We start from the raw sequence: 72,089 nt of genomic DNA on the forward strand, positions 1-72,089 counted from the left end.
TATGCTCCTCAGACCTTGTCTTGCAGCATCATATTTACCCTTCCCCCAATTGTAAAACCTACCCTGTTGCACGCACCTATCTCTCTCCATAACCAAGGTGAAAGTCACAGATTTGTGGTCACCATCACCAAAATGCTCACCCACTAACAAGCCCATCACTTGTTCCGGTTCGTTACCAAGTACCAAATCCAATATGGCCTCCCCTATGGTTGGACAATCGACATACTGAGTTAGAAAAGCTTCCTGGACACACTGCACAAACATTGCCCCGTCCAATCTACTTGATCTAAAGAGCTTTCAATCAATATTTGGGAAGTTGAAATCGCCAATGACTACTACACTGTGGCTTCTGCACCTTTCCAAAATCTGTTTCCCATCTGTTTCTCCACATCTCTGCTGCTATTGGGGGGCCTATAGTAAACACCCAACAAGGTGACTGCTCCTTTACTATTTCTGACTTCAGCCCATACTACCTCCAAAGGCAGATCCCCCTCGAACTGTCTTTCTGCAGCCATTATACCATTTCTAATTAGCAACGCCACCCCCCCCCCTCCTTTTTTTATCACCTCCGTAATCTTACTGAAATATCTGTAACCAGGAACCTCCAACAACCATTCCTGTCCCTCTTCTATCCACGTTTCCGTGATGGCCACAACATCGTAGTCCCAAGTACCGATTCACGCCTTACGTTCACCCACCTTATTTCTGATACTCCTTGCGTTGAAGTATACACACTTGAACCCATCTCTGTGTCCGCAAGTATTCCCTGTCGGTGCTACCTTTTCCACAGCTCCCTACATTCTTCGACATCCTGAAAAACAGCTAACCTACTTGCTGGACGACAAGTCTGGATCCCATCCCCTTGCCAAATTAGTTTAACCCACCCCCCGAAGAGTGCTAGCAAACCTACCTCCCAGTATATTGGTGCCCTTCTGGTTCAGGTGCAACCCGTCCTGGTGGTACAGGTCCCACCTTCCCCAGAATGCAGTCCAATTGTCCAAATACTGAAGCCCTCCCTCCTACACCATCCTTGCAGCCACGTGTTCAACTGCACTCTCTCCCTATTCCTTGGCTCACTGTCACGTGGCACCGGCAACAACCCAGAGATGACGACTCTGTGCGTCCGAGCTTTGAGCTTCCCACCTAACTCCCTGAGCTCCTGAATGACCTCCCCACTTCTCTTCCTAACGATGCCGTTGGTGCCAATGTGCACCACGACTTCTGGCTGCACACCCTCACCCTGAAGGATTCTGAAGACACAGTCCGAGACGTCTCGAACCCGGGCACCCGGGAGGCAACAAACCATCCGAGAGGCTTGCCCATGTCCACAGAACCGCCTGTCTGTCCCTCTAACGATAGAGTCTCCTATAACTAGCGCTCTCCTCCACTCCCTCTTTCACTTCTGAGCCTCAGAGCCGGACGTCGTGCCAGAGACCCGGTCACTGCAGCTTACCCCTGCTAGGCCATCCCCCTAACAGTATCCAAAGCGGTATACTTATTGTTGAGGGGAACGACCACAGGAGATCCCTACACTGTCTGTTTCCTCCCCTTCCCACCTCGAACTGTTCCCCAGCTACCTCTGTTCTCTGGCGTAACTATGTCCCTGTAGCTTCTATCTATCACCCTCTCAGCCTCTCGAATAATCCTCAGTTCATCCAACTCCAGCTCCAGTTACCTAACGCGGTCTGTGAGGAGCTGGAGCTGGCCGCACTTCCTGCAGGTGAAGTCGGCAGGAGCATGGTGGTCAACACTACCTCAAACATCCTGCAGGAGGAACATTCCACTGCCTGCACTGCCACAAATCTACACTTAGTCTCCAAAACAAGAACACGAAGTAGCTTACCTGTTCAGCCGACTGAGTCCTTTGTTTAGGTTAGAGGAGGAGGGAGGGTGGGAGACACTACACGTGTAGAGTCTCGGGTTCCTTCTCCACTCAAATAACAATCACTTACCTTCCCAAACAGCTCTGCGCTCCGACTTCACTTCCGCCCAGCTCCTGCCGCTCTCTGCTGCATAAACAAAAATTAGTTTGTGAACTAACCACACATCTTCAAATATTACTAAGGCACTTAATATTTCTACTAATGGAAAACTATAAAAAAAAAGCATGGTGACTCTGTTTGTTAACCAGAATTATTCGTCCATCAGCTGTTTCTCAGCCATTCTGCCAGTGCTGCTGTGTTTACATCATTTCTGCATCTTCCTGGACGGCTCATCTCCATTATTGGTATGACTGCAGTTGCTATCAGTAAAAGATGTCATGCGATTTGAATATGTTCACCGTTATACTTACCCATGTGCTATGGACTAGGCCAGAAGCCCTCAAAATATTTTACAACCTGGACCATCAACTTTTCCAGTTCTTTTAAGCAGATGTAGCGTAGATATTCTAGGAGTAATGCAGCTGGACCACCCGCTTCATTTGGAAGAAAAGTGAATGTATTTGCAAGATTATCACATGGCAGACAAGCAAAGCAGAACAGAATGGGGAATGCCTGATCGGACCAGAAAACCCAACAGATTATCCCAACTTAATGAAGCCGGTCCAAATACCTGCACCAATCCCTATGAACACGCTTTTACAAAAAAAGAGAAAGAAGAATCAAAGGCAGGTGTCTTTTTCAGAAGTGAGGTCAGACAGAGGGAGGATCAGCATGGATCTTCCTCTTTGGGTCCAGCAGCTTCATAACTGTCTGCTTGAAAACAAAAATCAACGGGAGACCAACTGAGTTGGGAGAACTGCACATTCCTCTTTCATTGGGCAAGTGTACTTCTTCAACTTGAATGCCTTTTGTCTGAAGCAGTTTCGGTTAGCTATACACAAGTTGGCCCTTAAATACTTTAAACCTAGACACCCGGAAACCAGTGTATTTACCACCTCTCTGAGAAAAGACAAGGAAAACATAACCTTGTTAAAGAATGGCACCATCACACATGTCTTAGCCCACTGAATTCTGATATTCCGGGATTCCTACATGTCAATTATTTTAGGCAAGAATCCTCTACCTGTTCCACAAAGTATTTTTCCAACTTCCCACAATCTACCTGTACCTGGACTGCACCCTCTGACCTTTTACCTGTAGTCGACCTCTTCATTGCCTGTTCCCCGTTCTCCATTAGAGACTATCTCCATCTGAACTGACTGCATTCTGTGCTCTCAGATCCAACCCTACTATTTTCTTAGCATTGTCACTAGGCGTGGTGCGGTTACTGTCTGGCCTACAGAACAAACATTACAGGCGCTCGATGTTAGCTTTTGGATATTGTCTGCCTTCTCCAACTGGACAGTGACTCCAACATGGAACATCAGACCATAGTGTCTACAACGGTCACTAAGCATATTTCATCCTGTGATCTCCTGTCCACTGCTTCCACGCTCTTAGTCTCCAACCCCGCTAAAGCGCGCAATTGCCTCCTTCCTAAAATTCACAAACTCTTCTGCCCATCTGTGTTTTCTGTCCACTCTTGCTCCGTAGAGCACGTCTGTTCCAAAATCGATTCAATGTTTTTCTCCTCTTCATCGGTTCATTCTGACGTACATTCGCCAGTCCTCTGTCGCTTTACTCCAGTTTCACAACTTCAAGCTCTCGGGCTCCTGCCAGCTTCTCTTCACAATGGGACACGCAATGCTGAATCATAACCACCACATGAGTGTGCTCTGAAGGCGTACCACACTTTATTGAACAAAATGCCCCATCCACCACGGCACCCCTCTGCCTGGTCCACCTTGGCCTCACCCTGAAGAGCTGTTCTTTAGGTTCCCTTACCTTCTTCAGATCGGCGAGGTCTGGAAGCCATTGTTCAGGCATGGTTCCAAGTGCAGCCTTCCTCTTTGTGAGGTACATGGGACATTCCTTATTGCAGTCCGACAATGGTCCCCACCCACAAATCTATCTGTGAGGTATCAACGACATTATCAGTACTGCTTCTCTCTCTCATTGGGAATTGTAAAAGTTTACCTAATTTGCTTCCAATTTCTACTCTCTCTTACCTTCAGGTGCTCCACCACCGACCTGGTCGGTTCCCTTCGTTGAAATTTATATTTAAATTTATAACGACAGATTGTTCACTAACAGCCAGTATAAGCCCACTGACATGCACAGTTACCTTCACTGTGTATCCTCACTCACTGAGTTCTATAAATACGCTATACCATTCTCGATTTCTGCCATCTCTGTTGCATCATTTCTGATGATGCCACCTTCGACAAGAAGGCCTTACGGAGTGTGCATATTTATCCGCAACCGAGAATTCCTCAGCACTGCAACTGGGGTCCAGATCTGACTTTCTCTCACTTCAACCTTATCACCTTTCTACTTGCCCGACAGGATCTATAGGGTCCGCCTTGTCCTCACTCGCTAGCATCAGCGTCACGAGGTGCATTCACCGCCGTTTGCGCCACGTGAGCGGGTGGACACCACGAGTTACATGTTACCCTCCCGTCCCTTGTTAGCCTTCCGCAATAAAGATTGCATCCGCGGCGCACTGATCTACTCCATGATTGTCATTTTGTCCTTTTTTTAAAAAAGAGATCTCGTGAAGGCAGAGGTGCCGCTGAGACTAGGAAAAGCCTAGTTTAACATTGGTAGTGGAAGGGTCTTTCTTTTCAGTTCAAGTTAGTTCTTGTTTAGTTCAGCTGTGGCAGTTACACGATTCGATAGCCCATCTTTACAAACAAGCACCCATTAAAGTGTAAATGAGGTCTGCAGATGCTGGAGATCAGAGATGGAAATGTGTTGCTGGAGAAGCGCAGCAGGTCAGGCAGCATCTAGGGAACAGGAGAATCGACGTTTCGGGCATTAGCCCTTCTTCCTGTCCAAAGGTTTTGGTTCTGAACATGATTTCTTGAACAGGACAGATTGAGAATGAAAGGGGTTAAGCGAACAAACTCTAAACTGCTGCAGAGCTGTTCCAACAAACCTCTGTCTCTCACGTGTTCTGTTCTCCAGTCTCCATCCAGACATCGTATTCAATTATTTTCATCTGTCTTTTGTGTGTCTCTGCCCGTCATTCCATAAATGGCAGGATCAGTCCTGATCATGTCGAAGTTTCAAGAAGGTGCAATGGACCAAGTTAGCTATTTCGGCTGTTGATGTTTGTAAGTGTTCGTGTATGGATGGGTGTGAGCGTCTGTATTTGTGCATGTGTGTTTATGGATGTGTGTTTGCGTGTATGCGTGTGTATCTGTTTGTGCCTGGGTGTGGGTGTGTGAGTGCTTGTGTGTGTGGTGATTCTGTTGATAAGTGCGGGTAAATGAGATTGTGTGTGTATGTGTATATGTAGGAGGTCTGCCTGGGTACGTCTATGTGTGCGGAAGTGTGTATGTTTTTAGTTTGCGAATGCATGTGTATGCAGGGTATGTATGTGTAAGCCCGACCATGTGTTTGCCTGTGACTGTGTGAGAGCACGTGCATGCGTACGTGTGTGTGTGTGTTTGTTTGTTTTCCACTCTCTATGCCCCTTTTCAATCTTGCCAGTTTCAGGCTGAGCGATTGTTCAGGTTCGATGGGTCGATTGGCCTAATCCAACTGTGAATTGCCATTTCAAACAAATAGCATTGAACTGAAACAGTTCCAGGAGTCCAAGGACGAAGAAGAATATTAGCGTCATGTTCTTGTCAGGTCCTCCGAGACTGGACAGCACAAAGGGTAAAATGAATCAGACACCAATTGCAATCCCAGGTCCACGGGTATGATCTCCAAAGGTTCCACAGCAAGGGTCAAGTGAGAAGTGGAGCCCTCCATCCTGGTACCAGGAAGAGAGCAATAATAAATGGACTGATCGTATGAGCTAAGAATCCGACGTCTCTCACCCAGTTTCTCTCATTCTGCCTTGTACCATCTTGCCATTCGATCACTTTATGTATCTCCTACTCTCTCGTCTATCACTTCTCTTTCTCTTACCTTTTATTTTTCTCTGATCTTCTGTCTCCCTCTTTAGTTGGTCATTCACCCTGCCTCTCTCTCTGTCTGTCACTATTTGTCTGCTGGAGATGCTGGACATCAGAATTCAGTGAGCATTGCTGGAAAAGCACAGCAGGTAATGCATTACCCGGGGAACAGAGAAATCGCCGTTTCGGCTCGGAGCCCTCAGGAATGAGACTGGGAGCCTGAGGGGTGCAGAGATAAATGAGACCGAGTTGGAGCTGCGGAGAAGGTGGCTGAGAGTGCAATAGTTGGATGGAGGGGGGTGGGGGGGGGGTAAAGTTGGTAGATCGGAGACAAAGGTGGTGCGGATGGGTGTGAAGGAAGATTGACATGTGGGACAGGTCGCGAGGGCTTTGCTGAGCTGGACGTTTGGAAGTGCCGTAAGGTGTTGGGCAGAGAAAATGAGGAAACAGGTAAAGTCCACATGGATGCTCTCGCTTTGAATGGTCCAGAGGCAGAATATAAGGTGTGGTTCTTCCAGGCGTCGGGTGGTGAGGGAGTGGCGATGGAAGAGGTTCAGGACCTGCATATCCTCGGTGGAGTGGGACAGGGCGTTAAGATGCTCGGCCACAGCGTGATGGGTTGATTGGTGCAGGTGTCCCAGAGATGTTCTCTAAAGCACTCTGCGAGAAGGCACCCGGTCTTGCCAATGTAGAGGAGACTGCAATGGGAGCATAGGATCCATAAAATGGCATGTGGAACTGCAGGTAAAACTTTGATGGAGTTGGAAGGCTCCTCTGGGGCCTTGATCTGAGCTAAGGAGGGTGGTGTGGGAGGAGGGGTTGCAATTCCTGAGGTAGCAGGAGAATGTGCCAGGAGTGGAGTTTAGCTCATTTGGGAGCATGGACCTGACAAGGTACTCCCGGAGGGAATGCTCCGTGCGGAATGTAGATAGCGGTAGGGAGGGAAATATATCCCTGGTGGTGAAGTCTATTTGTATGTGGCGCAAATTCCGGTGGATGATGCGAATTATGCGGATGTTGGTGGAGTGCAAGTGAAGACTGAGGGTGTTCGGTCCTTGTTGCGGTTGAAGGGGTGGGCGTCGAGATCATAGGTACGGTTGGTGGATGAGATGCTGTGGAAGGCATCTTCAAACACATAGTAGGTGAAATATGAGTCTTCAAGGGATGAGGTCATCTTTTGTTTACTGTGGTGGACCTGGTGCTGCTGGGAGCAGATGTGGCAGAGGGAGGAATTGGAAATACCACATAGCATTCTTGTAAGAGGTAGAGTGGGATGAGGTGTAATCCAGGAACCTGTGGGTGTCGGTGTGTTTGTAAAAACTGTAAGTGTTGAGTGCGCCCTCGCGGATGGAGACAGAGGGGTCTGGGAAGGGGAAGCAGGTGTCAGAGATACTTCAGGTGAATTTAATGTCGGAGTAGAATGTGTTGAAGAAGTGGATGAATTGTTCGACCTCCTCACGGTAGCACGAGATGGCGCCAATGGAGTCATTAATGTCGCAGTGGAAGAGATGAGGAGTGTTGCCAGTGTAACTCCGGAAGATGAGCTGTTCTACTCAGCTGACGAAGAGACAGGCATAGCTGGGACCCATGCTGGTGCAGAGGGCTACCCCTTTCGTCTGGCCGAAATTGGAGGATTGAAAGGAGAAATGGTTGAGTGTGAGGACCAATTCAGCCAAACGAATGAGTTTGTCAGTGAAAGGTTTCTGGCCGTAGCGTTTGGAGAGGAAGAAACGGAAGGCTGGGTAGCCCTAGTCATGGCGGTAAGAGGTTGCGAGGGACATCAGTCCATGGTGAAGATGAGGCATTGGGGGCGGGGAAATGGAAGGCTTGGAGGAGGTGGAGGGCGTGTGTTATGTCCCTTACGTGTGTGGGAATTTCATACTTTTTGTTTCATTCCCTGATTCTCTTCGTCTGTCCCACCTTCTCTCTCCATCTCTCTTTCTCTGCTACTCACACAGTGTGTCTTGAGCTCAACCTCTGCCTCTCTGTCTCTGTCTGAAACTCTGTACCTCATACTCTATATGCCAGTCTACCTCTTTCAGTTAGTCTTCTGCTCGGTTTCTCTCACTCTGTTTCTGTCTGCCTTGGATCGCCATCCATCCGAATTCATTTCAGGCTCTAATCATACTGATTTTGAAATGTAATTCCAGATTCTCCATAGCTGGTCGTTTCTCTAATAGTTTTTCAATCCCGCTTGTAAACTTTCATGACTCAGACACTTGAATGAAAAACCCTTCTTAACCTTGTTTGCTTGAAGACGAACAGGTCCTGCCTGAAGTCTCTGCTTGCACAGTACTATTCAGCATTGGGGTCCTGCAAGAAGCGCTTCTGCACAAGATCATTCCGAAGACGCTGGAACTGAGTTGTTCCGAACTGAATACGTTTGCAACAAGATGAGCGAGCTCTACTTTCTCGAATTAAGGAACTGGAAATATTGACTCTGCGATCGGGTTTCAGAACAATACAATGCCAAGTGAGATGTGGTGCTGACATGCAATGACTCTCCTCATGATACCTGCATAGTGTTAACTCACCGCTGTCCCACTTTGACAAAGGGCTGATTGTGTAACCTCTATGGACTTTGGTTGATACCGTATGAAAATAGAGTATGTCCCACGAATTTGAGTGCCTTCCTTATTTCATTAACATTTGATACAATCTGGGTATATTCCATCTTACTGCCTTGGCACTTCAAAATCTGCATCTTAATTTCAGTGGTTGAAACTGCTGATCATGATACCCATTCCTATAGAAGACCCCAGGTAGATGTCTATACAAAGATTTGGGAAATGCATGTGTTCCTTGCGGAGAAGGAACACAGAAACAGAAGTAGACCATTCAACCGATCAAGATTGCTCAGCCATTCAATGTGTCGTGGTTCATCTGATCATTCTTGATTCCAGTTTCTTCTTCTACCCGTTAACCCACGATTCACTTCCTGATTAAACATCTGTCTCTGCATCTCAGCCTTGAATATACTGACTGACCCAGACTCGACTCCTCCTTGTGGTAAACAATTCCACAGATTCACGCCCCTGGGAACATAGCCTCTCCAACAGTCTTGTACTCCATTAACAATGACCCCCCACCTCCCAAGATAGTGCTCACTCCTTCAACACTGAACCTCCGAATGTCCGGCACTCCCCCAGTACTTACTTTCCAACAGTGTGCCACTCATTCAGCCCTGATCCTGTGACAGGGCCCACTCTTTCAGCAATGATCCTCCGACTGTAGAGCTCCCTCAGCGTTAATCCTCTGACATTACTGCACTTCTTCAGCACTGAACCTCCGATAGTGTGAAGATCTGTCAGCACTGACCCTCCACAGTGCAAAGCTCCCTCAGTACGGACCGTCTGACAGTGTGTTACTGTCTCGGAACTGACCTTTTTCCAGGGTGGCACTGTTGTAACACTGCCTTTCCGACAATGGAACTCCCTCAGCGCTGACACTCCAGCAATGCAACACTCCCTCAACACAAACCCTCTGGCAGAGCCTACTTCCTCAACAATGACCTTCTAGCAATGCCCACATTCTCAGGGCTGACCATGCAATAGTGCTTCCTTCGTCAACACTAAATCTCTGACAGGTCAGGTCTGGCCCTCTGACAGAGTCCCCTTCGTTAACACCGACCATGTGACAGTCTTTTCTCCCTGGCACTCTGACAATGCCATTTTCTTTAGTACTGAATGTTCAACGGTGCGAAGGGTTGCAGACACACCCTCCCTCTGAAACACATGGGAGGTTGGGTATCACGGAGTGAGATCTGGACACTTTAGTATATACTGCAGTCGGTAAGATCACTCACAGGAGACAGCATGTGGAGGTGAGCGGACTGCTATATTCAGACCCACAAAACAGGGCATAGGTACAGTACTGGGCAGGGAAACGCAACACTCTCGGCTTCATTGCCACCAGCTTGTTAGGGACATGCATTCACCTCTGTTGAGTGGTCTTTACTGAGACTGCATAGGGGATTCAAGACATCACTCCTGCCCAGTGCTGAATGAGTGATCCTTGTGATATCCTTTCGATCATTCTTCTGTTTGTAACCACCCCTAGAACACTGCCTATCTCTGTCAGCTTCAGAAATCCCTAACACTTTAAACCCTAAACGTCTCCAGTAGATACTACCTTCCTTTCTCTCTGTAAATTCCGACAGTCATGTCTATCCCTGTAAGCTCCTCCTCCCAAGACATCTCTTCAGGGTCTGTATATTGATTTCTTTCAGGATGTTACAAAACACGCTGATTGCCTGTTCAGAATTTACGGAGGCATGGGGTGTAGGGAAATTTGGATGTCTGGATACATAATGAGCTGGCCTATAGAAGACAGAGTGGAAATTGACAGAAAGGATTCAGCCTGGAGCAGGATGACCTGTGGTGCTGTGCAGGGACAGGCTCTGGGACCTCTGCGTTGTGCGATTTTTATAAATGACTTGGATGTAGATGTGGAAGAGTGGGTTAGTCATTTTGCTGATGACATAAAGGTGGATCAAGTGGTGGATAGTTTGTAGGGCTATTGTAGGTCGCTACGGGGCATTGATAGGATGCAGAAATGGGCTGAGACATGGCAAACGCAGTTACAGTTGGAAAGGTTGAAGTGATTAATTTTGGAAGGTCAAATTTGAAAGCAGATTACAGGGCTCAAGGCAGAATTCTTGGTAGTGTGTAGTAACAGAGGGATCTTGGGGTTAATGTACATGTATCCCTCAAAATTGCCACACAAGTGGATTGGGTTGTTGAGAAGGCTTATGGTGTGTTAGCTTTAATTAGCTGGGGGACTGAGTTTAAGAATGGTGTGGTTTTGATGTAGATCGCTCGAGACCTGGTAAGACCAGACTTGCAAAATTGCTTTCAGTTCTCGTCCCTTCATTACAGGAAGGATGTAGAAGCTTTTTAGTGGGTACAAACGTGCTTTACAATGACACTGCCTGGACTCCGGGGTATTTGTTATGAAGAAAGGTTAAGGGAGCCAAGATCTTTCTGATTGGAGCGAGGAAGGTTGTGGAGCCACTTGATAGAGGTGAACAAGATGATGAGAGGTATAGATAGAGTGAATAGTCAGCGATTTTATACCATGGCAGAAATAGCTATCACAACAGGGTAACTATTGGAAGGCCTCGGGAAGATTTCAGGTTTCTGTTCTTTACACAGAGTGGTGTGCATTTGAATTGCACTGTCAATGGTGGGAGGAGAGTCAGATACGTTAGGGACATTTAATAGACACTTGTATAGGCACATAGATTATAGTAAAATGAAAGCTATGCAGGTTTGTTTGACCTTAGAGTAGGATCAAAGGTTGTATTGGACTGTATCCCGTGTTTCACGTTCCGTATGGTGGACTGGGCAATCAGTTCAGATCAACGTTAAAGGAGATGGCATCTAGGAGGAGCTAGTCAAACGGATATAAAATTGGTTTGATAGGTAGAGACAGAGGGTGGTGTGAGACGTTTTGATTTGCTGACTGGAGGCATGTGCCAGCGGTGTAGTGGGTCCATTGTTATTTGTCTTTTGGATAAATGATTTGGATGAGAATTTTGGTTTCCTGGGAAGTAAGTTTGAGTGACACTAAAATTGGTAATATAGTAGGTAGTGAAGAAGGTTATCTTTGATCCATAAGGATTAACAGCATTTTTGGAGTAGGGGGACGAAGAATTGCAGATAGAGTTCAATTCGATAAATTTGAAATGATCCATTTTAGTGAAGCAAACCAGGACGGAACTAGGGCAGTTTTGTTTTGGCATTACGGTCGTGTTGTTAATACGTTACCTCGGGTTTCAGGTGCACAGTTCTTCAGAAGTGGCGTTGCAGGTGGACAGAGTAGTGAAGCAGGCATTTGGGTTCCGTTTCTTCCTTGATCAGAGCATTGAGAGTTGGAGTTGTGATATTATGTGTGGTTAAACAAGACTGTTGGGGCCACCATAAAAGCATTGTTGATCAGTAGGAAGAACTCATCTGGTTCACTTACGTCCTTTAGAAATGGACAACTGACATTCTAACCTGCTCGGGCTCACAGTGACCTCAGACCAAAGCAATATGGCAAGAATGAGCTGCCCTGTGGGCGATTAGCTGTCGGGCAAAAAAGGCAGGTAAAATCAGTGACACGCTTAAATAAAAATACATATTTCCCTCCCTACCACTGCAAATACCTCCAGTTGCAGCATTTCCTTTTGGCTTTGTAATACCGTCAGACCTGGCGACTCTCTATAACACTCAAACCACCGCCAGCACCTTCACTTCTACCTTTTCCTCTGTATGTCATTATACCCCGACTATGATTACTCTTCCCACGACCCTCCTCCTGCTGGTATGCAATACCTTTAACATTTATTCCTAAAATACTATCTCACTTCAGATTTTAATGTATTGTTTGGTGATCTTCCAAGCCTCATAATATACTATAATCCGTTTTGGCGTCAGTGAGGGACGAGTGGGAATTTCATGCTGAGGTTTTGTCTGTTTCAATGGAATATCATTTTGTTGAGTGATTTACATTGTTCCTTCAAAATTTTACCACAGCTCGTTTGTAGACAGACATTTTTCTCTGTTTAGCCAGTTTCCCTCAGTCAGTTTTCCCCTCAAACGAATGTAAAAGGCAATTTTGTTTCTCGTTGTAGCTTTCTGTGATTCTCTTTAAAACTTTATTTTTCTTTAAACTGCATGTAATCAAACTTTCCCAGGGGATCTCACCATGTGACATTACTCATTCACTCAGTTTCATGACACATTGGTTGATCTGAGATAGTTACGTCCCTAGCTAGTTTCTCAATGTGTTATTCAAAGAGACACCGACAGAAACATTCCCAAAACTCATTCAGCTATGTTACTCTTGCTAATGTCATGGTCCAAGATTATACGAATATTGAGGATTCACAAACTTATTGCAAAGCCATGGTTAAACATTCCAGTGAATTCCAGTTAAATGCAGTGATCAGCAATGAGATGTTGTTAGATGCCCTAAAACCATTCTCCTGCGTGAGTCCTTGGCGGGGAGGAGCCACAACTCACATCCGTACTGACATTAATTCATGAACTGAGACATAATGCTTTCTCGCTCATATCTTTATTATACATTACTATCAGTGTTATCCATACTGCTTTTCCCATTCTGGCAAAGACCCCAAAACGTTGTGTGCCATTGAATATTTATGTTCCACCTTTTATTCACCCTGTAACCATGTATCTCAGGTGGCACAAATCAGTCTACCTTATTGTGGAGACTTTGTCCATTCCAGAGAAATCACATAATTTACTCTTTCCCGCAATTTCACGTCACAAACGTATGCGCTGATATGCAATTTTAATTAAATACCGCTCCATCCTGTTCTGGTGTGCTCATATTCAGCCACATCCCCATGTTTTCCCGATGTTTCACATTTTCTCTTTGAATTTGGAGATCTCCTTTCACGTGAACCCTGTCTCTGCATCCTCTCTGTCGGTTTACAAACCTATCATAAACTTATCGACTGCTATGCCGCTCATTTAATACTTGCATCATCCTCTCTGTGGATAATGTTCTCCTCCGATCCCTTTTAAGTATTCCTCTCTCACTCTATATTTATGTCCTCTAGTTATGGATTCCTCTACCCTGGGGTAGATATCATAGTTATTCCCCTTATTTATATCCATCATGGTTTTATTAACCTTTATGATGTCATCCCTCAGCCACGTACGCCCAACAGAATACGAAGGACAATGATGCAAATATCTCTGCTCCGTTTCCCGCCACAATTTTGCCACAATGTTCTGAATACACTTGTTCAGGACTTCCAGCTTTCTCTACCTTCATGTTTTAAGACGTCCAGCATCAGCTCTTCAGGCATGGGAATCTCTTTACAAGCCATCACTGCTTCTTTCCCTTTGTTTAAATGTATTTGTCCACAGTACAGTCTGACATGAATTATTCATTTCTGGTCTCGCCCAACTCTTGTGATTCCACACATGGATGGCCTCATTGAAGTTTTAGGGCCCAATTGCGTCTCCAGTTGCTTTTTTGTACTTGTATCCGGAGAGAATCTGTTGCATTCTCCTTAACCTTATCTGCCACAGCTATCTCATTTCCCGTTTTGCTTTCAGCTTATGGAGCCTCTCCTTGTACGTCAAATCCTCCAGTGTCAGTAACACCATTGTCAATCTTTGCTCCATTTGTATTTTCCGAGAATGCTTCGTACAGCAGGATGATCAGAATTCTACGCAGTACTCCAAAGAGAGGTCCAGCAATATCTGGTATCAACTCATGCCTAAATTCCTCTCACCAATGAGGGCAAATGTGCCAAATGCAGCTTTCAGCACCTTTTCCACATGTGATGCCACCTCCAAGGAGCAATGCAACTGCACCCCTTGGGCTCTCTCTATTCGACAGAACTGCCCAGCGTCTACCATTAACTGCGTTAGTCCTCCCTGTTCTATCTTTACAAAAGCCTACACCCGAATTAAATTCCATCTTTCATTCCTTGACCTATGGACAGATGATCAAGATCCCTTATTATCACTACCCACTGTTACACTAATTTTGGCATCCGCAAACTAACAATAACTCCGATATTCTAAACAAAATCCTTCATGTAACAAATTAGCAGAAGTGGATCCACCGCTGGTCGTTGGCCTCTAGTCTGATGAACAACCATCTAACACCACCACCTCTCTCCAACTTTCAAGCCAAGTTTGTATCCATTTGTAACCTTACTAACCAGTGTCGCCTGGAAAACCCTATCCAAGCCCTTGCTGAATTAACTATAGAGAGCGTCTTCTGCTCTAACATCATCTATCTTCTTGTTGAGCTCATCAACAGACTCAATTATGTTTATGCGATAGTACTTTGTATCCACCGACACCTACAAATGGACCCCACCACAGGAATACATTTCCCTCCCCAACCTTATCCACTTTCCGCAAAGACAGTTCTCTCCCTGCCCCTAACCAGCCACCCTCAACTCCTGTACTTTCCCCTGCCATTGCAGGAATTGTAAAAACTGCCCCCACACCTCCCCTCAGCATCCGTCCAAGGCCAGAAAAGAACCTTCCACATCCATAGAAGTTTCACCTGCACTTCCAGATATGTCATTGATTGTATTCGTTGCAGTCTCCTTTACATTGTGCAGAATGGACGCCTTCTCGCAGAGTGCTTCACAGAAAACCTCCAATACACCTGCACCAAAGAACCCCACCGCTCCCGTCTGAAAATTTCAACTTCCCCTCCCATTCTTCCGAGGGAATGCAGGTCCTGGGCCTCCTCCATCGTCACTCGCTCACCACCCGACACCTAGAGGATGAATGCCTTATCTTCTGGCTCGGAACTGTCCAGCTCGAGGGCATCAATGTGGACTTAAACATTTTCCTCATTTCCTTTACCCCAGTTCCAACCATGCAGCTCAACATTACCCTTATGTCTTGTCCCACTTGTCAATTTTCTTTCCCACCTCTATACTCCACCATCCTCCCCGATCTATTACTTGACACCCGCCTCCATCGACCTATTGCACTATCAATTACTTTCTCCCCAGCGCCGCAGCCTCCCTGAATCGCTTCCAACAAGGCACGGACAACTGACATCAAGATAATTGGTGTTTGGGTCTCTGGCTTTCACTTGCAGGCTTTGTTTTCAAATAACTTGCTGGCATAACATTAGCCAACCTCGAGGCTTTCCTGTGGCGGTCGGTAGAAATACCTTTAAGGGGCTCCGATATTTATTCCTGAGCTTTCCATAATGATCCGGAATGTACTTGATTAATTCCCAGGGATTTGGCTATCTTTATACGTTTCAAAAACTCAAGTACGTCCTGTTCTGTAATGTAGACTCTTTTGAAGACATCCTTCTTTATTTCCCTGACTTCTCCATGTTTTCTCCACAATGGCGTGAAATTTTCGATTAGGTTCTCACCCATTTCATGTGGTTCCACGCATTGATGGCCCCATTGATCTTTAAAGGACTACATGGTGTCAAACGTTCATGTTTTGTTATTAATATGCATGCAGTTTCTCTTTGGATTTTCATGAACCCGATCCGCCAACGCTTTCTCAGGCCCCCTGATTGCCCTCCTGAGTTCCGTGTTAAGTGCACTACCACACCTGAAATGTTATTCAAGTGATTCACTTCATCCTGCTGACTATATATATTGTGTGTCCCTTTTTCTTGACCAGAGCCTCTATATGCACAGTCATCCAGTATTTCCTCCCTGTGTCAGCATTATCCTTCATATTAACAGGAATATGCTTGCCCTGATCTCTCGTTGTTTCTCTCTTTTGAAAGTTTCCCACTTGCCACACGTCCTTTTAACTGCAAATAACGTCCAATAATTAACGTTTGAAACGTCTTGACTAATAATTTCTGGATTGCGGCAAGGCCAATTTTACTCTTTAACTTGTGGAACAGGCCTGTTCAATTCCATAACTATTTTCAATCTAATAGAATTGTGGTCTCTTTGACGAAATGCTTGCGCACGAACACCGCAGTCCCTTTTCCCTAATTGTTTCCGAAGGGGAGGCCAAGTTTTGGCCCTTTCTCCAGTCCGCCTATTTACATATTGACTTAGGCAGTTTTCTTGACCATAATTAACAAATTCCTCCCATCCAAGCTCTGAATACTACCGCATTCCCAGTCTCGATTTGGAAAGTTACAACGCTCTCATTCTTACAGATATCTGAGATCTCCTGACATGTTTGCTGCTCAAATTCCCGCTGATTGTTGGGGGCCTGTCGTACAGTCATGTGAAAGAGATCATCCATTCTCATTTCTCAATTCCACTAAATGGTTTCACTGGGCGATCCCCAGGATTATCCTCAAGTGGGTGTCGGGTTGTACTTTACCCAGAGAGGCACGAGTATCCCTGGGGCAACATTTTCTATTGTTAACTAGGAAGCATTAAACTAGTTTGGCAGAGGGTTGGGACTCTGAAGAAGAGAGGGTCTATCGACCTGTGAGGAGAAAATACATCAGCCATTGAGAGGAAGTTTACTGTTCAGGAGATCCAGCGGCACTGCAAAGGGAGGAAAAAGACGCCTGGTGCATTTATTTCACCACACGCGGCCTGATTGATAAGGCATTCACGCTCATAGCATGGATTGGCTCTGGGATGGGGATACTATAGCCATAATCGTAAGATGTCTGAGAGAAGGGTAGGACTGGTTTTCCAAGATGCAGAAGCTGCAGGCGTGACAGAAATACAAGCAAGTGAGGAGAGTTTGTTGTCTTTTGATAAGGGAGTAGATCACATCAGTGCTAAGAGATGATACACTTAAGGGATCATTTAATTAGGCCATGTGTTTAGAATTTAGGAACAAACCGAGAATAATCACTCTGTTAGAACTGTATTATAGACCACCAAATAGCAAACAAGTACTGGAGGAGCAGATGTGTCACGAAATTGCAGATATTTATAAGAATATGAGAGTAGTATTCGTTGGAGATTTTAGGTAGAATAGATTAGATTTTGACAGATCAGCGAGGAGAGAAGATGAAGTGAAGCAAGGGCTGCTGGGAAGGTAAGTTTTCCCACTTAAGAAGGGACTTATCTCGGGAGTCGGGACTCCATTTTGACAGGAGAAAAGGTTCATTGAAGCGATGGCTGCCGGGAAGCAATGGGCTTAATTTATATTTGGGCAGTGGCTAAACACAAGGTACTTCAAGTTTAGTGTCCCCCTTCTGTCCCGGTCCTCTAGCTGGAAGTAAAATACTCTGGAAGGTAAGGCTTTTATTTTTTCTTTATTTTTATTTTCATATGATTCAGTGCTTTGTTTGGTTTTGCTTCTTGTAAAGCTAAGCTTCCAGTGGTGGAGGACCTCAGACCCGTGGCATGTACCTCTTGCTTGACGTGGGAGCTTAGGAACGTGTCTGACGTTCCTGACTCTTTTGATTGCTGGACATGTGTCCACCTGCTGCTCTTACTTGACCGCATAACGGCTCTGGAGCTGCGGATGGACTCACTGTGGAGCATCCGTGATGCTGAGGAGGTCGTGGATAGCACGTTTAGTGAACTGGTCACACTGAAGGTTAGAGTTGCTGAGGGAGACAGAGAATGGGTAGGAAAGCAGTGCAGTGCAGGAGTCCCCTGTGGTCATCTCCTTCCAAAACAGGTATACTGTTCTGGATACCGTTGGGGGAGATGGCACATCAGGAGGGGGCAGCAGTTGCCAGGACCATGGCACGGTGGCGGGCACTGCTGTTTAGAGGGCGGGAAAAAGACTCGTCGGACCGTAGGCACAGTGGATTCTATTGTGCGGGGAGCAGATAGGCGGTTCTGTTGCCGAAAACAGAAGGTATGATGCCTCCATTGTGCTCAGGTCAGGGATGTCACCGATCGGCTGCAGAGCTTTCTAACAGGGGAGGATGAACAGCTCGTTGTCTTGGTGCATATAGGTTCCAGCGATACGAGTAGAAAACGAGATGAGGCCCTGAAAGAAGAATTCAGGAAGCACGGAGAGTGGTTAAAGTGGAGGACCTCAAAGGTAGTGATCTCTGGATTACTACCAGTGTCACGTGCTAGCTTGCGCAGAAATAACAAAATACACAGGATGAACACGTGGGTTAAGAGATGGTGTAGGAGGGAAGGGTTCAGATTTGTTGGACATTGGGACCTGTTCTAGGGAAGGTGGGGCTATTACAAAATGGACGGTCTACATCTGAACCAGACTGGGACCAATGTCCTTGGGGGAGTTTACGCTACTCCTCTTGGGGAGGTTTTAAACTCAATGTGGCAGGGGGCTGGGAAACAGAAGAGAAAACATGTAGGCAGTGAGGTGAAGACTGGAGACTGTAAGATTTATGAAGATAGCATTAATAAAGGAAGAATATGCAGAGAGCAGATGAGTGCAAAAAAGAACTGGTGCCATGAAATGCAGCTACTTAATGCAAGAAGTATAGTGTGTAAGGCAAATGAACTTAGGGCTTGGATTGATGCCTGGTAGTATGATATTGCAATCACAGAGTCTTGGTTGAAGGAACAGCATGATAATTGGTAATTAAATGTTCCAGGATACAGACGCTTCAGACAGGACAGGGAGGGAAGTAAAATGGGGGCGGGGGGAGTGGAGTTGTATTGCTGGTCAAGGGCGATATCATGGCTATGCTAAGGGAGTACACTATGGAGGTCTTCGGTATTAAGGCATTATGGATGGACCGGAGAAATACAAAGGGTGCAGTCACACTGGGGCTGCATTACAGGCCTCCGATCAGTGAGCGTGAGGTGGAAGAACAAACAGTTAAAGAGATTATGTAAACATACAGAGGCAATGCGGTAGTGGTGATGGGAGATTTTAATTTTCCCAACATTGACTGGGATACACTTAACGTCAGATGTCTGGATGGGATCGACTTTGTAATTGGCGTTCAGGAGAGTTTCTAAAACAGTATGTCAATAATCCGATGAGGGAAGGGACCATGTTGGACCTGGAACTGGGGAACGAGCCAGTACAGGTTGTAGAGGTTGCGGTGGGGGATTTCTTTGGGAACAGTGACCACAATTCTGCATGTTTTCGAATAAAAGGTAAAGAAGAGAGTGGCCCTAAGGGTACTAAACGGGGCCAAGGCCAATTATATCAAAATTAGGGAGGAGCTCGGAAATGTGGATTGGACACAGCTATTTGAAGGGAAGTCCACATTTGAGATGTTGGAGCCTATCAAAGACAGGTTAAAGTGCAGGATGGGCATGTCCTGTTGAAGGCAAAGGATCGCAAGGGCAAGTTTCGTAAACCGTGGCTGACAGGAGAAATTGCACGATTAACCAAGAGGAAAATGGAAGCATGCATATGGTTTAGGGAGCTAAGAACAGAACGGCCCTGGAAGAATATCGGACGAATAGGACAAATCTTAAACGAGGAAGGAAGTGTGTAAAATGCGTCATGAAATAGCTTTTGCGAGCAGAGTTAAGGGGAATTCCAAAGAATTTTATTCTTATATAAGAAGCAAGCGGGTGACTAGAGAAAGGATGAACCTGAGAGACTGGGTAAGATTCTGAATGAATACTTTGCATCAGTGTTCACTGAGGAGAGGGACATGATGAATGTTGAGATTAGAGATAGAAGTTTGATTAGTCTGGATCACGTTGACGTAAGTAGGGAAGATGTGTTGTGTAGGCTAGAAGTTGTTAAGGTGGACAAATCCGCAGGACCGGATGAGATCTATCCCAGGTTTCTGAGGGAGCCAAGTGAGGAAATAGCTGGGGCCCCGATAGATATCTTTGTGGCATCTTTAAATACAGGTGAGGTGCCGGAGGACTGAAGGGTTGCTCAAGTTGTTCCCTTGCACAAGAAGGGTAGTAGGGATATTCCGAGAAAGTGCAAACCCGCAAGCCTGACGTCGGAGGTAGGAAAGTTGCTGGATAAGGTTCTGATGGATAGGATCTATTTATATTTAGGAAAAAAAGGGCTTATCAGTGATAGGCAACATGGTATTGTGCGGGGGAGATTGTGCCTTACCAACTTAATAGAGTTCTTCGAGGAAGTGACGAAGTTGATAGATGAAGGAAGGGCTGTTGATGTCATATACATGGACTTTAGGAAGGCATTTGATAAGGTTCCCCATGGTAGACTAATGGTGAAAGTGAAGTCATATGGTGTGCAGGGTGTTCTAGTTAGGTGGATAAATTACTGGTTGAGCAACAGGAGACAGAGAGTAGTAGTTAAAGAGAGTTTCTCGAAATGGAGAAAGGTGACCAGTTCTGTGCCACAGGGGTCAGTATTGGGGCCACCGTTGTTTGTAATAGACCTAAATGATCTGGAAGAGGGCACTGTTGGTAAGATCAGCAAGTTTGCAGATGACACGAAGATTGGTGGAGTAGCAGAAAACATAAGGGACTGTCAGAGAATACTGGATGATATAGATAGGTGGAGAGTTGGGCGGAAAGGTGACAGATGGTTTTCAGTCCAGACAAATGTGAAGTGATGCATTTAGGCAAGACGAATTCGAGAGCGAATTATACAATGAACGGAAGCGTCTTGGGAAAAGTTGATGGGCAGTGAGATGTTGGAGTGCAGGTCCATTGTACCCTGAAGGCGGATAGAGTGGTCAAGAAGGCGTATAGTATGCTTGCCTTCATTGGACAGGGTATTGAGTATAAGAGCTGACAAGTCATGTTAAAATTGTACAAGGCATTGGTTCGGCCACATTTAGAATGCTGTGCAGATCTGGTCGGCACATTACAAAAAGGATGTGGACGCTTTGTAGAGGGCGCAGAGAAGGTTTACGAGATTTGGTTCATTTTCATTAGAAAGAAGGACATTGAGGCGGGACCTGTTTGAGGTTTACAAAATCATGAAGGGTAGAGACAGGGTGGATAGAGACAATATTTTTCACAGGATGAAGGATTCAATTACGAGAGGACACGCTTTCAAGGTGAGAGGTGGAAAGTTTAAGGGAGATGCACGCGGCAAGTACTTCAAACATATGGTGGTGGGCGTTTGGATCGCGTTGCCAGCAGAGGTGGTAGAGGCAGGCATGGTCGATTCATTTAAGATGCGTCTGGATAACTGCATGAGTAGGAGAGGAGTAGAAGGATACAGTTGCTTAGGAATTTGAATTCGACATTACATTTTAATCGGCTCAGGCTTGGAGGGCCGAAGGGCCTGTTCCTGTGCTGTAGATGAGATTCTCTACATTGTGAAAACAGGCCCTTTGTCCCAACACGTCCACACCACTCATCCGAAGAGAAACCCAAAAAAACCATTCCCCTATCCTATATTTACCCTGACTAACGCACATAACACTGTGGTCAATTTCGCATGGCTGATTCAGCTGACCTGCACATCTTTGAATTGTGGGAGGAAACCCACTCAAATTTGGGGAGCATTGCGATGGAACGAAAATCTGTCAAGTCTGGGCCAAATCCAGAGGTATGAACAGCTTCAGAATCTGGAGGGTGGTACAAATGTAGGAAGGGGCGTGGATCTTGCAGGCTTTTAGAGGTAGCAGGTTTCATAGAACCTGCAGGTTAGGACCCATAATCGTTTGTGGATCCTGAAGGATATTATAATTTGACCCACAGATCTTGTTTGATCGGATCATTGCGCCGATCTGAATGACTTAATTCTGGACGTGTTTACCAGAAAGGGCGAGCACAGCTTCAGATTCCCAGACTGGGAAATATAATTTCAGATGTGGATATATTTAACCATTCTGTTTGTGTATCTGACACCTGGCGTTGCTCTGATAGAAAGCATTCTCCGCGCATCTGGTGACTTCCATGTCTACAAGACTGACCAGAGCTCACCTCGTCCAAGCCTTTGTTTGGAATGTTCTTCATTTTTAATATTTTAAACTGTCAATTTCGTGAGATGCAGGAATTCGGGAGTTCCATTTTGAGAGAATGAAATGTTTATGATTGATATTGACCCATACTGTGTCATTTCGTGAATTCTGTTGTTTTTTTGCAGATTATCGCGGCGAGGATTGTATAACCAAGGAGTCTAAGTGCAGATGTCCTTTGCTTGGTAGAGGGGGACCTGAGCACCAGGAGCTGGGAAATCACATGCTTCGTGTAGGTGGGGCTTGGCAGCAGACTGGGTGAGAGCAGCTCTCTGAGTAAATAACAGGTACGGAGCTTGGGATCTACCTGCGGTGTTTCACCTTGTGCCAAATATTTATCTCCCTCTTAAGAGTGAGCGTATCATGTTCTCCAGTCCTGACATTCCACACTCACTGCAAATCCTTCCACCTGTTGAACATCTCCCTTCATTCTAACTACCTCCATCCTTTACAACCTGGCTTTCGTCTCGTCTCTACTGCATTCCCTACCGACCTTGTTCTTTGTTATCACAATGCATTGCTTTGAGCTGTGTGGAAGCCAACCTGAAGTATGTTTGTGCCAGTGAAAACAAGATAACTCTGTCATTCTCTATGTTAGTCTTACAAAGTCTCCTTTTTTATCTTTCATCCATAAGGGGAAGGAAGCATCGTTTCGCATCCACCCTGTCCATTCTCCTGAGAATCTGTACATTTTGCAGAGAATAACGGTCCACCTAATGACCATCAGTAGTATAACACCGAAGTGACATGTTGATATTACTCTATTTTCTGCAAACACTTCTTGTTGCTCCATCCTTCTCTAATTTTGAAACCTTCCCCTGAGTGAGCAGTATTCCACACCGCTAATTACTGGGAATGCACAAAACACCCTTACCCCTGAAAATTCCTCATATTCCGATAACCATCCTTGTCTGTGGGGACCAGCTTCTACGGTAGTCCAAATTCATTGCATGTCCTACAACCCACACCACCTCTGCATTCTCTAGTCGTTACATTTCTCCCTGTCTACTCTGTTCTTTCAAGCCTCCTACCTCTGGCAGATCCTATAGTTCTGAAAACAATCCCACTCACAGGAATTTCGACGAGAGACGACAACACTCCACGTCTCTGTGATCCCTTTCGGTTCTCTCCATCTCTGTTCCCACCTTACTTCCCAACAACCCTACTTGCATGTACAACATCATCAAGTCTCTTCAACTCTCCTGATCCGTGGAACGTCAAGCAGACCTTACAACTCTTTGCTATCTCTGTAACTGCCTGCAGAGTTTTGAAACCTCCCCAATTCTATAACATCTCCAGTCGCTGTGCCCCTCCCTATCATGGTGAGCAGCTTCAATCCCCACAATCTTCACTGCTTGTGTACGTCATCTGGATTGGTATAACTCTCCTTTTTTTGTAGTGCCCTGCAACCCCAGAATCCTCCATGTTTGTCCCAATTTTTCCTTTCACTCGTACTCGCCCGTTCTGTGTAAAGATTGTGTAAGTACAATCCCCATTATCATGTTGCCACCCCCAAACCCGAGAACCATCGCCATTTGTATAACCTCCCACAGACCCATATACTCTCAGATGCTGAAACCTGCTCTCACCAATGCAACCCTCCCTACCCTTTTAACACTGTTCAGTTTTTAAAACCGTCCCTATCAGTGTAATCTCCTCCAGTCCCTACAGCATTCTCGAACTGCGTATCCTTTTAAATCCCAACAACACTCCCTGTCTGTGTAAACTCCTGCAGTTGCTGCATACCTCGCTATAAGTGTAACTGCTTTCAGGCCACTATATCTTCCATTTGTCTGGAAACAGCTCCCTGTAGCACATCCTTCGTTCGTAAGTGAATAGTCTGCCACAACCCCTTCATGACTGTATCCTCCTCCACATTCAACAAGTCTTCCCATCCCTATCACATCTTCCAGCATGCATAATACTCACTCTCTTTTAAATATCTTCCAGTGTATAAATAATTTCTCTCTCCTGGACTTTCTCCAGTCCATACCATACTTCCTCGTCCGTACAATCCACGCTGTCCCAGTAATATTCTCCAGTCCATACCACAATCCCTATCCTTATAATGATCTCCAGTTCTGACCACCCTCTCTATACTTGTAACATTCCCCAGTCAATGCCACACTCCCTATCCCTGTAACATTCTCCAGTACATACCACGCTCGCTATCACTGTGATATTCTCCAGACACCACAACTCCTGTTATAATATACCACATCCGAGCTGCGTCCGAATATTTCGACACCTTGATCAACATCGTCCCTGTAACGATCCACAGCTCTGTACTCATCCCTATGTCTGGAATGTAATCCAGGACGCTCTATCTGTGGAACATCCTCCAATGTCTCCCACTACCATTCTTTCGTATCCTTAACGTTGCAACATCCTCGAGCCCGTGAACAACTCTCTTACTCTGTAACCACTGCCTATTCCTTTATCCCCGACTCTCACTAAGACACTCTGTGCATTTACAAGAAGTTAGTTGGAACGACAACCTTAACTGAAGTGATCAGACATGATTGAAATGTCATTATGGACTTATGGGTCAGAATGACAATGGCTGGGAGATGAACATTCAAGGGTTGTCAGGATTTCGAGTCATTTTTAGGACGAAGTAAGAAGCCGCAAGGGGCAGCAACCATGAGCAGCAATTCGTTTCTGCACACCAGAGCGTGATAGTAATGTAAATATGGTTACAGTAAAAAAACTGACTTTGCTTGCAACAAGAGGAGTACAGTTACTGTGTGTGACAGTAGTGTCCATCCCGACTGGATAAATATGGAATATCGGGAGTTCATGGATAGTAACTTGGATTGTGGAAGAGATGGTTTCCTGTAATAACATGTCAAGGAACAATCAAGGGAGTGGCCTATTCATGATGAAATGTTGTGTAATATCAAATTGTCTGATTGCAATGCTGCTTTGTGAGCAGAAAAATCACAATATTATGTCATTGTTTGAGTTAAAAAGTGATTTAGTTCAGCCAATGAGATGGAGAAGTGGAATTAGACCATTTGGCCCATCGAGTATGTTCCGGCTTTCAGCGAGATCATGGCTGATCTGGTAATCCCAAATGTAATTTCCTGCCTCCTTGTTCAGGATTCTCACACAACGGAAACCAAACGAAGTGGCAAAGATAAATATTGAGGGTAAGGTTATGTATGTTGCAGACATGGACTTTACTAAAGCATTTGCTAATATTAGCTTGGCCTAGAAAATAAAATCACAATCCATGCTATTCACGAGGATTGGCAAATTGGATGCAATATTTTCCTGTGAATAACAGACAGAGGGATGTGAAGGGATGTATTTCTGATTGGAGCTCTGTGGCCAGTGGTGCTTCAGAAGGATCAATTCTGCGAATTCCGTTTGACATTTACGTCAATAATAAAAATGTATATGTCAGCGGCTTGATTAGTAATCTTGCAGACCACGTTTCGAAAGGCATATAGTGATTAGGAATATTTAGGGGAATTGTGAATAATAGGGAAGAATGTTAAAAGGTTCAGCAGAATATCGATCAATTGGAAAGACTTCATAGAGACATGCAAGGAAACCAGAGGATTAGACAGGTTTGACAGTGAGAAGCTTTTTCCTCGGATGGGGATGGCGAGCACAAGCTTTAATTTGCGGAGTGATACATACAGCACAGATGTCAGAGGTATTTTCTTTACTCAGAATAGTACGGGCATAGAACAGCATACCTGCAGTAGTAGTAGACTCGACAACTTTAATCCTGTTTAAATGGTCATTGGATAGACATATAGCCTAAAATCGAATAGTGTAGGTTAGGGGGGCTTTAGATTAATTTCACATGTCGACACAACGTCGAGGGACGAACAGCCTGTACTATGCACTAAAGCTCTATGTTCTATTGACAAATGGCGAATGGAATTTCATCGGGATAATTGTGAGATGATGCATTTTGGAAGTCAAATGCAAGAGAAAATTACACTAAAAATGACCAGAACTTTTGAAACAGTAATATACTGATGGAACTTCAATGCAATCCATAGCTCCCTGAAAATAACAACACAACAGGATGTGGTGATAATGAAGGAATATGTCATGATTACCTTCTGCGGTCGCAGCATTGACTTTAAATGTTTGCATGCCATGTTGTAACCGAATAAAACATCAGATCGACCACATTTGAAATGCTGTGTGCTGTTCTCGTCACTATACCATGGGAAGGATGTGGAGGCTTTGAGAGCGTGTAAGAATGATCTACCAGCTTGTTGCCTGGATGTAAATGCGTTGACTATAATGAGTGTTTGGACCCAGTTGGTGTGCTTTGCGGGAGTGTCGGAGGCTGTGGGGCGACCACGTACAGGTATATTGCGTTATGAAAGGCATGGATGCTGTAAATAGTCGAAATCTCATTTGCAACGTGCAAATGTCAAATACGAGGTTGCCTCGGTTTCAGGTGAGAGTGGGAATTTCAAGTGAGATGAATGATGCAAGTTTTATATTTCCAGTATGGGTAGAATCTGCTCAGAAGGTGGTCGAAGCGGAAATGTGAGAAACGTTTTGAAGTGGCATTTAGACAGAAACATGAACAGGCAGAGCATAGAAGGGTATGGACCATGTCGAGGCAGATGGTGTTGTTTCGAATAACATCATGGTCAGAACAGTCATGGTATGCTGAAAGGCCTGTTGCTATGCTGTGCTGTTCTGTTTTCTAACTTCCCAGCCTCCACCCTGTCAAAGCTCCTCAGATTCTTGAACGTTTCATAAAATTTCTCCCTCATTCTGCAAACTTCTGGTGGGTTCAAGCTCAGTCGACTTCACCGCTTCACATTATAAAAGAATTCCATTCCCAACATTAGCTGAATGAAGCTTCTTTGGCCAGCCTCCAATTCAAGGATACCTTTCCTTCGGGCATTCCGACTGTTCATAATATTCGAAGTGCGATCTGACTCGCACCTCGCAGAGTTTTAGCATAACGTCTCCATATTAGACTGCATTCTTTTTTTCATAAATGCAAACATTTGATGTATCATCTCTAATACCTGTTGACAATGTAAACTACCATTTTCAGATTGATACACAAAAACTCCCACAACACTTTGTGCAATCAGTCTGAAAGCAAACGGTGTCAGCCTGGGTGCATGTTCGGAATATGCTGGAAGGCATTGTAAAGGAGTTGGCAATAAACAATAAATGGACACTGGCAAACAACGGAAGATGCATGATTTTATAATAGGCGAATATTTTTAAATCTGTTGGATTTTATATTTTCGTGCAAGGATGAATTTCAGAACAGATAAAGGTGGGGGGGGAGAGTGGTGGTCGGGGGATATTTGAAGGTACAGAAGCATTTTGACATATTTCAACAAGGCAGGGTCCGTGGTACAGGAGAAGCAGGGCTTTTGCCTTAAACGTCTATTTTCCTGTTCCTCGGCTACTGCCTGACCTGCTGTGTTTTTCCAGCACGACTCTCAGCTTAACGCTAATCTCCAGAATCTGCAGTAACCACTTCTGTGATGTTTAAACAAGGGACTAATGGTTACCGAGGGAGGGAATAAGGTCTCTTAAAAGTCAATGAGGCTGTCCATATGGAACCAATGCTGATGAGGGAGTTCGCAAAGTAATATATTGCATTAGGATTTACTGCGGAGTAAGACATCGAAGCTCGGGAACGTGGTAAAATTAATAATGATGTCATGAATACTGCTCACATTGGAGGACAGGAGGTTTAGGATGACATGAAATGCGACAAAAGTAGAAGACACCTTGGTGTCACGAGGTGATATGTATTCTAACACCTTGTGAGAAGCCAGGGCAGAAATTGTACGGCCCCTGCCCGACATATTTGCATCATCTACAGCCACTATAGGCCAATGAGACTTATGGCAGTGAAAGGTAGGTTGTTGGAGGAGCTTCTGAGGCAGGGTCTTCAAACATTTGGAAATGCAAGGACTGATTGGCCATCGATAGCATGGCTTTGTGCGTGGACAATCATGTCTCACAAACTTGATTGAGTTTTTGAGGAAGTAGTCTAATGATAGATCAAGGGAGAGCAGTAGACATGTCTATATGGGCTTCAGCAAGGCCTTTGACGAGATCCTTCATGGCAGTCTGGTTTACATGTTTAGATCACACATAATCACGGAGCACTTTACAGCTGGATTCAAAATTGGATTGACGGTAGGAGACAGAATGAGTTCATAAATGGTTTCGACTAAAACTGCAGGCCTGTAACCAATGATGTGCCACGAATTCGGTGCTGTGTCCACTGTTGTGTATCATTTATATCAACAATTTGGTTGAGAATAAAGGAGTCATAGTTAGGAATTTTGTGAATGACACTAAATGTGGTCGGAAAATGGACAGTGAAAAGGGTTATCGAAGTGTAGAATGGGGTCACCAGTACTGATGTACAAATAAGTTGAGGAATAGCAGGTGGGGAAATGCACGATGCTGTATTTTGATAAGGCAAACTGGGGCAGTACTTGTACTGTTAATTGTAGGGCCCTGGGTAATGTTGTCAAACAGAGAGAGCTAGGAATGCAGGTAAACAGTTCTTTGAAATTTGTGTCACATGTGGACAGATTGTTGATGAGAGAATTTGGACCACTTTCCTTCATGGATCAGAGCATTGAGAATAGGAATTTGGACGTCATCTCATCGCTGTACAGGATATTAGTATAGCCATCATAAAAGCATTGTTGATCATGTCGAAAAACTCAACTGTTTCATGTGTTTCTATTAGGGAATGATATCTGACATTCTTAACTGGTCTCGCTTACATGTGAAATCAGACCAACAGCAATATGGCTGACTCTGAGCCGCCTCCTGGCAATTAGCAGTGGGAAATGTATTGTGGTCCAGTCGGTGATACACTCAGTCCATGAATGAATAAATAAAACTAAAAATGTCCCCCATCCTCCCACCCCCAACCACCTCTGCAAATGCCTCCAACTACAGCAATTCAAACTGGCTGTGTAAATGAGTTTAGTCCCTTGTTCCTCTTGGTATCAATCTCACCACCTCTATCTTCTTCAAGTCTCCCTGTTCCTATCATCTCATTTAAACCTGACACTGTTTCCTCTTCCTGTTGCACTCTTGCTATTAGGAGATTCGTCGCGATCCAATTAACAAATGTTCCCATATCTCCAAAGCATTGGTTTTTCAGAATTGTTAGTTTTTCTGTCTTTTTCAGCATCCCTTAATCAAATCAGTTCCTTCATCCCTGCGTAACGTGCAGGTAGGAATGTCTTGCTGAGGTTTTGTCCTTTTGTTCAATATTTTACACAGTTCAAGGTTTGTGAGAAGATTTATAGCTCGGGTGCTCGTTGCTGTGGTTCTGTACGCCGAGCCAGAAGTTTTTGTTGCAAACGTTTCGTCCCCTGACCAGCTATCTCTAGTAGCCACACACGCAGACGGCAAGCAACATGAATTTGACTGGGACAACACTACCATTATAGGGCAAGCCAAACAAAGAACAGCCAGGGAATTCCTAGAAGCATGGCACTCATCCACAAACTCCATCAAAAAACACATAGACCTGGACCCAATATAGCGGCCTCTACAGCAGACAGCTGAAACTGACAACCAGAAGCGGCAGGGACAGGCCACAATAAATGCCGGGGGAAACACCACAGAAGCGCTTCACATGAAGCTCCCAAGCACTGAGTGTGTCACCTAGACAGGGGACGAAACGTTTGCAACAAAAACTTCCAGCTCGGCGAACAGAACCACAGCATTTTACACAGTTGCTTAAAATGATTTCCACTGTTCATTTATAATCATACCTTTCAGTCTGTTTCACTTGTTTACCTTGTTCAGTTCTCCTCTCAAACCCCTTGAATTGGCTTTGTTTCTGATTGCCGTGTGTAATTTATGTTCACTATATGAGGTTTTAAATCACTATACATTCCTCTATATTACAATTTCCCGGAGGATCTCTCCATGTGACATTACTCATTCACTCAGATATATTACCCAGCGGTCGATTTGAAATAGTTACATCCAGAGCCATTTGCACAACATGTTATTCAAAGAAACACTGACAAAAACATTCTCCGAAAGCCTCTTTGCACATGACATTTCCAATTATGTAAAGATTAAAGTCTCCCAAAATTATCACAATATCTTTGTTACGAATTCGAAAAATTCCTGTTTGATGCAGTGTTGAGCAATGAAATGCTGCTAAGCAGCAGAAAACCTATTCTCCTGCTTGTATTTGGGGCACATCGTACTCAGAATCTGGATTCCAGCTGACTCAACTGCATAATCGGAGGCCAAATGCTTTCTTTTCTATTATGCCTTTGTTGTCCATTACTGTCAGATTTACTCATCCCGCTTTCCCATTCTGCCAGAGGCCCTACAAGCTTGTTTACTGTTACATATTTATGTTCTACCTTTTCTTCGCTCCGTAACCACATCTGTCTAGTGTTGAATCGCATTTATCTCTTAGTCACATGTCCATGTACGGTATTGTAGATAATTTGTCCGTTCCATAAAAGAACTTTGCAATTTAGGTTTCCCAATAATTTTCTGCCACAAACCTATTCGCTAATGTATATTTTTAGTGAAACTCTGTATCTTCCTGTTCATTCCTTCCTGTTTATCTTCAGCCACAACACCGTGTTGTTCCGATGTTTCACATTTTCTCTTTGGATTTGGGAAGATCCTTTCACCTGAACAATATCACAGCATCCTCTCTGTCAGTTTAAAGCCCTGTTCTTCAACCTACCGCCATGATTGGCCAGGACAGAGGTCCCAGCATGTTTCCTTGGTGCCCAGTGCAATGGGACTTTTTCTTATTCACTGGTGAGACACAGACGTTTCTGGCTGGCCAGAATTTCATGCCCACCCACAGCTGCCCTTGCGCTGAGTGGCTTGCCCGTCCATTTCAGACGGCAGTTGAAAGTCAACCCCATTGCTCTGGCTCTGGAGTCATATGCAGGCCTGAGCCCTGCCGAAAACACATTTCCTTCCTTAAAGGATATTAAGCAATCAGATGGGTATCCCTGACACCCGCATTAAATGCTCGATAAACAGTCTCGTGAGAATGATACTGAGCCGTTAGCTGTCCCACTCATACCTCACTCATCCCTGAGTACTAATACCAGTGCACCATGAGCCAAAACACTTTCAGCCTGACCACTGTTTTAACCTGATACCTTCCTACATTCTGGTGATGTCATTCAGTATATCTCCATGTGGTGTCCCTCACTGTGTGAGTTTAATTGTTGCCTCTGTCAATGCCCCTGGCTCTTGCAGCCATTCCAGATCTCGATACAACAGAATTCTCCACTCCAGAGAGGCAGGACTGCACAGTCGAGGGATGGAGACTGGAAACTTCCAGATCTCTGAGGGACTGAGTATTATTTTCCATGTGTAATCCTCGCTGCAATACTCAACTTTCTGATTCTATCTTTTCCCTGACTACCATAAATACTTGGGAAGTTTCTGACTCAATAAACTTTGTGTTTTATCCAAGTCACAGTAAACCTCTCCAAACACTGCTTCTCTGCACCTCCTTTTCCAGTTATCCCCATCAGCCTCCACATCTCTGCATGTCTCCATACTCTTCGCCAGGCTGAATGATGATCTCCACCTCTTTAATATCGCTCAGAACCCACAACCTTCCCGATCTCGATGACCTCCTCCAGTCCCTCCAATTCTTTCTTTTTCTGTCACCTCCCCCAGTCACTTCAATCCTTCCGATCTTCATCAATTCCTCCAGTCACTATAACCCTCCATATCTCTGGAACATCCCCACTCATTCCAACTCTTCCTATTTCTGTAACCTTCCCCAGTCACTCCATACCTCGCTCTCTCTTAAACTCCCCCAGTTATGACAGACTATGTTTGGGACAAACGCAGCAACATTGCACTGAGTTAATAGGTCAGCTGTGATCATAATCAATGTGGAAACAACTCGTGGAGTTGAATGGCCTGTCCCATGCCCCTCTGTACTCTGTTTCTGTGTAACACTCCCTATCTCTATATCTACTTTATTCCCTGCTACCTTTCCCATCTCTGTAAACTACACAACCTCCGACAACTGGAACTTTCTCAGACCACAGAATTCTCCATATCTGTCAAAACTACTCCAGTCCCTACAGCTCTACCAATCTATTTACTCCTCCAGCCGATAACCCCCTGCATCTTTGTAACTTCCTCTAGCTGCTGGAACCTACATATATCTGTAAAATCATATCCTACAGCGTCCCTACCTTGGCGTTCCCATCCAATCCCGACCACCGTACCTGCCTCTGTAACCTTTTCCCACACACTGACCCCTCTTCCAAAGTTGAAACCTTCTCTGTCTCTGTTACATTCACCTGCTCCTTCAGCCCTCCATGTCTGTATGATCCTCTGCAGTTCATCCACCTGCTCTATCTCTACTATACCCTCCGGCCTCCATAACCCTCCTTACATTTGCAACCTCCTTTGTTCCGTCTGAAAATCTCTTTGTAACTGCTCCAGTCGCAATATCACTCCCCATCTGTCAGGCAGACTCCAATCCCCACAGATTCTGCAGCCCAATCTCTCCCTCACCTCCCCCGGGCCCTGCAAGTCTCCTATATTCGGTATACTTTTCCAGCCACAACAGCACTCCACATTTCTCTTTGCTCCTCCACTCCCCACAGCCTTACCCGTACCTCACATCATCTTCCGTTGTGTTCTCTGCAACCCTCCTCAGAGTTTCGTGTTACTGTTCCTCAAAATACCCCTCGATCGGTAAACAGTTCCAACCCTCCCATCTCTGTAAACTCCAACAGCTCCAACATCTCTCCTCATTTGTGTAACTTCCTCCAGTTTTTAAACGCTCTCAAAATGTGGAGACCCTACAATCCTCCCGATGTGTTGTCCTCTGCAATCCCGGCAATACTCCCGATCTGCAGAACCCACTCCAAAACCTGCGACTCTTTCGATCATTTTCCTACAAGGCTCAATGTTTATTTAACTCCCTTCTCGTGTTCTCAACCACCCTGTCCATGTGAGCTCCTCTAGTCTCTACATCCATCTACTCATCTCAATAGCCTTTTCAGCTCTCACATCCCTGTCTGTGTAAAGGTCATTCTCCCCTTCAACCCTTCCGACCGCAGGAATATCCTCCAGTTTGTGCGATCCTCCCTATCTGTGTAAGTGTCTCCAGGCCTTATTGTTTTTCGCGTGTCTGTAAGCCCTGCCAGATAATTACTCAGTAATACGTTCATTTGTAGAGCTGGTGTAAACGTATTGGGCTAAATGACATCCTTCTGTGTCATAAGACGTATGTGTGGTCCTGTGTGATGTCGTGAGAAGCCTTCAACTCGAATAATCTCCTATCTCTTCCATACGATCCACTCCGATCTCTACATTATCCATCAGCAAATACATCCCTCTTTATCTCTGTAACTCATACAGACGGAAAGCCATATTCTTGGTCTAGAATCTGCTCCAGCCCCAACAATGTTCCCTCATTCTGTAAAGGTTCTCAAGTCCTTACAGCTCGCCCATTCTCTGTAACAACTCCGATCCATGCAAATTTTCCAATCTTTGCGACTTCTCCTTTCCACAAAACTAATAATATCGCTAACTCCCTTCTGCCCTGACAAATCTCATTATTTCTATAACATCCTCCTGTCAATAGTGGGCGTTATGTCTGCAACATTTTCCAGCAAGTATAACTCTATCAATGTCTATATCTTCCTCCTCCCCTAAACGTTTCCCTGTTGTGTAACCTCCTCCAATGTCTAACGAGCTGTTTAACATCCTCAAGTCCCTACAACTTTGCCAATGGTGTAACCTCCTCCTGCTGCCTCACAGCCCAGTATCTCTGCAAACTCCACAAACGAAATCTGTGGGAACATTTCGCCCTCCCTATCTCTGTAATCTCTACCAGATGTTAAAATTCTTCAAGTAACTTTAAACGCCATTATCTTCTTCAAATCCACAACTTTCTAAAACATCCACCATCTTCTTAAATCCTCCCTATGTCTGTAAAACCCTTTAAGAAAAGTCACATCATTTTGTGTAGAAACTCCTGTTATTAATTTCCTGCAGCATCAATGTAAGCTTTTCTTTCTGCTTTCTGCAATCTCTCATTTTCAACGTTTTCCACCAATAATATTCCTTATTATCTCTAATCTGTTCCAAAACCTCAATCCACCCGTCCTTCTGTGAACCTTTCCATGAGGAAAATATGTGTTTGAAACTGGTGCTATGAAGTTTGGAAGAATGTTATAAATTGAGGACAATTTGTAGAAACTAGAACATTTACAGAGGTTGGAAGAGCTATCGAATGTAAAAGATGTTACAGAGAGTGGCAATTTGTAGCCACAGAGGCACGTGTGGCTGATTGGTTGTGGGGTTCAAGAAAATATTGAATTGACCTGCAAATGCATAGAATGGGATATACCTACACTGACTGTGGGCCTCGGGACTGGAATAAGTACCAGTAGTTGACTCTGAACAGGCTTGGCAGATTGTATTTGATCTTGCTGATGGGATTTTGGAGCTCGGTTCCAGGATGAAAGATAGCAGCTGTCCAGTTCAGGCAACAGAGGGAACCTGGTACCTTCCTGATCTCATTGTGAGTCGGTTTTCCGGAATGGTTGTGAGATCTATAAATACCTCATGCGCTGGGGTTTGTACAGTTCTGAGTGTATTTCCCTATACTTTGTGTCTCGATGTGATTCTGAAATGAAACAATTACAATGGAAGTTACGCTCCACAATAACAAGTTCTCGGTATCAATTCATGACAGCGGTCAGCTCACGAGAACCTCACATCAGAATAACTTCTCACTTCCCGAAATGTTACAACTGAAAGCGACGTTTCAACTCGTGTGAATTGCTTCTGCATCATTGACCATAATCTGTGAAGATAGAAAGTTCACTTCCCCTTTCACTGTGTGGGCTCCATCCTCAGGACTGATGTGCTTGAGTTCCCTGTCCCTGTCCCTGATGCATTTATTTCTGGTGCACAGAGACTCAGGGCTGCATCATGTGAGAGGTTCTCCATGTATCATTTTTGTCAGCGTTCATAAACGGCTTCTGTTCAAAATGGTTTTGCAGCCAAAATATTGATCTGGCTGGTCCATCTCAGTTTTCACTTGAACCAAAACCAAAAAAGTCTTTTGAATCTCCTTCAGCACCTAAAAAAATCCGTATCCCAATAATGTCCCCCATCCTTCACTATTTCTGCAATCTCCTCTGTACCCTACAGCCATCCTGCTATCTATCACTTGCTGCCAACCCTGAATTCCTTCCAAACTTTTCAACAAGGCCAATGAAATGAGAGCTTAAAATAGTATGAACGAAGTCAGACGTAGCTGTCTTATGAAGATGTGGCTGCAGAGTGGCCAAGGCTGAGAACTGGATATTCAAGGGTTTACAACGTTTATACAGCAAGGATTAACAGGCCAACACAGTGAAGTAGTATTGTGTGAAAAGGATGGAATCGGAACTATTGTGATGTTAATCACTTTTCACACTGATCTTCCCTGCCCTCTTGCCTTATCCCTGTACATTGATCAGATATTGGTAATCTTTGAAGACTTCGGGAAATCGCACCACATACAGGAGATCATTTTGTAGACTTCTTCATTTGACAAAAAAAAAATTACGCCCTTGTTCTTACTCCCTGAAGACTATCGCACATCAGGTGCCGATCTAGGCACCGTAAAAATTGATTTGAGAGTTTCTGCCTCTCCTATGCTCCCGTGTATGACTTCAAAATCTCTCGCATAACATAACCTGAATAACAACTTTCCTCACTGCTTCTCTAATGTTTCAAACAATTACATTTGATATTCACCGCTGGTCTGGTGTCATGGAGGAACGTAATGTCCCTCTTCTGCACCATGCCATCCACCAGAACCTTAGAGGCTTGTCCACAAAGGGGGCTCCCACCTCTGCCATGTTCAGGGCGGTTTCATATTGACAACTTTAGAGATGGTACCTGTAACAGGGAGGCCGGTTCATTCTGAAATATCAAGGCAGTGGGCTGTTGTTATAACCAAGGGAAAATCATCAGGATAATGCCAGATCAGAGGAAAACCACGCGGGCAGGGAAGGTAGCTGATGAGGGAGATTGGGGATGGTGTAATGAGAAAACACACTTCTTATTCACAGGAAGAATATGGTATCTCCCTTTCTACTGATGCCCCTGAAAATATGTGCACTCTCATCCTTTCTGCATCCTGCATTCTAATCTTTTCTCATGACTGCACTTTCACTTTCGCAGGATAACTAATATCCTCTATACTCTCTCCAGTCAAAATCCCTCCTTGCATGTGATGAGGTGACCAGGACCGCACACAGCTGTAACTGAACTCATTATTTATGCAGTTCTGACAAAACATTCCAGCTCTTAAATTCTGCACTTTGGCTGACAGAGGGACGAATGAAATTTCTGCTTAAGGAGATGATTGATGTGTCTAGCTACCTTTTCGCATCTGCCTAAACGGACCATAATCTCATTTAATGTCCATTCCTCTCGGTAGTGGATGTCCCCAATACGTCTTGCGTTTCATGTCTCTGGCTGGTTTGCTACTTTCACCTGGACCCCATTGTTTCTGTTTCTAAACAGTCTGCAATATGACCTCTTGTCAAATCCAAGCAAGTCACATCAAGTTAGGAGAAACTGTCTCAAACCAGCAGTCAGATTAATTGCACACGATGTTCCTTGAATAAATCCAAACCGACTGTCGTGGAGTCTCTCAGACTTCCTCAGCGGCCGTTTTACCTGTGTCTCAGAATTACAACCTCAACTCTTCAATCTGTCCCTTGATTCATATTAAACAAAACTGCAATGTTTGCCCTTCTCCAGTCGTCAAGCACCATCGTCGTATCCAGTGAGGATTGGACGGTCACTATAAGGTGGTGTTTATTTTTGACCTATTGAAACAGTCTGGAACATTCTGTTGTTCATTTTAGGGATTTGAATGTCGTTTGTAATTTTCCTCCCTACAGAAGTATATTTCTCTTGATATGCCGCACGACACCGTGTGGACCGCCTTCCTATTTTGGTTTAGAATGACAGGGGCCCAACATCATTAACTACATTCCCTACCCGCGTGGTTTTCCTCTCATCTGGCATTCGCCCGATGATTTTCGCTTTGCCGTAACAACTGCCCACTGCCTGGATATTCCAGAATGAACCGCCCTCCTTGTTACAGGTACCATCTGCAAAAAGCCATTACACTCTTCGATTGTCAATCTGAAACTGCCCTGAACATGGCAGTGCTGGTAAAACTGGTTCCCCTCTTTGTGGTCAAGCCCCCAAGCTTCTGATGGATGGCATGGTGCAGGAAAGGGACATTATTTTCGTCAACGACTATGAAGGGATGCCATGATGCCAGACCATGCCAGCTTGGTCCAAGGTTGACCCTGAGTCAGTGAGGTGTCATCCTCCTGGGTGAATGCCCAGCAGAGTAAGAAGGAGGTCAGTGACCTTCTCCACTCCACCAGGGTATATGCCACCTTCTGCACTTTGTAACGTCGCGGTCACTCTATCTCTGTTCATGTGACCATCTCCAACAAAGGTTCACGTTCTTCCACTCTCACTGAACGCAGCACCTCCTCTCGTTCTCTCTGTTAGATCTTCACGTTCTCTCTCTCACCTCTTCACTGTCCGTATTCCCAAATCCGCATGGTGTCTGCGTTACCTACTCAGTCACTCAGGACAACTCATCACCTTTCCCACAGCTTTACCAGCACTAATAGGTGAACCAACCTCTGCCATCTCCCTTAATACCTCTTGGTAATTCTCACATTCCAGATGGAATAATCCCACAATAAGTCAGAAAGAGTCATGATGAATTGGAGTCTCCCCAACAATGAGCTCCTCACCCTATAACAGGGAAAGGATACTGACCCTAACAACCACGAGAGGCTGAATGACAGTTTCCAAGCTCCTGGACTGGTATCAGAAACTCCCCTTTATCCATTGTGCTGAGCACGTTGACTTACGGTGGACAATGGTATCAGGTTTTCTGGTTTTCTATCTGTCGAACCAACAAGACAATACAGCAGGTGCGTAAGCCTGGTCCCTCTGGCTGAGGGGAAATACAGCTAAAGGCAGGGTAAGACAAGGCAATAATTCAGTGAGCATTCATGTAAACTCAAAGTCAGTGTGTACACTCATTGAGTGAGCGGCCCAGATGTGCAATCCATGAACTGGGTATGTAGCGGACATGCGCAGCATTACAACGAGAGTTGTCAGTGCACCCTGATCTGCAGTACAGAATTATACTGTCACTGACTCGGAAATGTCGTGTAATGGCATGGTGAGGCTGGCATGTGACAGATGCCAGCATTGGTCCGTGTGGAGTACATGCAGCTTCTGAAAATGCAGTGTAGCCCCAGACGTTGTTATCCAAGGTAGATGTCCGCTGATGCGAAGAGCGAGGTGGAGTCATTAGTTACCAGCTCTGAATTTCATGTCGAATTCCCTATATTAAGTTTCCCCACAGTGGGAGGGAGGCTATGAAGCTGTGATTGATGAGGAAAGTTCGAGGTAAATGTGTCTTTTGATCTTCAGTGTTCATGCAGTCAGCATCTCGCCACTATCTTTCTGAAATCTTGACTTATAGAACAACACAGAACAGGAACATGCCCTTCGGCCCTCCGAGCCTGCACTGACACATGATTCCTTACCAAAAGTTAAAAAAATTCTACAGCACTCTATTCTCTGTTTCCTCATCTCTGTGGGAAGATACCTCTTCACCATCGCTATTGTTTCTTCTACAACATCCTCTATCAGTGCATTCGAGGCACTTCCACATTCTGTCTGGAACAGAACGAAAACAACTTGCCTATTATAACTCCTTCAAACATTCTCCTTTTTATCTAAGATGATGGCCGTAGTAATTGATATTTCTATCCTGGGAAAAAGGCTCTGAATATCTATTCTGTCCATATCTGGCATACGTTTGGAATCCTCCTGAGGTAGCCCCTCAACCGGTAACGTCAAATTGAAAACAAGCCACGTTTGTCCAATTTTTCCTTCGTGCTAATATCCTCCATACCAGGCAACATCCTCGTGAAGGTTTTTCAAACCCTCTCCGTCACCTCTACATCCTTGTGCTGATGTGCTAACCAGGCTTGCACGCAGATTTCCAAACGTGACCAAAACAAAGTTGTATCCAGCTCCAACATGACTTTCTAATTTTAAACGTTTTGCTCTGATTGAGATACGCAAGCATATGATAGGTTTTCTTGACCGCAACGTTCACCTGTGTTGCTACTTTCAAGGAACTGTGGTTTGTTGCCTCGATACCTTAGATGTTGCAACTATTTCGAGTTCTTCCATTTACTACATACTTCTCTCGTACTGAAGACCTTCTAAAATGCATCAACTCGCATTTACCCTGATTAAATTGCATCTGCATTTTTCCATCCAAAACTCCATCCTATCTATAGCCTGTTCTAGGCTGTGCCAATCATCCTCACAATCCGCAGCTCATCCAATCTATTCACAGATCTCCAGTCACAAAATACACCCTTTCCCCACCACTCCGTCTTCTATGACAAACGAGTTCTGTATCCATCTTATTGACTTCCCGCTAATCCCACTTGACTTCACCTTCTGTATGAACCTGCCAGAATGAACCATATCAAAGGCCTTGCCAAGGTCCATATGGCCAGCATCCAGCCCCGTGGCCTCATCAATCACCTTTGTCACGTTCTCAAAATATGCAATCAATTATTTGAGAGACGACCTTCAACACATAAAGGCATGTTGCCTTTCGAGATAATTCCATTTTTTTTCCAAATGGGAGTCTGGTATATCTCTAAGAATCTCCAATATTTTCTCTACCAGTGAGATAAGGCTCAAGACCTGAACTTTCTTGCATTTTCCGTGTTATACTTCATCAACAAAGAACAACACTAGCTCTTCTCCAGTTCTCTGGAACCTCTCCTGTGACTGAAGAGCATGCAAAAAGTGTGCACTATGGTCAACCAAATTACTCCCTCGATTCCCTCAGTATTCTGGAATTTATACCATCATAACCTGGAGACCTGTCTACCTCATTGCTTTTCAAAACTCCCAGCACAGCATTCATTTTTCAAATTTCGAAATGCTCCGGAATATCAACATATCCTTCTCAAGACTCACCATCCACCATGTTCTTCTCCTTTGTGAAAACCGATGAAAATTATTAAGGCAGTCACTGGCTTCATCCAGATCCACGCATTAAATTCCTCCTTTGTCCTTGAGTGGACGGATTCTTCCCCTGGCTACCTTCTTTCTCTTGACACACCGTTTGGGAAGTTCCTTAATCATGATTCTCAAAGACAATTCGTGGGTGTCTTTTATCTCTCCTAAACCTTGTTTATGTTTGTCCTGTTTTTTTGTTATGTTTTTCGAGACCCCGATCCACACACTTTCATGTGCCTCCTTTATCTTTTTTGAATGAGTTCACAGTTTCTCTTGTCATTAAATGTTCCCAAAGTTTGATATCATTGCCACCTGTCTCGATGACCAGACCTCAGAAACCTCAATACAGTAACATTGCAAACGGTCTCATGTGCTTCTCAGACAATTCTACCGGACTCATCATGATAGCCCATTCAGGCTTCAATTCAAACTCAAAACCATAGCGCATCTCCTACAGTGGCATGTGGTTTCCATTGATTGCCTTTTGTTCCCTTACTTAATTTCATTCTCTGCTTTGAACATGAATCTGTGAAAGATTGCTTGTCGTTTCTTGCCAACATGACTCTGTACACACAATGTTCTTCCTAATTTCTTTTTTGGATCCCACCCCTTTGCATTCCAAACTCCCCTGAACTTTCTGTTGTATTCAGGAGAGGCTGATTAGGCTGGGGCCGTTTTCGCCGGAGCGTCGGAGGTTGAGGGGCGAACCTATAGAGGTTCAAAAATATTGAGAGGCTTGGATAAGATAAACAGGAAATGTATTTTCCCTGGGCTGGAAGAGTCCAGAATTGGAGGACAGTGTTTAGAGTGGGAGGGAAATGATATAAAATGGACCGAAGTTGCAACTTTTGCATGCAGCAGGTGCTGCATGGATGGAATGAGCTACCAGAAGAAATGTTGCAGGCTAGACAATTATAACATTTAAAAGGCACCTGACTTGGTATATGAAAAAGAAGGGTTAAGAGGAACATGCTTCCAGTGTTGATAAATGTGATGAGATTATGTTAAGAATTTCTGCGGCATTTACATGATGGACTAAAAGGTCTGCTTCAGTGCAGTATATCTCTCTGCTCTACGGCACTATTGTCCTCGCACTGTCTGATCTAACCCTTCCTGTTCTGTCTGTATGTTCCTAGACTTCCAAGGAGCTCAGGATTTCGCAGCCTGACGCATTTTCACTGTGTGAAAACACATTTTCATTGAACGAATTTAATCTCCCCACAGAATGCCTTCTGCTGAACTGATTCTGATTTATTTTCTCTTTCTTGTTTCCTGTTCACTTGAATGAAATCTATTTTCAGCCTACTCAGTTTCGAATGATTCATATTAAAACTTCATAATCTGGATTAATGCTTTAAAGTACTTACAGAAAGTCATGAATTATGCTCACTATTCCTTAAGTGCTGCCCCTTTCCTTCCTGATGGGAGTGGAATGAGTGTGGAAAGTCGAGTATAAGGAGTGCCACGGCACTAACACCTGCTGGTGACTGCCGGTGTTGGAGGGAAGGAGTGATTGTGGATTGGAACCATTCGAGTGGACTGCTTCGTCTTTAGTCGTGTCAAACAGTTTCAGTACTGTTGACGTGCATTCATTCAAACAAGTGTAGATTACATATTGCTAGCTTGAACCTTGGAGGTAATGGAGAGGAAGACAGGGGAAAAGTTCCTGGCTGCAGGGTTCCTAACTTCTGATCTGAAGTTTTCACCATAGCAGCTATATAGTCTCGGATAAACCTGACAATATTAGTGCCAATTAATTCAACAATGGTAATGCCTTTGGATGCCGAATAGGTTTCGCCCTCTCGTTTAGTAATGGTTTATGATGGCCATTGTCTGACATTTATGTTGCACGGATGTTACTTGTCAACTGTCAGCCGCAAAGACTGGCTATTGCCCAAGTCTTGCTGCATTTGGACTGATTTTGTGATCTGAGGAGTTAAGAATTGTAAAATCATGATCAAACCTCATTAAATCTGACCGTATGAAGGAGAAGGATTGCAGATAGCTGGTTTTCGAAAGTATTTGCTGCCTTTGTTCTTCGAGATGGCACTGGGTTTAGCAGGTGCTGTCTACTAACCTTGGTGCAGTGAATCTTGTAGATGGTACAAACTGCTACTATTGTGCCTCAGTAGTGGAGGGGATTGATGCTTGTGGAAGTGACAGCAATAAAATGGATTGGTTTTGTCCTGGGTTTTTCATGGGATGTACTCCATCACAGGCTTTGGGGAGTCACCAGATGAGTTACTAACTGCACAATTCCTTGCCTCTGACATGCTCGTGAAGACCGTGTTATTTATATGGCTTGTCCAGGACAGTTTATGTTCAATTATCATAAACAGGATGCTGATCAACACAGTGTTGGGGACTCAGTGGTGGTAACGCGATTGAAAATCAAAGGATGGTTTGATTCTTTATTGTCATATATGTCCAGCATTTGTCTGTCGTGAACATTACTTGCCATTGTTAGACTAAACCTGGATGAATTTGAACCTGGGCTGTTTCAGAGATGATGCAATCAATGAACATTCCCACATCTGACCTCATGATGGAGAGAGCAGCTGGAAATGGCTGAGCCTTGGACACACTCTTTCCTGACGAATCGTTGTAGAGCTCACCGAGAGTTCGAATTACTGACACTGACAGCATTCTTTTTTGCTGGTGATAATTCTAATCAGGAGAGTACTTGCCCTGATTTTACTCAGGTTCCTCTTCTCCCAGGAGAAAGTGAGGTCTGCAGATGCTGGAGATCAGAGCTGGAAATGTGTTGCTGGAAAAGCGCAGCAGGTCAGGCAGCATCCAGGGAACAGGAGAATCGACGTTTCGGGCATAAGCCCGTTGATTCTCCTGTTCCCTGGATGCTGCCTGACCTGCTGCGCTTTTCCAGCAACACATTTCCAGCTCCTCTTTTCCCACCCTGCTAAATAGTGTGTTGATGTTAAGAGTAATTTCTCTCACGGTCCCTTTGAAATTCCACTCTTTTGCACTATGTTTGCAATGGGGTCAGGAGCTGAGTGGTCCCGAGGGGACACTAACTAAATGACACTGAGCAGGTTATTGCTGGTTGATCACTTTATTGCGAAAAGCTTTCTTCACAACTGCCTGCAATGCAAGTGCCCTGCTTTTTGTTTACATGACATACTTGCCATTTATAACATTGTTGTTAAGTCGTAGTATTGTCAATCAAAATGATAACTTGGCAAGAGATGTGGCAATTTCTGGAGTAAAATCACAGTTCACCGTCTCTCCAACCATTTCTTGACATTGTGTGGAGTCAATCAAACTGTCTGAAGATTAGGGTCTGTGATACAGCGGCCCACTGAAGGAGACCTAAATGGATCATCTGCTTAGCCCTTCTGCCTGAAGATTGTCACAAATGTATCAGCTTTATTTTTTCAATGATGAGCTGCGCTCTCCGAAAACTGGGTGTTTCATTGTTGGACAGCAGTCCCCTCCTCCAGTGGTATCCTTCATTGTCCACTAAATTTTATGATCACATGTGGCAGGACTTCAGTGATAAATCAGAGCAATTGATTGTGAGATAATTGAGCTCTGTCCATCAGTTGCTGCTTATGCTATTTAGCATGCAAGTAATCGTGTTTTGTTGCTGAAGACACAAAAGTTTCTCCAGGTTGTCCCCTCAATTCTGCGTCTGCCAAGTGTTACTCCCGCCATGTCCTTCTGCCCTCTTCCATGACTCAGTGTGGATCCCTGGCTTGATGGTTACTGTATGTCAGGCTGTGACGTTGCAGACTATATGAGTTGTACAGAGTATAATTCTGCGGCTGCGATGTCCCACTGCATCTCACGAACATCTCGCCAAATTATGACGATGGACCTTCCTCCACGCATGGACTGTGCCGTGGCTGTTCTTATCTTTATAAGGGGCGGCACAGTGGCATAGTAGTTAGCAATGCTGCCTCACAGCGCCAGGGCCATGCGTTGCATTGCTGCCTGGGGAGACTGTCTGTGTGGAATTTCCAAATCCTAACAGTAGGTGCTGAGTTTTCTCCGAGTGCTCCGGTTTCCTCCCACATTCCAAAAATGTGGAGGTTACGCGCATTCTTCAGGTGTAAATTTAAGTTAGACAAATGTCGGTGGGTTCGTCTTCAGAAGATCTTTGTGGACTTGTTGGGCAGCAGGCGCTGTTCCACACTGTAGGAATTCTTTAAAAATGCACATATTAAATGTGGAGGTGTATCTGAAACAGGTGGACGGTTGACAAAATGCACATATTAAATGGGGAGGTGTATCTGAAACAGGTGGACGGTTGACAAAATGCACATATTAAATGGGGAGGTGTATCTGAAACAGGTGGACAGTTGACGATAAGGTCAATTATATGTTTCTCTTTTATTGATTCCCTCCAAACCTGCTGCAGAGCAGTCAAGCTGCAGCAGGATCCAGAATCAATGCTGAGCACTTTATTGACGATATACCAAGGAGCTGCCCACTCCGTCTTGGACAGAATCTAACAGCGGGGGTGGTATCTTGTCCTGTTCACAGAATCCTGTTTTACAGACAATGTATGCCTGTTGCTTGATTAGTCTGTGGGAAATATATAACAGGTTCGTTCCACATTTTCTACAATTAATGTCACTTTATTTCTTATATAATTTGAAGTAAACTAAGAATCATTGTTTTCCATTTGAAAATAATTGATGCAAAGAAAAATTAAATTACCAGAGTAAACATAATCAAGTGACTGTAGTAAACAGCTAATTCATGTTCAGATTAATGAGCACATTATCCTGCAGTCAGCAATCTGTTGACAATAGACAATAGACAATAGGTGGATGAGTAGGCCATTCTGCCCTTCGAGCCTGCACCACCATTCAATATGATCATGGCTGATCATCCTTAATCAGTATCCTGTTCCTGCCTTATCTCCATAACCCTTGATTCCACAATCCTTGACAGCTCTATCCAACTCTTTCTGAAATGAATCCAGAGACTGTGCCTCCACTGCCCTCTGGGGAAGAGCATTCCACACAACCACCACTCTCTGGGTGAAGAAGTTTCTCCTCATCTCTGTCCTAAATGGTCTACCCCGTATTTTTTAAGCTGTGTCCTCTTGTTTGGCACTCAAACATCAGCGGAAACATGCTTCCTGCCTCCAGAGTGTCCAACCCTTTAGTAATCTTATATGTCTCAATCAGATCCCCTTTTAGTCTTCTAAACTCAAGGGTATACAAGCCCAGTTGCTCCTGTCTTTCAGCATAAGGTAATCACGCCATTCCAGGAACTGACCTCGTGAACCTACGCTGCACTCCCTCAATAGCCAGAATGTCTTTCCTCAAATTTGGCGACTAGACCTGCACGCAGTACTCCAGGTGTGGTCTCACTAGGGCCATGTACAGCTGCAGAAGAACCTCTTTGCTACTATACTCACTCCCTCTTGTTATGAAGGCCAGCATGCTATTAGCCTTCTTCACGACCTGTTGTACCTGCATGCTTACCTTCATTGAATGGTGAACAAGAACACCCAGATCTCTCTGTACTGCCCCTTTTCCAATTCGGCAGTAATCTACCTTCCTCTTCTTGCCACCAAAGTGGAAAACCATACATTTATCAACATTAAACTGCATCTGCCATGCATCTGACCACTCACCTAACTTTTCCAGGTCACCCTGTATTCTCCAAACATCCTCATCACATTTCACCCTGCGACCCAGCTTAGTATCATCAGCAAATTTGCTAATGTTATTGCTAATACCATCTTCTATATCAAAAACATATTGTAAAAAGCTGCGGTCCCTGTATTGATCCCTGCGGTACCCCACTGGTCACTGTCTGAAACTGACTGAAGAAAAGCCTGAGTTCAGACTCAGTGCTATTGGGCCTCACCAGTACCTCCAATACAGTGATCATATCCAAAATCTGTCCTAAGATCTCGAAACTGGAGCTGGACCCTTATTCAGACAATCTCTCACAACAGACCATATAGAGTTATAGAGCTGGAAATGTGTTGCTGGAAAAGCGCAGCAGGCCAGGCAGCATCCAGGGAACAGGAGAATCGACGTTTCGGGCATAAGCCCTTCAACGTCGATTCTCCTGCTCCCTGGATGCTGCCTGACCTGCTGCGCTTTTCCAGCAACACATTTCCAGCTCTGATCTCCGGCATCTGAAGACCTCACGTTCTCCATATACAGTTATACCTGAACAACAGGGAAATGTGTGGGGCAGACTGGCTATTGGACTCTCTGCTGGTCCAAGTGCAATTCCTCATTTGTAAAAATCACCTCACCACAAGCATGTTTTGCAAGTTTATCTCTTCTGGTGTGCCAACTAAACTCTGGAATTCTGCACTTTGGACCCGATCCTAAAGGAATGTACTATAAAGGTGATGGAGTCTGCAGCTCATTCCGTATTTCATTGATTCCCCCATTAAACAAATCCATGTATATGAGCTCCACAACATCAGTATCTCAGTAGAATTGTACAACTACATTGGTAGCCGACATGATCGCAGCCCAACGTCCTTGTGTATGACCCGGCACATAAATTTCTGTGTAAATATTTGCAGCATTGTCCTAACCATTAAAAGCAAAGTCTCTTCACTGAAGGTTTGACATCCCTTGATAATATCCACTTTTCGATTGTCCTATATTTGCAATATACACCCATTTATTCAGTACACTTTTATAACAACAATATGATGGAAACAGTGCGCAAATCAGAGTAAGGGGTTTTGAAAAGATGAGTCGCGTTACCATACCCAACATTAAATTAAGATTACGTACAAGGACTTTAAAAATATACAATTATTTTCCCTTGCATTAATACAGTGTGCTAATAATCATGCACAAACATTTTCATGGAATCAATATCACTGTCTAAACATTCTAACGTCTGAGATGAGTAAGTTTTCAATTGTTTGGGAATCCTGGCGGCCTTACCTTCCCAGCGGGCCTGGTGGGCTGATTCTGTAGATGAGAGATTGGCCTTTGGGATTGTCCGGGCCGAGTTCACCACTCTCTGTAAACGTCTTCGGTGTTGAATCGTACGTTTGCCATATCAGGTCGCGATACATCCAGAAAGATCTACAAGCGGCTCGAGGGATTGAATAATGCAAAGACTTAGGCATTGATAACCTTACATTACAGCTGTTCCTTCTGGGCTATAGCCACTGGCATCTACCAGACAATGTGGAAAACTATCCGCACAAACACAGATAAAAGTTCAGACAACCAAAGACTCCCCTATTGGTCTAATTGCTTTCATTAATAAAGAGATGCGAGATGTCATCTATAGTGGTATCAAGCAGCACGTCTCCGCACTAACGTACTCACTGAAGTTCAATTTGGTCTATGCCAGGGCGACTCATCCCCCGAAGCTTTTGAAGCCTTGATTTAAGATTGGAAAACAAACTTTAAAAACAAAAACCGGTGAAGTGTGGAGGTGAGGCGAGAGTGACTGCACCTAACTGGATAGTCATCATGTCTCCAGTAAAAGAGAATTTGAGTAGAATTCATTTACAGTCACCTCAGGAATTGAACCCACACTGTTAGCAATAATCTGCATTACAAAACAGCCGTCCAACTGACTGAGGTAAGCACATCCTCACTCAGCTCCTTAGGGTATCTCTTTTAATATTAATTTGTTCAGACATGGTGTTACACACTTCTGAAGTAGGTTGAAATTGAAGCAAGCTTCCAGTTCCAGTTCCTCCCTGTGCCTTGTCTACTCTACAGAGTTGAACAACGTGTTATCTAACAAGTGAATGCGCAAATCTGTGTTTCAGCTGTCCATCTGTATCTCTGTATATTTCCCTGTCATCAACTTCATCTGCTACAATCACCTCTATCACATTATCGCAGTAACCTTCAGCTTCTACACAATTTTCAGCAGCTACAACAACCCTATTTATCAATATACATTCCTCCAATATCTGTGCTCTGCATATCTCTCTAACCCCCTCCAAAGCGGCACACCGTTCGTCGTCTCTCTAAGCTTCTCCAGCTCCTTCAATGCTGTTTAATTGCAATTTCCTATTTTTCTAACCACCTCCGGCACATATATCCATCTTGATTTCTCTAACCTCCTCCAAATCCAACACTCCTCCCTATCTCTAAACCTCCTACAAGCCCTAGACCGCACCCTATCTCCCTAACCACCTCCAGCCCCTACAACCGTCCCTAACTCTCTGACCACATCCAACCCCACAAGCCTCCCTATCTCTCTAATCTCCTCCTGCACCCAAAGCGATTTCCATTTCTCGAACCTCTCCCAAACACTGCCTCCCTCCCAATCGCTCGAACCACCTCCAGCCCTGCAACTCCTCCCTGTTTCACTAACCACCTCCAGCTCCCACACCTCCTTAACTACAACCACTTCCATACCTATCTCTCTAACTACCTCCAGCTTCCAAACCCCTGCCTATCTTGTACCACGTCCCGCCCGTACGCACTTGCCTATCTCAGTCATCACTACCAACCCAACACCATGACATATCACTCTAACCTCCTTTAGCACCCGTACCCCACATGTTCTGTCACCTCCTCCAAACTCTACGTCCCTTCCAATCTTTCTAACCTTCTCCAAACCCTACAGCTCTCCCCATCTCTCTAAAAACTCCAACCACTACACCCCTCCATATCCCTCTACCCACCTCCAGACCCCACACCACTCCCTATTTGTCTAACAACCTCCACCTCCCAAACCCCATCCCTATTTCTCGAAACACCTGCAGCCCGTGTACCCCAAATTAGTCGAACCACTTCCAACCCTGACACAAGTCCCCATCTCTCTAACGTCTTCCCAAGTGCTACAGCCCTCCCTGTCTCTCCCCTGAGCTTCTGCAGCCCTCCCCAAACTGTGGGAAAGAATTAAGAATACATCAGTAGCCTGTTCGAGTATGCACATGCCTCGCTATCTCTGTAATATGGAGTAATCTTCACGTTTGATTTCCTAATGCTGTAACAACCCACAGACTAGAAAACCACGATTATCTCCTGCAGATTTTGCACATCTTTATTTCTGTAATTTCCTCCAACATCTACTCAGCCCCAAACTGCTGTTATCACCTCTTTCCGCATCCGGTCCCTCTCCCAATGAACTCCTCCAGCATCTATTCCACTTTCTATATCCTCCAACCCCTGACTCCATCTCTGTCCCTGTAACATTCTCCAGCGCCTAAACCGCACCCTATCCCTGTAACAATCCCTAGACCCGGCACCAACTCCTTGTCGCTATAAAACGCTTCAGCACAAACACATACTCCCTATCTTGTAACATTCTCCAGCACCTGCATGCACCTGTTGTCAATGTAACATTCTCTAGCACCTAGGCCTCTCCCATCCCTGTAGCAGTCTACATGACCTATACCACTCCCTACCCCTGTAACATTCTCCACCACCTACACCACTCACTACCTTCTAACAATCCCCAGCAATAAGACCCTCCCTAACCATATGACATTCTCCGCAACTTGTAATCCTCTCGATCCATCATACCGTGGGTGGCACGGTGGCACAGTGGTTAGCACTGCTGCATCACAGCGCCAGAGACCCGGGTTCAATTCCCACCTCAGGCGACTGACTGTGCAGAGTTTGCACATTCTCCCCGTGTCTGTGTGGGTTTCCTCCGGGTGCTCCGGCTTCCTCCCACAGGAATTGGCCATTCTAAATTGCCAGTAGTGTTAGGTGCAGGGGTAAATGTAGGGGAATGTGTCTGGGTGGGTTTTGCTTCGGCGGGTCGGTGTGGATTTGTTGGGCCAAAGGGCCTGTTTGCACACAGTAAGTAATCTAAAAAAAATTTATCCAAGCCCTACACCTCTCTCTATCACTGTAACATTCTCCAGCACCAACACCCACTCCCTTCCCTGTAACATTTCCCAGCACCTACACCCACTCCCTATCGATGGAACGTTCTCCAGCAACATCACCCCTCCCCATCAATGCCACATGTTCCGGCACCTACACCCCAAGTCTTCTCTGTGACATCTCCCTATCCCTGTAATATTGTCCCGCCCCTGCACCCCACCCAATCTCTCTGCCCACCTCCATCCTGCACACCACTCCCTATCTCTCAAACCACCTCCAGTTCCCGGACACATCCCTGTCGCTCGAATTAACTCCAGCCCATATACTCCCCATCAGTCGAACCACTTCCAGCACCTACACAAGTTCCTATATCTCTAACCTGAGCTGTTACCCCCCCTCCCCATACCCTGTGAAAGAATTAAGAAAAAAATGAGTATACTGTTGGAACATGCACGTGTCTCTCTATCTCTGTAACATCTTCTCCCTTGCTTTCCGATTTCTCTAACATCGCCCAGACTATAAAACCATGATTGCCTTCTATAGATTTCACTCATCCTTATTTCTGTAACTTCGTCCAGCATCTATACAGCTCTAAACTTCCGTTTCCATCTCCTTCGCGTCCCGTCCCGCTTCCAGAAAACTCCTCCAGCTTGTATTCCATTTTGCATATCCTCCACCCCCTGACTCCATCTCTGTCCCTGAAACATTCCCCAGCACCTAAATCCACCATAACCTTTTAACAATCTCTAGACCCGACACCAACTCCGTGTCACTGTAAAACGCTTCAGCACCAACACACAATCTCTATCCCTATCCAGACACTCTATACAGTCAACACAGGAATTCTTGGACATCATCAGAAATACACACATAGACAAGGAAGAAACCATGGTCTCATTTGATGTAACAGCACTGTTCACCTCTATCAACAAAGCTCTAGCCAGAGAAACAGTAGCCAACCTGCTGGACATACAGAACAGACAACAAGACCGGGAACCGATCAACAAAGAGTGCATACTCAAAATACTGGACCTGAGCCTCACAACATACTTCACATTCAACAGCCAAATATATGAACAAATCAACGGCACACCCATGAGCTCACCAATCTCTGGACTCATAGCAGAAGCAGTAATGCAAAGGTTAGAACAAACAGTCTTACTGCAAATTCAACTCAAACTCTGGGTCAGATATGTGGATGAGACCTTTGTAATCATTAAAAACACAGAAATAGAGAACACACACCGGATCATCAACACTTCACACAGGAATCCGATTCACTAGAGAGGAAGAAAAGGACAACCAACTCCCATTCCGAGACGTGATGGTACAGAGAACACCGAACGGAGAATTCACCACAAAGGTATACAGGAAAAGACACACACACACAGACCAAGTCCTAAACTACGAAACCAACCACCCCAATACACACAAAAGAAGTTGCATCAAGACACTGTTCAAAAGGGCCACAACACACTGCAGTACACTAGAACTGCAAAAAGAGGAAGAAGAACACCTATGCAATATATTTGCCAAAAACGTACCCCCCTGCAGTTTCATCAACAGATGCCTCAGGGAAAGACAACGGAATGAGGACATGCCACAACCCAAAGGACGAGCCACATTACCATACATCAAAAACATTTATGAATTGACAGCCAGACTGCTGCGACCATTAGGACTCACAAAATCACACAAACCAACAGCCACTCTCAGACAACAACTCACCAGGACGAAGGGGCCGATACCCAACATGAGCAAAACCAATGTAGTGTACAAAATCCCATGCAACGACTGCACAAAACACGACATAGGATAAACAGGAAGACAGCTAACGATCCGCATTCATGAACACCAACTCGCCACGAAACGACACGACCAGCTATCCTTAGTAGCCACACACTCAGATGACAAGCAACATGAGTTCGACTGGGACAACACTTCTATTATAGATCAAGCCAAACAGAGAACGGCCAGGGAATTCCTCGAGGCATGGCACTTATCCACAGATTCAATCAATAAGCACATCGACCTGGACCTAGTATACCGGCCACTGCAGCAGACAGGTGGAACTGACAACCGGAAGCGGCAGAGACAAACCACCATAAATGCCAGAGGAAACATCACGGAACCGTTTCACAGGAGGCTCCCAAGCACTGAGGATGTCACCTAGACAGGGGACAAAACGTCTGCAACACAAATTCCCAGCTCGGCAAACAGAACCACAACAATTATACACCTTCCTATTTCTGTACCCTTCTCCAGCACTGACACTCCTCAGTACCTCAATCATCACCTCCACAGGATTTCCTTCCCTATCTCAGTAACCGGGGGAAACTGGGAAGGTATATTAGAATATAAAATACTGATCTGTTGATTCAGCTGTGGGAATGGGGAGAGCGTGAGCCAGGGCAGGCGGGAAGTTAGATTAGAATATAAATTACTTACCTCGCGAATCAGTGGAGCGAAGGCTGAACAGGAGCGGCAGTGGATACAGGATTGGTTGGGAAAGTGAACTAATATATTCGCAGGTGGTGATGGAGTTAAGTTCAAAGCTAAAAGGCAGGATGAGCAGAGTAGCAATGTCATCATTCCCAACGGTGTTACGAGCAAGTGAGGCTGGGGAAAAGAGAGAGAGAGTGCTGCTGAACACGTGACTGTAAGGCTGGTGTTAGGCAGAGGGCTTCAGAGATGTGAATCACTGGGATATATTCTTAAGAATGCAGGAACTGTACAAGGTGGATTAATTGCACCAGAAGTAGAGAGGTACCAAGATCCTGGGTGGGACGTTTGATCATGCTCTTCAAGAGGTTTTAAACTTGTTTGGCAGGGGAATGCGAACCGGAGGTAGTGGTTGCTTGTGAAAAGGCAGATATCGCGTGTAGAGTCTGTGAAGAATGATAGATGGTTGACAGGGCAAAGTTGAAGTCAGTGCAATGGGTTAAAGCGTGTTTATTTTCATGCCAAGAAGTATCTAGAATAAGGATGACGAACTCAGAGCATGGATTAGTAGTTCGAGCTATGATGTTTTGTCTATTACGGAGACTTGGATATCACAGGGGCAGGAATGTTTGTTGGATGTTCCGGGGTTCAGATGATTCAAAAGAATTAGGAAGTTAAATAAAAGCGTTGTGGGAGTGGCATTTATAATCCGGAATAGTATCACAGCTGCAGAAACAGAAATTGTCGGGAAGGGCTTTTCCACAGAGTCAGTATGGATTGAAGTCAGAAACAGGAAAGGTGCAGTAACTTTATTCGGAGTTTTCAAAAGACCAATTCCCCTCCCCCACATCCCGCTTTCCCATTGCAAAAAGACACAGAAGTGCAAACTGGGAGGCAGATTTGGGAAAAAATGCTGAAGCAACAGGGTTGTTGTCATGGATTACTTCAACATCCCTAATATTGGGTGGAATCTCCTTAGTTCAAGTACTTTGAATAGAGCAGTTTATTTTGAGATGTGTCCAGGAACAATTCCTGATTCGATATGTGGATTTTCCGACAAGAGGCAGACCACACCGGATTTGGTGCTTGACAATGAACCAGGCGAGATGTCAAATCTCTCGGTGGGGGAGCACTTCAGTAATTGTGATCACAACTCCCTGACCGAAAGTATAAGCATGGACAGAGATAGGAGCAGATTGCATCGGAAAGTATTTAATTGTCGGATTCTCTCAATATGAATATATTCGGATGGATTAATTATTCACTAAAAGACAGTTAGCAGACTGAAGGATTTAATAGGTCATTCTTGTGTGGGAATGTGTGCAATATGGAAGATGTAAAGATTATTGAAGATTGAACAGGCCCCCGCATGGCCAAGTTCAGTATAAATGACATATGATGCGAAAACATGCAGTTATCCAATTTGTTGGAGAGATTGGTGTGCACTATATTTCTTAAATCGTAAAATGTTGGAAACTACAGATGTTCATTAAACCCAAGGTGTCCTGGTCTGTCAAGAGCTGACATTAAACTTACAGGTGCAGCAAGCTATTTTGGAAGCCAGGGGAATGATAACTTTTATTGTGAGAGAATTTAAATGCAAAATATCTTGCTGCAGTTGAATAGACGCTTGACAAGGGGAAGAGCTGCACTCTGTTCATCCTATCCACACCCTCATGCTCTCAAACACCTTGATCCAGAGCTCCTCCCAGCCTTCTGTGCTTCAAACAAAATCCTTTTTTTTATAGTTTGAGTACTCTCTTGTCGTGTTAATTAAAAAAAGCATTACCTGATATGTCATCAGTGTTGAGTTTCATCAGACATTAACGTGGCCCCCTGAAAAATCTGTTTATTTTCTCATGTAGCCTAACACGTTCCTCCTCACTGTGAACTTTCTAACTATTCTTTCTGTCATCCACAACATTGCTTACCATTCCCGCAAACCCCATCCCTCACGTACATTTCCTTATCATTTATGAAGCTCACAAATAAGTCTTGGTTTTGTACCTGTTCATCAGATGTTATACATTGAAGAAGAATTGAGAATCGTAGTTTCTTGTCTTTCCTGTTGTGATGAACTGACAGCGTGATGCAGTTGAGGCCTTTTTATGAGGAAGTCACAATTTTACTTTGGACATGAAGCTGAATTATCCTTTTATACTATGCTCCTCTATATGTTTTATTCGTAAGGCTTGCATGTAATTTACACTGAACTAGGTACAGGTGACTTGCACTGCAAATTTTTTTTGTTTTATATGGATCTGGATAATGATCTTTATAACATTCCTGGCAATAGTCAGAGCTGCAAGGAATTTTTCGTGAGCAGGATGGAAACAGACCCATAAGGTTGTTTGGAAGAGAAGACTAATAAGAATAAAGGTTCAATTGAATTCTACATGATTGACATAGTGTCGGAGATCAATTCATATTCAAGTTTACCTTGAATTGGAAACAAATGATTAGAACATACGGCTCCAGGGATTGCAGGCATAGTTAAAGATTTGTTATAAGGGTTTCTAAACTTAATATAGTCATTATAGCTTACTTATATAAGATAATTGAACACGTTTTGTTTTATTAACATTCAACAACAACCACAAGATAACAAAAAGAAGCAAACAAAATCGAGATTTTTTTTCCAAATGACTTTTTTACCGAACTTTCTAAGCGTGGTCTAAAATGAAATTCGAAAAGTCTGTATTTGTTTTAAAAGTTCCATTTTTAAAATTAAACTGCAAAACTCTTTTTGTTTCGAAAAACCGAAGTTTCTTTTCTCAAATAAGAAGTTGTGCTTTCATTATGGATACACATACTCAGCTCTGTAGGAGACATCTTTCTTCAAGGAATTTATTGAAGAGGAATTTTTTTATTTAGTTAATTAGCTAAACGGTTGGTTTAATTTAATGATTATATGTATATGCATATATACTTGTAAATGCATCCCATTTCAACATGACATGTAATATTAGTAATAGTAACATATTAAAGCCACATATAAGGTACAGAAAAGATGGCTGAAGGATTTAGAAAGTTGTTACGCAGCAAAAACAATCAGACAGATGGGAGATTCTCAGAAAAGTTAAGAAGATCGTTGAAATGTCTTCGGTGGCTACTCCTCTATCAAACAGATATTCAGTCTTTGCAACTGTTGAAGGTGGTAGTCCCTCTGAGGAAAATGGATTCGGCATCATTTGTTCGACACTTGGAACGATTCTTATGTTCAGCAGCGTTTGGCAAGATTTAGTAGAAACGTTGCTTCAGGGGAGCCTTCTGTCAGGAGTATCAATAGGACATTCTGTGGCAGTGAGCATAAATTTAGAATAGATTGCTGGTTTCCCGGTGCGAGTTTAAAGAACGTGTCCGAACGTTTCAAACATATTGCTAAAGGTGAGATCGTAAAGCCTGATCTTTTTTACATATTGGTAGGAATGACATGTTCAGGGAAAAGTGAAGGTGATGGATCAGAGGGAAAAGATTAAAGCAGTGAATCTAAGAGGTGAGGTATACGACTAAACAAAATTCTTAGTGAAGTCCTTTATTTCTGATTTACTCCCAATGCAAAACTCAACCGCGGGATGGAACAAAAGGTTATCGAGAAAAATCAACAGCTGAAAAGCTAATGTGTTGTTCAAGGATGTAGGGTTTTGGGAAAATGGGATGTCATTTGGAATAGAAAAGGCCTGTTCAAAAACGATTGCTCGAATCTAAACTGGAAAGCGACCAATATCTGAGCAGGAAGATTTGCGCACTCTAGTAGGGAGACTTTATATTGATAGGGAAGGCAAGTGCCCGTATTCTAAGTGGCAGTATTAATGATAGGATTGGTGGAGAAGATTCTGAATGTAAGGAGAGTACGTCAATTAGAAAGGAAAGACGAGAGAGTCAGGGTATAGAGTAATTATGGAGACCTAATCTACTTTTATTTCAATGAAAGTGGTTTTACAGGGAAGGCTGATGAACTCAGGACTTGTTTAAAAACATAACATTGGGACACCATAGCAATCACAGAGATTTGTCTGCGACATGTTCAAGAGTGGCAATCCAATGTTCCAGGTGCTAGTTGTTATGAGAAGGATAGAAACGGATTAATTGGTTGGGGGCTGGAGTTTTTGATTAAGGAATAAATTATTGCTAAAACTAGGCAAGCTATTGTTGAAAACTGGTCCAGTAAAAATATCAGGGTATAAAGTAAAAATTAAGAAGTAACGATCACTTTGCCATGTTTGGACTATATTCTCATTTCTGAGAAATATACCGGCAGAACTTTAAAAAGAAGAAACTGAAGATCACATGGATGGGATTGTACTATATGCTCACAACAGGAAGAAAGAAATTGAAAAACAAATATGGAGGATGATCTCAGATATATGTAAGCATAATGAGGTTGTACTAATGGAGGAATTTAATTTCCTCAGCGTTGACTGGGACTAACAACATGCTAATGGTATGGATGATGAAGCATTTGATAAATGTGTTCAAGAACTTATTTCTTTATCATTATGTAAATGTTCCTCCGAGAAAAGGAACAAATTTCGATCTTCATTTGACAGTAAGGCTGGACGGGTGAGTTAAGTAAAAGTAGGGCAACACTTTGGATCTTGCGATCGTGATTCCATTAATTTGAAGATGCCTTTTCAACTAATAAGCCTTTCATTAAACAAATCATTTTTATAACTGGAGTACAACAAATTTTAATGGCATGAGACAGGGAGAGTGAAATGTTGGTTCCAGCCGACTGTTCGCAGGGAAAAGGATCTTTGAAAGGTTAAAGGCGTTCAGCAGTGTGGCGATGAGAGTACAGAGACATTATATTACTGGTAGAGTGAAGGGTAAGGCTGGTAAGATTAAGGGTTTAGTTTAGAGTGATGCTGGAAAATGACAGCAGGTAGGCAGCACCTGAGTAGAAGGAAAACCAATGTTTTGGGCAAAATCCATTCATCAGGAATGGAGGCAGGGAGCCTCCAGGGAGGAGAGATAAATGGAGCGGGGAGACGGACTGTGGAGAAGGTAGCAAAGAGTATATGAGGTGAATGGGGATGGGGATGGAGTTGATATGACAGAGAGGAGGGTGGGGGAATTTAGCAAAAAATACATTTTTTGGACGTGTGTATCAGAGGGGGGTGGAGTGGATAGGTGGGAAGGGAGATCGGCAGATAGGGCAGGCGAGGAGGAGAGTGCTAAGCTGGAAGTTTAGAACTGGGGTAAGTTTGGCGGAGGGGAAATAGGAAACTGGTGAAGTCCACATTGATGTTTTTGGGCTGAAGTGTTCCGAGGCAGAAGATGAGGCGTTCTTCCTGCAGGCGTCGGGTGGTGGGGGTGCGGCGGTGGAGAGGGATCAGGATCTGCGTGTATTCGTTAGAGTGGGAGCGGGAGTTGAAATGTTGGGCCACAGGGTGGTGGGGTTGATTGGTGCGGGTGTCCCGGATATGTTCCCTGAATTGCTCTGTGAGGAGGCGTCCAGTATCCCCAATGTAGAGGAGACCACATCGGGAGCAACGGATACGATAAATGACATTGGCAGATGCGCAGGCTCTGAGAAAGCAAATGTGGCTGTTGTAGCGAGTCTGTTTCAGTACATGGTTGAAGAGCTTCAGGGCAGAGGAGATGACCTGGGGGTTGCAGTGAGAGACAGACTCACTGAGGGTTTTGTGGAGAGAGGAGTACTTCTTCAGGGTAGGCACCCTTGCAAGAAGATTCGCAGTAAGGTTAAAATCAAGTAGTCAAAAGTGAGGTCTGCAGATGCTGGAAACAAGAGTATATGTTAGAGTAGTGCTGGAAAAGCACAGCAGGTAAGGCAACATCCGAGGAGCAGAAAAATAGCCGATTATGGCAAAACAAAATCATTCAGCAGGAATGGCGGCAGGGAGCCTCCAGAGTGAAGAGAAAATGGGGGTGGGCTGTGGATGGGGAGAAGGTAGCAAAAGGTGCATTGGTGAATGGATGTGCGGATGGAGTCCCTGCGCCACACTCCATTTATCTCCTCCTCTCTCCACAAGAATGCCAGTGAGTCTCTCTGTTACAGTAACCCCCAGGTCATCTCCTCTGCCCTGAAGCTCTTCAACCATGCACTTAAACAGACTCGCTACCACAAGCCACATTTGCTTCCTCACTGCCTGCGCATCCATCAATGTCATTTATTGTATCTGTTGCTCCAGATGCAGTCTCCTCGACATTGCGGAAACTGGGCGCTTCATCGCAGAGAGTTTTAAGGAACATCTACGGGACACCCGCACAAATCAACCCCGCTGACCCGTAGCCCTACATGCAAGTCCTGGGCCTCATCCACCGACGCTCCTTCTCAACCCGAAGCCTGGAGAAAGAACGCCTCATCTTCCGCCTCGGAACACTTCAACCCCAATGCATCAATGTGGAATCACCAGTTTCCTCATTTCCTCTCCCCAGTTCCAAACTTTCAGCTCAGCACTGTCCTCAGAGCCTGTCCTCCGTGCTGATTTCACTTCCACCTCTCCGCTCCACCCACCCTTCTGACCTATAACGCTTATCCGCACCTCCATCCTCCCATTGTACTCTTTGCTAACTTCCCCCAACCTCTCCTCTGACCTATCACCTCAATCCCCACCCCCATTAACCTATTGTACTCTTTGCTACCTTCTTTCTGGACCCACCCCTCTCGTTATTCTCTCCACCCTGGAGGTTCCCTGCCTCCATTCATGATGAAGGGCGTTTGCCAGAAACATCGGTTTCCCTGTGCTCGCATGCTGCCTGACCTGCTGTGCTTTTCCAGCACCACTGTAATCTAAACTCTGGTTTCCAGCATCTGCAGTCGTCTCTTTTGCCTGGTAAGATTAAGGAACGATGGATAAATAAAATTATTGAGGTACTAATCAAGAATAAAGGAGAATCTTAATTTCGACATAGGCAACTTGGTTCAAATGAATCTGTTAACCATTGTAAAGAGTGTGGGTGACTCTTAAGAGTGAAATCAGGAATGCCAAAAGGGGATATCAGATAGCATTAGCAGATAAGAATGGCAATAATCCAGGGAGTTTCCACAACTACATTAACAGCAAGAGGGGAACTAGGGAGAGAGTAGGGCCTCTGAAATTTCATGGAGGATATCTTTGTGTTAAACCCAAGAGATGGGGATCACGACCATCTTGTTAGTGATGTTTCAGACAGCGGCAAACACACACTATTGCGTGCACCTCACATTTATCCAGATTCAACTCTTTCTGCCATTTGTAAACCCATTGATCCATTTGATCAAGATCCTTTTGTAATCTTAGAAATTTTTCTGCACTGTCCACTGCACCACCAAATATTGGTGTCATCCGCAAACGCACTTACCATGCTTTTAAATTCTCATCCAAATCATTTATATAGATGACATACAATGAGAACCCAGAACTACCATCTGTGGAACTCCGTGGGTCACAAGCCTGCATACCGAAAAGCAACCCCACACCATTCCTCTCTGTCTCCTGCTATTAAGCTATTTGAAAGTGCTGGAAAGAAACCCAGCAGTTCTGGCCCCATCGAAGGAGAATTAACGTTTTTAAATCCAATATGACTTGTTCAGAACAGGTTCATATCAGAGTCGGTATGTTAGCTCTGTTTCTCTCTGGAGATCCTGCTTATCTGTTGCGTTTCTGCACCATTTTGTGCTTGTTTGTCAGATTTACATTATCTCTAGTATTTTGCTGTTTTTGATTGTTCTCGATGTTGAACCTGGTTATATTAGGACCATATGCTCCGGTCCTGTTGCCATTACTTGTGCCGGTGTCACTGGTATTGCACTGGAACCTGTAACTTCCTTCTTTTCCAAAAAAAAATCCTTGTCAATATCGTCTTTAATGCGCGAACCTCAGCAAATTGATTTTGATTTAAAAGACACTAAAGAGGCGGCTACACTTTACGAATAAACAGGAATAGACTGTTGATGATGACATTGTCTGTTCTTTGTGAATAAGCCTGTCTTCTCAGGCTCTGAAAGTTTTTAAACTATTTATCAGGATAATTAAAGTGAAGATCGTGGTCACGTAGCTTATCATGTCTGCACCAGACGGAATGAACTGTGCACTTCCTGTTACTCTGCTGCAACTCCCTGTAATCCCACAGATTTGTTACCTGTGTCTGTTTTTTAAATTTGAATATGCTGTTCAGATATAAGCAATCTCCCTGACCCATAAAACATGGGTTTTAAAGAACAAGGTTATTGTACATGTCACATTTGTCTTTGGACTGAAGTCACAAAGTTTAAGTCTTATTGCAGTAATCCAATAAGCTGTTTTCAGATGTTTGTGACTTTACATTAAAATTCCTGAAGCACTTTGGGTGTTGAATATACAAAATTACCTTCTCAGTGCAATAAGATCAATGTCCAGACAAATCCAAAGTTCCTGTGTATGGTCAGGGCAAATATGCCCCATGAAAATCTATTGTTTGGCAATGTTTTGGAGGAGGGGAGATTAGCACAGTAAAAATCTCTTGATTGTGTGTCTTTTTTATGGAGCTTGTGGGGGTTCAGTTGTTACAGCATTGTACATGGACAACAGAGCAGAATCATCCAGCCTGCTGAAAGGAATCATCCATCATTCTTCCTCAGAAAGAACTTCACTCGAGCAATTCCTGATGGGGGATTAGACCAATTGCCAAAATTGTCAATATCGATTCCACTCCAGCTTTTATTGTGAACTGAAAGTAACATATTGAAAGAAGTTAACAGGAATTGTTTGTACAGTGACTGCCTTTGATGTCTGTCTCCATGGCTACTAATTGTGTCACTGGAGGGTTTACCTCTTCTATTAGTAAGGGGCTTCTTTCGAACTGTTATCTTATTGTAGCAGCAGATGCATCACCTCAGACACTAACAGCGTTCAGCAGTTGCAGTGATCGGCAGAAGAAAATTCAAAATCTAATAACTTTAGACTGGAAAGTTACAATAGCATATCAGATTCTGAAAACGCTAGACTGCACTGTTAGAACAATGTACAGGAGTCTATCCGAGGGCCTTTACTATTTATCCTTGTTAAGGTTAACATTACCATTTCGAATATACGGTGTGCTGCTGATTATTCAGGCGGGTTACTATCTCATCCTCGCCATTATTGGTGTACCAGGTAAGTCTCTCCATTTCTTTCCATTTATTAATACCGATATACTATGGTGAACTTCATTGTTATTTCAATTATCTATACTTGGCAAATACGGAAGCTGTTGTGCAGAGCTTTAATTACGACCACCATTCATTTCCCACATACTTAAGACCTCCCCCCTCAACTCGGAAACATCTGAAAACAAGACTGTCCACACTCTCGAGATCAAGTTTTGCCCTGAATTGTTTTATAACTCGGTATTCTCTCCATTAATAAACCTATCCACTATCTGATCCATAATATCCTCAGTTTTCATCTCTGTGCCAATGCTGTTGCGAAATAAACCATGATCTATGCCTTGGTAAAATTCAGACATTACGGTTCCAGCTCTATTTTGAGCATCTTTCAGTTACAAATGTTTCGATCACACACTTGTTCTTGAGTCTAAAATAACTTCATGATGAGTCATTGTGTCAGAGTCGGAACACCGCTGGACATGTAATTCACAGCCATTTGAAACACTTCGTAAAGTTATTACACGAAAAACACTGTATTAAATCCGACCAGAGGTTCGTCCAGAGCGGAAATTCACATGACACAGATTGGAAATAAAAGCGAACTTTACAAATACAATCGTAACTCGATCAGCATTTTGTTTATAAGCTTTTGGATTTCACTGATGTCCTTGAAATCTAACAGAATAAACTGGATTGGATTAAGAGTGAATTCTGACCGACAACCATGTGTTTGGCTCTGTACTGCCATAAGGAATGGCCTCACAGTAAGGGGCAATCAGTGAGGTCAACAAATGCTGCCGTTTTCATCGTTGCAAACATCCCATGCAATAACAAAATTAAAGTTTAAACAAACAAGTAATGATGTTCACTCTCAGAAACAAAAAGATCAAGAAAATGCCAGAGAAACTGAGCATACAAGGAAGCCTCGGGTCGAGAGCAAACCACAATTGGCATTTGCAGTCCACTGACCATATATCAGCACTGAACACAGCTGTGAAATAATTTGTTTAATGTTGGATCTCTGCTGCGATGAGGAGAAGGAGTGAGTTGAACTGACAGAGAAAGAGAAATAGATGAAAAAAAACAAACAAAGCGTTTCTCGAAGATCAGCTGGAATGGAACGAAAAAAAAACAGATTAATCTAATTTATTTTTCTCTTGTTCCCATATTGATGAATGTCATGAACATGCAGCGGAGACATCAAATTCCACATTTCAAGTGAGTTAGTGTAATAACCGCCTTTCACTCATTAAAAGAATGCTGGGCCAGCATTTAATTCCCTTTCCCCATTGTCCGCGAGAAGGTGTCGATGAGCTGCCTTCCTGACCCACCACCGTCCGTGGGCTGGAAGGAGTCAGTGCTTAGGTCCGTCCAGGTTCATTTCTTTGAGACTTTGTCGTGAGTCATACAACTGAGTGGTTGTTTTGGCCATTTCAAACGCCACTGGAGAGTCAAGCACATAGCACTGGGTCTGGACGCACGTGTAAGTCCGACCAGGTGAAGATAGCAGATTTCCTTTCCTTCCTGAAGGACATGAGAGTGTCAGGTATGATTCTCGGACATTTGAGAATGGTTTTATAGTATGCTTTGATACTTAGTTCTTGTTACTTTAAAAATTGAATTAAAATTCCACCAATTGCCGTGGTGGGATTCGAATCTGATGTCCGCACCATGACCTGGTTCGCTGGATTAATAATCCTGATGGAAAAGTGCGAGGCCATTGCTTCTCCAGCATCTCCAAGCAGCTCCATTGTCGATAGTGGATGTTGCAGTTGACATTTCTGCGTTTGAAGCACAGCTGTTTGCAAGGCAAAGAAATATTTTGGCAAAAAACACCATCCTACTAAATTTTGCATTTATTAGAAGGTTTGAGGATCAGAAGAGCGCTTAGCGAAAATGAGTTGGATGTCTTTCGTCATGAGTTATTAACAGATTTCATATCTGACAGCAAATAATCAGCTCAGGGAATCGTGTGCAGTCCATCACTGCAAATTGTTTAAAGTGAAACAGTGAAGACGTCATTATGTAGTAGTCGAGTGCTGTTCAGAAAGTACTTTGGGCACTGTGTACAGTTTGTCCGTCATTAATAAGGAATGGTCTCCTTGCCACAGAGAGACAATGGAAAGGGGTTTCCCGAGATTAATCCCTGCGGTAATAATACCATGAGGAGAGTGTGAAGGAAATAATTTTGATCGATACAAAAGAAGAAAAGGTGATTGCATTCAAACTTGAGGGTTAAAACCAACAGAAGAATATCAAAACAAAACATGGATTATGAGAAATATAACGTGTTTTCCCGTGATGCATGTTTTCACATTTGGACAAATACTTCGAAATGAAAGGATATGGAAGAAGTGCAGGGAAATGACTTGACTGCTTATTCTTATGAGTAACAATGAACAGGTAGGGGCTGGAAGAACACAGTGTGCCAGGCAATATTGAGATTGACAACTTTAAATGACATCCCTTCCAACTTCCAACTCCCTTGCCAGCCCCACCCCTCCCTTACATTGTGCTGACCAACCCTTCTTACAGCTACCAACCTATCATTCCACACATCGACTAACCGGGTGGTACCCTCTACATGTTTTCACCTATCCCCACCTCACCATCTTGCCTCCTCCTCACTCGCCCTGCCTTATTTTCCTTAGCGTCCTTACACCTACCCCTCAGTGCGGAAAAAAGTGATACCAAGGTGTTGACTTCTCCACGTCCTGATGCTGCCCGGCTTGTTGTGTATTTCCAGCCTCCTGGGTGTCTAATTTCGATTCCAACATTTGCAGTGTTTCATTTTAATCTCTTCTTGAATAATAGGCAAAAGGGAATGAATGGGCTGTTCCTCTTCTTATCTAATAGTTTTGATGAGCTTAATGGATTTCTAATACTCCTGTGAAACAAGTTTGAGAAACTCAATGAGCTCCTGTTCTTTTTTTCATTGTGGAAATGTGCAGTATCGAGCAGTATTATTACATGTATGTTACCGACACGTTCACAGGACAAGCCTGAAAGTTGTCCAGGTTTTGATTCTTTAGCACTTGACGGGGTTACAATTTTTTTCTGTTTGATCTTCACTGAACATTCTCAGTTCAGACTGTATGCGGGAGGGAAGGACATTAATGAAGCAACTGAAAATGTTTTACCGAGGAAGCTACCCTGAGGAATGTCCATAGTGAGATCCAGAGTCTAAAAGGATGACATTCACCAGTCACATTGTACTCTGAATGACCCAAACAGTGATGAGGTTACAAATGATTTCTGTTAAGTTGAATTTTTCTCATTCCAATCCTGCCGTGATATCAGGAATTGCCACTCTTACGCTGTGTTAATATATTTTGTTCAGGCCAAAATATTATGTGTGGGGAGGGTTTCCTTCTCTCAGAGGGCAGTGACAGTAGTTGCGTCTCCATCCCAGAGAGGTTGGGGACATACATCACTGAAATGCTCATGGGCTGTGCCAACGCATTTTGACATGTCAGAGGCGACAAAAAATTGGGCATGGAAGGGAAATTGCGGCCGACAGAAGGTCAGCCCCGATCTCACTGAATGGAAGTGAGGCTTGAGGGGTTAAATAGCCTCCTGTTATTCCAGTATACCCATACTCCAGTCATTTTGTGTTCTCATCCAGTTTCTGTGTTACTGACATGAAACGGCTGAATGGACTCATACTGTTGCTGTGTGACAAGATATTGGTGCTGGATAAATGCAAATTACCTTGGATGCTGGAATTTGAAACCAAAAGAGAACATGCTGGAAAATCTCAGCAGGTCTGTCAGTATTTCTAAGGAGAGAAAAGAGCTGACGTTTCGAGTGTAACTGACCATTTGTCAGCGCTGTAAAAAAAAAGGGAGAAATAGGGACGTATTTGTTCTCGGCTGTGAGAAGGTGAGTCATGGCTCCAGAAGCAAAAGTAGCAATAAAGAGGTGAAAATGACAGTGTATAGAGAGATTACAGGGAGATTAGGAGCTGTGAAGGACCAAGGCTGAAGCCAGTGCTATGTGACAAAATATGTGGTGGTTAGGGGGGGGGGGCGGGGGCGGGGGTGGGTGAAGTAGAGGCAAAATTGAAAACAGGGGAGAATGGTCGCAAAGGGGGAAGAGGAGAGGAAAAAGGTGATGAGAGTGGGGAGCGAGAGAAAGAGAGACAATCTAGAAATAAGAGGTACAGAATTGTGAAAAAAATATTTTAAAAATAAATAAAATAAATGAAATAAAATTACGGAGCAGAATGAAAACAGAGGAGTTGAAATGGGATAATCATCTGAATTTGTTGATTTCAACGTTGAGACTGACAGGCTGTAACGTACCTAGTCGGAATGTGAGATGTTGTTCTTCCAGTTTGCGCTGAGCTTCACTGGAACATTGCCGCAGGCCAAGGACTGACATGTGGGCATAGGAGCAGGATTGTGTGTCGAAGTGGCAAGCCACGGGAAGGTCCGGGACCTGATTGCGTTCCCAATGAATGTGCTCAGAAAAGCGATCACCCATTCAGCGTTTTGTCTCTCCGATGAAGAGGAGACCACATTGGGAGCAACGAATGCAATGGACCAAATTGAAAGATGTCGAAGTGAAACGCTGCTTAATCTGAAATGAGTGCTTGGGGCCTTGGATGGTGAGCATGAAAGAGGTAAAGTGGCAGATGTTGCACCTTCTGTGGTTGCATGGGAAGGAGAGGTGTTAGGTGTGATGGAGGAGGGAACTAGGTTGTCTCGGAGGGAATGATTTCTGCGGAATGCAGACAGGGGGAGGGAAGTTAAGATGTATTTAGTGCTGGTGTCGTGTTGGAGTTGGAGAAAATGGCAGGGGATTATTCTTTGCACGTGAAGGCTGGTGCTGCATGGCCGACTTTGGTAGAGAGGCTGACTGGCCTGCTCCTGCAACTGTATATCAGGCTCCACAGGTTGAACAGCCTCATCCTGTTCTGATGTACCTGAAATCCATATGGAATAAATCGCCAGCCCCGAGAAAAAGTTAGGACTGCAGATGCTGGAGATCAGAGGAGAAAATTTTGACGCTGGAAAGGTACAGCAGGTCAGGCAGCATCTAAGAAGCAGGAGAATCGAAAGTTCGGACATTCCATATTAAGGGCTTACACCCCAAACGTCGATTCTTCTACTCTTCGGATGTTGCCTGACTTGCTGTGCTTCTCCTGATTCTCACTTTCCGACGTCTAGTTCAGCAGGGCAATGGGAACCTGAGGTGTAGTTCCAGTGCACAGGAGGATGAGAGTAGGGAGAACAGGGACAGGATTTCACGGTCACAGGAATGTGGGGGCAGACACCAGCTGGTTTGAAGTATGTCTACTTCAATGCCAGAAGTATTCCAAGTATTGTAGGTGAACTTGCAGCATTAATAGGGACCTGGGAATTCGATGTTGTGGCTATTTAGGAGACATGTATAGCGCAGGGTGCGGAATGAATGCTGCAGGTTCCAGGGTTTAGATCTTTCATGAAGAATAGTCAAGGCGGCAAAACAGGGGTAGGTGTGGACCTGTTTGTAAGGAATGGTATACTGGTGGCTGACAGAACTTATGACGAGGTCTCGTGTACTGAGGTAGTATGGCCTGAGGTTAGAAAGAGGAGAGGCGAGGTCACACTGCTTGGAGTTTCTTATAGGCCTCCGCAGAGTTCCGGGGATGTGGAGTAGAGGTTTGGCAACATGATTCTGGGTAGGAATGAAAGGAATAGTTTGGGCAGTATGGGGCACTTTAACTTCCCCATCATTGACTGGAAATTCTACAATTCTCGTACGTCGGATGGATCAGTGTTTTGTCCAACGTGAACAGGAGGGTTTCACGACACAGTATGTCGAAGGGCTGAAAGAGCGGAGGTCACACTGGATCTGGTGCTTGGTAATGAACCAGGCCAGGTGTTTGACTTAGTTGTAGGTCAGCACTTTGGAGATAGTGACCATAATTGAGTTACGTTTAGTTTAGCGATGGAAAGGGATAGGTACATAACACAGGTAAAAGTCATCGATGGGCCAAGGGCAATCATAATGCAATTAGGCCAGAGTTAGGATGCATAGAATTGGGTATCAAAATTCAGGGGATGCAGACAATGGCAATGTGCAGCTGGTTGAAGGAATAGATATTGCGTATCCTTCATAGGTATTTCCCTGTCAGGCAGGGAGACAGTGACAAGGTAAGGGAACCGTTGTTTCCTGCAGAAATTGCATCTCTTCTAAAGCAGAAGAATGATGCTTATGTGTTGATGAGTTAAGATGGTTCAGATGAGGCAGTGCAGAGTTACAGTTCACCAAAGAAGGATGTAAAGAGAGAGTTAAGAACAAAGAGAGGACACGAGCAGTCTTTAGCAACTAGAATAGAGGAGAACCCTAATGTGTGTGAGGAATAAAAGGACGATTCGGGTAGGAATAGGGCCAGTCAAAGACAGCAGTGGGAAGTTGAGTGTGGGCCCTGTTGAGATCGGACAGGTGCTAAACGAACATTTCTCATCGGTGTTCATTCAGGAAAAGGAAAATATTGTTGAGGGGAAGAATGAGACAGAGACATTAGACTAGAAAGGATCGAGGTTAGTTACAAAGAGATGTTATAAATACTAGAAGGAGTGAACGTAGATAAGTCCCCTCGGCCGGATGGGATGTATTCGAGGATTCTCTGGGAAGCGAGGGAGGAGATTGCAGAGCCTTTGGCTTTGATACTTGAGTCGTCATTTTCTACTGGTTTAGTACCGGAGGACTGGGGGACAAATGTTATGTCCTTGTTCAAGAAGGGCAGTAGAGATAACCCAGGAAATTATAGACCAGAGAGCCCTAATTCTTTTGTAGGAAAAGTTTTGTAAATGATTATAAGAGATAGGATTTCTAACAATCTAGCAAGCAACAATTTGATTTCAAATATTCAACATGGTTTCGTCAAGGGCAGGCGGTGTTTCACAAACCTCAATGAGTTTTTTGTGTAGGTGACCCAGCGTGTAGATGAGGGTAGGCTATTGACGTGGCATGCATGAACTTCAGTCAAGCCTTTGATAAGTTTCCACATGGTAGGCCTTTGGATAAAATGTAGAGGCAAGAGATTGAGGGTGATTTAGCAGTTTGGATTAGAAACTGGCGTTCTGAAAGAAGGCAGCGAGTGGTGGTTGATACAACATATTCAACCTGGAGTCCGGTAACTAATATTGTGCCACAAGGTTCTGTTTTGGGACCGCTGCTGCTTGTCATTTTTATAAATGACTTAGACGCAGGTATAGGTGGATGGATCAGTAAATTTGCAGCTGACAATAAAGTCCTTGGAGTAGTAGACAGTTCGGAAGAATGTTACAGATTGCAGGGGGACTTCGATAAACTGCATATTTGGGCTGATAGGTGGCAAATGGAGTTCCATGCAGCTAAGTGTGAAGTGATTCTCGTTGGGAAGAAGAACAGGAAGGCAGAATACTTGGTGAATGGAAAGATTCTTGGCAGTATGGATGTGCAGAGGGATCTTGGAGTCCATGTACATAGATCCCTGAAAGTTGCCACCCAGGTTGTTAGTGCTAGTAAGAAGGCATATGGTGTCTTCGCTTTCATTGGTAGATGTATTGAGTTCTGGAGCCGCAATATCATGCCGGAAATATTGAAAACGCCAGTGCGGCTGCACTTGGAATACTGTGGACAGTTCTCGTTGCCAAATTTCAGGAAGGATATGGAAAGCATCGAAAAAGGTGCAGAGAAGATTGAACAGGATGTTGCCTGGTCTGGATGGAAGTTCTAATGAGGAACAGCTGAGGGACTTGGGTTTGTTCTCATTGGAAAGAAAAAGGCGAGCAGGGGATTTATTAGAGACGTACAAGATGAGCAGAGCATTAGATAGGGTATACTGTGAAAGTCTTTTTTCCTAGGTTGATGACGTCATAACTGCAAATTGAGGCGTGATAGATTTAAGACAGATGTCAGAGGTAGGTTCTTTACTTAGAGAGTGGTAGGGGAGTGGAAACCCTACCTGTTAATGCAGTTAACTCAGCCACATTAGGGAGATTTAAACAATCTTTGGATAAACACATGGATGGTTTTTAGATTAGATTAGATTACTTTCAGTGTGGAAACAGGCCCTTCGGCCCAACAAGTCCACACTACCCCGCCAAAGCGCAACCCACACATACCCCTACATTTACCCCTTACCTAACACTAAGGGCAATTTAGCATGGGTAATTCACCTGACCTGCACATCTTTGGACTGTGGGAGAAAACCGGAGCAGCCGGAAGGAACCCACGCAGATATGCGGAGAACTTGCAAACTCCACACAGTCAGTCGCCTGAGGCGGGAATTGAACCCGAATCTCTGGTGCTGTGAGGCAGCAGTGCCACCGCGCAGTGAGAATAGTTCACAGGTCGCCGCAACATTGAGGGCCTAAGGGCCTGTGCTAAACTGTATTGTTCTACGTTCGATGTTGTACCGCCCAACCCTCGTCAGGCTTCCAGCTCAATTCATCGAAGTAAATTTAATAATAAAAACTTTAGGCGTGAACCTTCATGCACAAAGCCATGTTTACTGTTCCTAATCAAGCCCTTTCATTACAAATGCATGTATTGGAGAAAGTGAGGACTGCAGATACTGGAGATCAGAGCTGAAAAATGTGTTTCTGGAAAAGCGCAGCTGGTCAGGCAGCATCCGAGGAGTAGGAGAATAGAGGTTTCGGGCATAAGCCCAAAATGTCGATTCTTCTACTCCTTGGATGCTGCCGGATTTGCTGCGCTTTTCTGGCAATACATTTTTCAGCAAATGCATGTATATCCTATTTTTGAGAATCTTCTCAATTAACTCACCTACCACAGATAATCTTAGTCGTCTATATTTTCAGCTTTTTTTCCCCATCCTTCTTGAATAAGTGCACAACATGTGCTATCCACTAATCTTCCGCGATGGCTCCTGTGGTCAATGATGATCTGAATTATCAGCCAGGGACCCAGCAAATTCTGCACTGTTCTTGTCTTTATCTAGTAAGGACTGTGAGATTTATCCATCTTCATACATTGTAGAAAGTCCAACACATTTTCTACTGTGATATGGAATGTCTCTAAGATATCACAACTAACTTCCCCAAATGTTCAACTCTTCCTGTCTTTCTCCACGGTAAACATAGAGGAGAAACATTCGTTGAGGCCCTCTCCCATCACCTATGTATCCACACAGACATGTCCAATTTGGTTCTGAAGGGGTCCCATTCTCTCTCTTGCTATTTTCTTGCTCTAATATACGTAAGATATCTCTTGGATTGATCCGAAACTGATCCACATGGGCGACCGTGCCCTCCAGCGCATCTTCTCCATTTCACACATCTCCACTCGCAACAAGAATGGAACACCCACCCCCCACCCCGTTGTCCTCTTCCATCCAATCAACCTGCGGATGCAGCGCGTCATCCTCCGCCATTTCCGCCACTTACGAACAGACCATACCATCAGGTATATGTCTCCCTGCCCACACGTATCTGCATTCCCTGCCTGACCCCCTTGTCAGTTCCGAGCCACCCCCCACCTCCAACACGCCCTCCACTCCCAGCACCTCCCCCTTCAACCGTAAGACGTGTTACCCGTCCCCCACAGTTCTGCCCACGGCTCTAAAGGGTCCGTCACACATCTGACAGAGATGTACCTATACTTTCGCACATGTCATCTACTATGCCGGTCTCTCTCGAAGTGGTGACCTCTACATTCAGGAGACAGGACAGCAAAACGTGGAATTTTCCAGTGAACATCTCGGGAACACACGTATCAAATAACCCCACCACCCTGTGGTCAAACACGTTGAAGCCCCTCCCACTCCGCCAAAGACACACATGTGCTGGGCCTTCTCCACCACCAAACCCTAAACACTTGACACCTGGTGAAAGAACGCCTCATCTTCCACCTGAAAACTCTCCAACCATATGTAATCAATGTGGATTTCATCAGCTTTCTCATTTCTCCACTCATCATATTGCCCGAAATCCAACCCTCTAACTCAGCAATGCCCTATCGAAGAACTGCCCTCCCTGGCTCTCTTTCTTCTCACATATAAGCTCTACTCTTCTCGACAACTGATCACCTTCACCCCACTGTCATCTATCTTTCGCATTTCTAGCTATCTTCTGCCCAACCCCACAACCCTCGTACTTATCTCACAGCCCCCTTGGGCCTCAAGCCTAATTCCTGTTGAAGAGCTTGTGCTTGAAACATCGATTCCTCTGCTCTTCAGATGCTGCCAAACCATCAGCGCTCTTCCAGCACCACACTCTTTGACTCACCTCTCAGCAATGGACAAAGTGCAGTCTGCATTTGCTGGAGAGTCCAAGTCGAAAACTAAGCCTCTGGAAAAGCACAAGAGGTCAGGCAGCATCCAAGGAGAACAATTCTTCGCGTCTGAGGCATACGCCTTCATCATAAAGGCATTCGTGTCTTCCCATTATTTTCCATTTCATGATTCAATGGGATTAGGAACGATACTTGTTCAAGAAAGGCAGCACTGTATATAGCAGTGAAATGGAAAGCAGTTTATCAATTGCTTGAACAGAGCTTATGGAGTAGACAAATGGAGGTGAAGTACAAACATAACGATAGATAAATCCCCCGGTCAATTTCGGGCACAGTGCAGATTTCT

The sequence above is a fragment of the Chiloscyllium plagiosum genome, unplaced genomic scaffold, assembly GCF_037043375.1.
Source record: "Chiloscyllium plagiosum isolate Xiang-an unplaced genomic scaffold, Cpla_swu_hap1 HiC_scaffold_41, whole genome shotgun sequence".
Lineage (NCBI taxonomy): Eukaryota > Metazoa > Chordata > Chondrichthyes > Orectolobiformes > Hemiscylliidae > Chiloscyllium > Chiloscyllium plagiosum.